This window comes from Lontra canadensis, unplaced genomic scaffold (assembly GCF_010015895.1).
Source record: "Lontra canadensis isolate GAN:19392208 unplaced genomic scaffold, GSC_riverotter_1.0 scaffold16, whole genome shotgun sequence".
Lineage (NCBI taxonomy): Eukaryota > Metazoa > Chordata > Mammalia > Carnivora > Mustelidae > Lontra > Lontra canadensis.
This window is the reverse complement of record NW_022631010.1, coordinates 8,953,271-9,025,359: the sequence shown is the minus strand read 5'-3', so window position 1 is coordinate 9,025,359 and position 72,089 is coordinate 8,953,271. Positions and strand designations below refer to the sequence as shown.

Below are 72,089 nucleotides of genomic sequence, written 5' to 3'. Positions count from 1 at the left end.
TCAGGACGTATCAGAGAGTAAAAAAATAATACATGGTAGAAATCTTTTTTTTTTTCCTTCTGTGACTACCAAAGACCAAGCTTTAATTCTGAAAAGGTTTATTTACTCCTTATGACTACATGTCTGAGAATATGGATAAACTGTCATGATTTTCCCACCTTATAGGTGCATTTTTAAATACTGCACATTCGAAGCGAGTATCCACACAAGACATTATTCCTTTAGCTGCCTTTGGGAAACTCATGAATTGATGTGCTATTTTTCATCATTACCTTTCCATTGTTCCTTTCTCAGGCACTATTTGCCTTAGACCTTTGAAAATGTATTTCAATAGTTTGTATCTTTCAAGAAGAGAATCAGCCATTGATATCAATGGTCTTTCAAAGTTTTGGTCTTTGTGCCCTGATTTCCACCTTTGAAATTTCATCCTTTTCCTTTGTCCATTTGTTCCTAAGAACAAGATATTCACCGGGGTGCCTGGGTGGCTCAGTAGGTTAAGAATCTGCATTCAGATAAGGTCATGATCTTCAGGCCCAGCCCCAGGTTGGGCTCCCTGTGTCGTTTCCCACTTTTCCCTCTCCCTCTGCCTGGCCCTTCCTCCTGCTGTGCATACTCTGTCAAGTAAATAAATAAAATCTTTAAAACAAAACAAAACAAAACAAAAAACGAGATATTCATCTTATTTTGGGGTCTTTGAACTCCAAAGTGTTGTTTTGTTTGCAAAAATTATGCTATGTACTGGTGAGTTTCTCTTCCTGATTTTTTTTTTTTAAGGCCATTTGATTTCTTTTTCTAGAACTTGGAAGCATTTGCTCTGGATAGCTCCCTTTCTGCCATCTCGGTCCCTGCCACACCTTCCCTCTCCTACTATGACCAGTTTTACACATCTCCCAGGTGGCTTGTTGACACAAGCAGCCAAGAACTAGAGTCATTTACTTACAGTGAATCATGGATAATAAGAGCATTGGCCCTGGTATCAGACCTCCCTGGCTTCACATCTTGTCTCTGCCACTTACTAACTGAATGGCTACAGCCAAGTTCATGAAACCAGTCCTCACCTGAAAATGGGAAGAATGAGAGCAATTACCTCTAAAGGGTATTGTGAGGCTCTAATGAGAAAATTTCACATAAAGTGCTGAGAGCTCGACGGGCTACTCATCCAGTCAACAAGTCACAGAACACATCTCTAATAGTTCGGGGCATTAAATCAGCACGTTATCAGAGGTGTGGCCCTGGTGGGAAAGGAAAAAAGTGCTTTGCGTTTCTTTAAAGCATTGGTAGTCATTCTCTTTATCTGGCAAGAAGCACCGGGAACAGTTCCATACACCTGCAAAGTGACCACATTCTCATTCTTCAGTTCCTGGAGACCTGGACAGAGTTGAGAGAACCATGACTCAGCAGAGCAATGCTCCATCTGCCAAGTCAGGATGTCACCATTCCCGAATCTCAGCAGGAAACAGAATCCAGGGTGCTTCAAGTACAGTGGATTCCAAGCAATTAAAATCAAGAGCAAAGGACTGGGATTTTAACACAACATGTTTACAACGTTTGTCATTGAAATGGGCCGGCTGCTCACGGGGACCATAAATAGTTCTGTCGTTTCCCAATTTCCAGCTCTCACATTTAAAACAGATTTTTTTTTTGAGATCAAAACAATAAAAACAGAAAGATCAGAAGATGACATATGACAGGATGTTAGGCAACGACGAATGACCTTTTAATACACACACTCACTTAGTCATTGCCCCGATGGTCAGCCTTTCAAGTCAAAATTACAAATAATTCCGTCCGCCAGCGAATCACAAACAACCCACTTTATCAAAAATTGTCAAATAAATCTGTCAGTCATCAGGGGTTACAAGGCATTTGTAAATGTGGCAGACTTCCCAAAGTAACAAGCCCCCTAACGCCCTCGACTGTCTCTCAGGAAGAGAAAAAGCAAACTATTGAATGGCTGCTAGAGACTTGGAGATTCCAAAGACTGACATGGCAGCCAAGGGTCAACAGAAGCCAAGGAGGCCAGCTGCAGGCTGCAGGCTCAGCACTTGGCCACCACCCAGAGACTGCTTATTCTCAGGACCCACCTGTCAGACAGGCTGTGCAGGTGTTGGCTGAACAGCAGCTTGGCCTCTCTGGCGCTTCCCTTATTCCTAAAGAGAGAGGGCTATAAAAGAGGGACAAGAACACCCATCTGGAGTCATGGACTCATTGAACTTTTAACCCAGAAAAATCCTTAATGACCCATCTAACCCACCCCCTTCATTTAAGTCAGGACAAAATGGCATCCTAGGAAGATCATAGGCTTTGCCTGGGATTCACAAAGGCAGAACCCAGAAGAGACCCTAGACCGCCCAACCCCAGCCATTTATTGGCCACTGTAAGAGACAGTAAAGCAAGGGAAGAGACACAACCTGTCTTCAAAGATGCTATCATATGATTCAGTGTGAAGAACCTTGCATAAAAGGCATGCTCGAAAAAATGGTAGTGCCTACCCTGCTTCCAGGTAAAATATGACATTCTGGCTGGTGAATGATCCTCTTAACAACTGCAATGTCAAACAAGTTTGAAATAGGTTGCTCCCTCATACCATATTTTTAACCAAAAAAAGTCATTCAATTGAAATAAACTATCAAAACTTTAGATGCATTTATAGAATTTTTTTTTTCAAATTCCAATGACTGGTGAAGGAGAAAGTTTCTGACTGATTCGCCAAAATAAACATTAATGTGACTGGTCCAATCAAACATGTTCCAGAGCCAGTGCTTGGGATTCAAAATTGCCTTCCAGAGAGTTCCTGCCTGAAACCTTTTTTTAGCCTTCCTTTTTACAGGTCCCTCAATCATGTTTCCTCTTTTTCTTCTTGTTAAGTTCTCATAAGATTGCATGGTGTGTTCATTTTCTTTCTCACTCCTGTACCTAGCAGGTGGATTTATAGTATGTCGGTTGAAGGTGCAGGCTTGAGAATCAATCACTCAGATCTGGATTTCCAGTTGGGGGACTTGAGGGAGTTGTGTGAAGTCTCAGTTTCTTTCTCCATCAAATGGGTATAATAAAAGATCTTATCCATAGGGCTGTGGTGATGATTAAGTTAAAGGAATGACATCAAGCAGCTGTTAGCAAGGATGTGGAGAAAAGGGAACCTTCATGCAGTATTGGTGGGAATACAGCACTATGGAAAACAGAATGGAGGTTCCTCAAAAAGATAAAAAGAGAATTGCCATATGAAGTAATATTATTACTGAGTATTTACCCAAAGAATATGAAAACACACATTTGAAAAGATATATGCATCCTTATGTGTAATGCAATGTTATTTACAATAGTCAAATTATGGAAGCAACCCCAGCGTCCATCAACAGATGAATGAAAAGAGATATGGTGTGAGAGTGTGTGTGTGTGTACACGCAATAGAAAACTACTCTGCCTTAAAATAGAATGAAATCTTGCCCTTTGCAACAACATGGAAGGACCTACAGGGTGTAATGCTAAGTGAAATAATCAGAGAAAGACAAATACCATATGATTTCACTCACATGTAGAACTGAAGAAACAAAATAAGTAAACAAAGAAAAAAGAGACAAGTAAAAAACAGACTCAAATACAGAGAACAAACTGGTGGTTACCAGAGGAGAGGTGGTAGAGGGGGGATGAGTGAACTAGATGAATGAGAGTAAAATTATACTTATCATGAGGTACAGAAATGTTGAATCATTATATTGTACACTTGAAACTAACGTAATAAAATGTTAATTATACTTGAATTTAAAATAAATTTTAAAAAGTTGAAAACAAAACAAAAAAAAGTAAAAATTGAAAAATAACAATGCCACCAAGTATTCTTAAGTTTATTCTGTGCCAGAGACTGTGCTAGGCCCTAAGAATTCACTAATGATAAGTGACCTCAATGGAGCCCAGAAGAGAGAAGAGCCCTAAAAAAATAATCACACAAGGAAATGTATAAAGACGACTCATCTCCATGAAAGGCAAAGCAAGTGAAAAGGACAAAGATGTTAGTGAGAATTTTCAGAACGTGTGCGTAAAGCAGAGGCAGCAAGAAAGCCGTATTTGTCCCCACGTGATGTTTTCTTTGGGAGAAGCAGTAGGCTGGTGAGGCCCATAACTGGGGATGGACCATATCAGTATCCATAGGATTTGTTCTTATCCCAACTCCTCCCAGAAAGCTAGTCCAGAGTCTCCCCCCAAAGTAGACCATCTTGAAGAGGCCACACATAGTTCCAAACCATATGAAGAAGCCATATTGTATTCTCACCTGAACCCTAAGGGAGTCTGCTGGTCACCTTAATGGTATCAGCTGAGGTTTCCTACTGCCCTTATTCTGCCTCAAGTGGCTTACACGGAATAATGACACAAAGGCAGAAAATAAAGGAGATGAGGGTGACTGGGTCACCTGGGGCTATTGCTTTTGGAAAGACGGTCCAAGCAGAATTGTGAGAAACTCTGTAAGTGCCTCAAACAGCAGCCTCACCAGGAGGAACTTGCAGAAAAAGAAAAAAATTCCACTGTTTTGTTTTGTTTTTTTCTCCAAATATCTGACCTATTCCACTTTGTTTTTAAAAACTGTTAAATTGGACTTTTAAAAATAAAATATGCCCAAATGAAAGAACTTTTATTCAACTGCCTGGAGAGACAGAGGGGGTTTATTTTAAATGGAATATCTTTCCATGTCTCTTTCTGTTTCTAATTTCTCTGCTTTAGGACCAAGAAACATGGCCATCCCTTGGAAGGCCCCATTTGAGAGAATTCCCTAGCAGCTGGCTCATAGGAGCTGTTTCTGGAGGTCAACCAGTCTCCTGCAGCTGCTCTCCTCCAAGGCCCACAGGCATGGAGTACGAAAAGGTCAGGCAAAGAGGGGAGGCTTGTGGCATTGCCTTATGTTGGCATCGCCCCGGGGCCAGGGCTTGTCCAGAGGGAGCAAATTCCAGTGAGCCCAGATCCCAGAACAAGTGTGTTTTCCCAATGATTCCTGCCAACTCCCCTTTAAACTGACAGGATGCATGCTCCTGATGGCTGGAGGCCTGCCAGTGCTGGAATGTGCATGCATGTGCGTGCGTGTGTGTGACAGAGAGAGAGAGAGAAGCAGCCTGAGAGAAACCAGGTCCCAGGCTGATGTTTTATAAACATGGGGCTGATGACATGACAAGAAGGCAAGTCAGGAGAGACAGGACATCAGAGAAAGAAATGCCCCAGAAAGCGGAGTCTCCTTGCTGCCTTGCCATGCCACTGAGGGTGGCTCAGTGGATTAAGCCTCTGCTTTCAGCTCAGGTCATGGTCTCAGGGTCCTGGGATAGAGCCCTGCGTCAGATAGAGCCTGCTTCCCCCTCTCTCTGCCTGCCTCTCTGCCTACTTGTGATTTCTCTATCAAATAAATAAATAAAATTTAAAAAAAAAATCAATTCTCCAAGAAGACATAACAATCCTGAATATGTATGTACCCACCAAAGAAGTATCAAAACACATGAGGCAAAAACTGATAGAACTGGGGCACCTGGGTGTCTCAGTGGATTAAGCCTCTGCTTTCAGCTCAGGTCATGATCTCAGGGTCCTGGGATGGAGCCCCACATCGGGCTCTCTACTCAGTGGGAAGCCTGCTTCTCCCTCTCTCTCTGCCTGCCTCTCTGCCTACTTGTGATCTCTCTCTCTGTCAAATGAATAAATAAAATCTTTACCAAAGAAAGAATTATAAAAAAAAATGATAGAACTGGAAGGAGAAAGAAATAAATCCCAAGTTATAATTGGAGACGTCAATATCTCTCAACAACTGATACATCGAGCAGGTGGAAAGTCAGTAAGACTAGAGATGACCCGAATAGCGCTACCAAACAACTTGGACTAATTGACATTTATAGAATAGTGTGCCCAACAACAGCAAAGTACACATTCTTCCCAAGCTCACATGGAACATTCTGGGCCAAAAACATACCTTAACAGATTAAAAAAAAAATGGAAGTCAGACAAAATAGGATCTCATACCACACTGGCATTAAATTAGAAAACAATTACAGAAAGAGAGCCAGAAAATGCCCTACCTATTTGAAAATTAAACAACATACTTCTAAATAACTCATTAGCCAAAGCAGTCGTTTGTCTCAAGAGACGTTTTTTGAATACGATCAACTGAAAATTAAACTGCAATTTCTCAAAATTTGTTGCTACAGCTAAAGCAGAGCTTAGAAGGAAATTTACAGCATTAAATGCACATAGTAGAAAAGCTGACCAATCTAATATGAATAACCTAAGTTTCCACCTTAGGAAACTAGAAAAAGAAAAGAAGATTAAAACTAAAGCAAATAAAAACAAAGAAATAATTTTAAAATTAGAGCAAAAATCAACAAAACTGAAAACAGGAAAACAGAAAAGAAAATCAACAAACCAAAGGCTAGTTATCAATATCAGAAATTAAGAGGGGGTCATCTTTATAGATAGATCCCATGGATTTAGAAGGATAATAAGGAATTCTATAAACAACTCTGCTCACAAGTTTGATAAATTAAATGACCTGATTCCTTAGTTTAATGAGCCCACAAGTCCTCTATGCATCTTGTTTAAATAAAAATTAGGATTCATGGGGCGCCTGGGTGGCTCATTGGGTTAAGTCTCTGCCTTCAGCTCAGGTCATGATCTCAGCTTCCCCCACTCTCTCTGCCTGCCTCTCTGCCTACTTGTGATCTCTCTCTGTCAAATAAATAAATTAAATCTTTAAATAAAAATTAGGATTCAGAAGATTTAGGATGGGGCCTCAAACTCTGCATCTCTAAGGCCTTCCCAGGTGACTCTAATGCTGTTAGTCCAGGAATTACACTTTGAATAGCAGTGATTTAGAAGACCAAAGAGAATGCATTGCTTCATTACACAATGCCAAAGTGATGTGAATACAATCAACTTCAGGAGAAGCTTATTTAAATTGATCACATATTCAGGGTCATGTCTTTCCGGGTCTTTTTTCTACTGCTTTTCCTGGCTTTCTTTCTGACTTTTTAGAACCTCACCAACAATAATGCCTGAAAGACGAGGAAGATGGAAGGCAGCCTTACATTTCATGAAAGCCATACTACCTCTACAGACAGGGGTAGGAGAGGGAGGCTAAAACATTTCGAAGCCGGGGCGCCTGGGTGGCTCAGTGGGTTAAGCCTCTGCCTTCGGCTCAGGTCATGATCCCAGGGTCCTGGGATTGAGCCCCACATTGGGCTCTCTGCTGGGCAGGGAGCCTGCTTCCTCCTCTCTCTCTGCCTGCCTCTCTGCCTACTTGTGATCTCTGTCTGTCAAATAAATTCTTTAAAAAAAAAAAAAAAAAAAAGAACAAATTAAATGCCTCTAGCTTATTGTCTTACATGCTATTTAAATGCATCATAATCTGCCTTTAATGACTGTGAACATAACTTTGAGATTACTGCAGAAAAGACCTGTGTCCCATCCATATCTAGTGTTAGTTCACTACCTCAGCAGCCCCTTGCGGGGAAATCTGGAACTGGCCCTCAAACCAGGGCAAGGAGACTGGCAGACCCTCCAGATCAGGAAGCCACAGGTTAAAAGAGAAAGGAACCTTACCGGGCCTGGTTAGGCAGCCCCAAGAAGAGTAGATCCCCGCACTAGCTACCAGAATCTTAGAAATTTATACAGAGGTCTTACCTTGGTTCAGTCACAGACGTGGTCCTGATGTCCTCAACAGCGCATTGCTCTCAAAGCTGTGGCCCAGGGGGCACCTGGGTGACTCAGTCAGGCATCTGCCTTCAGCTCAGGTCTTGATCCCAGGGGCCTGGAATCCAGTCCCATCAGGGGCTTTCTGCTCCAAAAAGGAATCTGCTTTTCCCTCTAGCCCTCACCGGACTCCGGCGTGTGTCTGGGCGCGCGCATGCGCTCTCTTCCTCTCAAACCAAAATCTTAAAAAGAAAAGAAAAAAAAAAGTGGCGCCCTGGAAAATGGATCCCACTGTGAGCGGGACATACATTCCAGGATAGAGGCAGGGACAAAGAGCCCCAGATTCCCAGGGTGAACCCCTCCATGAGGTCCTCCAAAACTATACCCCTGGCGACAGGCTCTTACAATCTCAAATGCTCCCCCCTTCCATGGTGCCCTGAGGGTCAGAGAGGGGTTTCATTAGCATGGAGCGGGTTCATTCGGCACAGGGATCCAGCTGCACGGGAAGCGGATACTCCAGCAACAATACAGGCAGGTGCAAGAAAAAACACAGGTTATCATAATGGTTCCTAAAATAAGTAACAATGTCTCCACCAAGTGCCCCATGATCTGAACCACTCATTCAGTAGGTCCCCTGGGCTGGAGATTGGATCACTCAGAGTGTACACTTGTGTCCTCATGTGATTTAATAAAGATGATACACCAGCAGACTCATCAGGTATGAACACACAACGTTCTATTTGGATAATGGAACACGTGCCTCCTCTCAAGGCAATAATAACATCCAAGGTCATTCCATTTTGGAGGATGGCTTTTCTCAGCAGAGACATTTCAGTGTTCAATCAAGACAGACTTTGCTGGCGACCAGATACATGGCTCTCTCAAGACCGTGTCCTTGAAAACCAGCTCCAACCGTGAGAGCAGTGGGCAGAATATACAATTTACAATTTTAGTCATGATCGTATTCACCCCTGAATACCTCTGGAGCTCCATTTGGGTCCAAGTTAAAAAAAGAAAAACTCTAAATAACCCCTTCATTGTTCAGAAGGGAAGGCAGATGGATTTTTCCAAGGCCACACAGTATGTAATGGGCACAGCTGAGGAGAGCATGTTCACTCAAGTTCCGAGGATTAAACCAGCACCAGTATTCCCCAACAAAATGGTAAACGAAACAATTCAACCAAGGAAAATTGACTAAAATAATCAAGAGCTGAAAAAGTACATTAAAAAGTACTTACCCAGGCAGGGCTAGGTAGGGAGAGACAGGGGGCCACGTGATCAGGCTCACAGAAATCCCAAAAATTTCTGGGGAAAGCAGAGATAAAGGGATGAATCAACTACCCTGCCCTAGGTGTGCGGAGTGGAGGACCATCCTGCCCTAGGCATCTGCGGTGGGCCGTGTGGGGTGGGTGTCTTTATGGTACTCACCTGTGACCAACAAAGAATAACCAGACCCTAAAAAGGAAGTAAGCCATTGAAGGTGTCATGTTATCAAGATATTAAAGGATTGAAGTTCCCTGGTTAGCTTTCCATAAAAGACCAACCCTAAAGGCCCTTGCTGGCAATGCTGTCGAGACCCCTTTCACTCCTGAGAGCTTTTTATTTTTTTTTTTAAAGATTTTATTTATTCATTTGACAGAGATCACAAGTAGGCAGAGAGGCAGGCAGAGGGGGGCAGGAAGGGGGAAAGCAGGCTCCCCACTGAGCAGAAAGCCCGATGCTGGGCTCCATCCCAGGACCCTGGGATCATGACCCGAGCCGAAGGCAGAGGCTTTAACCCACTGAGCCACCCAGGCACCCCTTGAGAGCTTTTTCTTTTTCTTTTTTTTTTTTTTTAAAGATTTTATTTATTTATTTGACAGACAGAGATCACGAGTAGGCAGAGAAGTAGGCAAAGAGAGAGGAGGAAGCAGGCTCCCGGCTGAGTAGAGAGCCTGATGCGGGGCTCGATCCCAGAACCCTGGGATCATGACCTGAGCCGAAGGCAGAGGCTTTAATCCACTGAGCCACCCAGGTGCCCCAAGAGCTTTTTCTATATCTTCACTTAATAAACTTCAATCACTTTACTCAAAAAAAAAAAAAAAAAAAGGTACTTACCAATGAATTCTTAGTAATCAGATTTGTGAAATACAATCACAACAGGCAAAGACCCCTCTCTTATCACTTGTCCCTAGAAGCTACAAGGGCATCCAGAGAAGTCACAAAATCCTAGCGCTTTGTCATTGGAAAAACCTTTAGAGATCTGGCAGACCATTTACAGATGAGGACAAAAAGATTCATTGGGGGCCGGGGGTGCAGGTTTGCTAGGTGTGCCTGGGTGGCTCAATTGGTTAAGCATCTGCCTTTAGCTCAGGTCGTGACCCAGGGTCCTGGGATTGAGCTCTGCTTTTGGCTCCTTGCTCAGCAGAGAGCTTGCTTCTCCCTCTCCCTCTGCCTGCCGTTCCCCCTGCTTGTGCCCTCTATCTCTTTATGTGTCAAATAAATAAAATCTTAAAAAAAAAAAAAAGTTCATAAAGGCAGTCAGAAGGAGACTAGAGGGAAAGATTTCCAGGCAGAGGCAGAGCCCAGAGTCAAGTGTGGGGCTGGTACGCTCAAAAAAAAGCAAGGAAGCCAGGATGGGCTAGATTGGCGTGAACTCCAGGGAAGATGGCAGGAGAGTTCAGAAAGGTGAGGGGGCTGTATGGTGTCTTAACAGCCAATAAAGGCTGGAGGGACCTTGTATTCATTTTCCAGGTTTTTCCTACACCACATTATTTTGTTATTGCAATTTATTTTACTGTTTTGTTGTTATTATAATTTAGGATACTAAAAAGGAAATTTTGCTCAAGTATTTTTCAAGGGGAAATTTAGTTAAAAACTTCTCAGCAAGATCAGTTTTCAAAAGGGAAATTTAAAAAATACACAATAAGTTCAGAAACCAAAACTTTGAAAGGCATAGGAAAAACTGTCAGTTGTGTAAGTTGTGTTTTAGCTCTTAAACAGCAACTTTAGTAAAAAAAATTTTTTGTTCAAATTTCACACAGTTCAGTCATTTTTACATATCTTCTCCCAAAAAAAGATCCATTTATACAAAGTTAACATATATTATTTATAGGTCTTATGGATGTGTTTTGTCAGTAAGTTTGCTTCCTGCTTTGAAAAGAAAGTAAACAGGAAGTAGTAGATTTCAGTGAACTTCCCCATCAGAAAGTAAAAAGGATTAATAAAGCATTTTTTATCCCCTCAGTTCACCTAGAAAGCATTTATTAAATGATTACTTCAGTAGATGATGGAGTAACTTCATGACCAGGGGAAAATATATTCTATTATTATACATCAATTTTAAAAATATTTTTATATTATAGCTTTTATACATTATTGTTACTTTTATTTTATTTTTATATTGCATATTATATACTTATATTTTATATTTTTTATTTTAACTAATGTTATAGTTTATTATTTATACTCTGTTCCTATACTTCATCCTGGACAAAAAGCATTTCTTTATAAAAAGGAGAGGAGAGGGGTGCCTGGGTGGCTCAGTGGGTTAAAGCCTCTGCCTTCAGCTCAGGTCATGGTCTCAGGGTCCTGGGATCAAGCCCCACATTGGGCTCTCTGCTCAGCAGGGAGCCTACTTCCTCCTCTCTCTCTGCCTGTCTTTCTGCCTACTTGTGGTCTCTGTCTGTCAAATAAATAAATAAAATTTAAAAAAAATATTTTTAAAAAAGGAGAGGAGATTAGAATTAGGACATCAAATACTAAGTTAACCTAATACATTCCTAAAAATTAAGATTTGAGGGGTCCCTGGGTGGCTCAGTCAGTTAAACATTTGCCTTCAGCTCAGGTCATGATCTCAGCATCCTGGGATGAGCCCCTTGAAGGGCTCCCAGCTCAGCGGGGAGTCTGTTCCCTCTCCCTCTGATTTCTGCGTGCTCTCTCTCTCTCTCTCTCTCAAATAAATAAATAAAACCTTGAAAATCAGTAATCAAGTAAGCAGTCTTGAAAGTCTTCTCAGGAAAGCTCGATAAAACCGTATGTACCTATTCACTTGTGACAAGTGAAGTTGAGCATTAAGATGTGACTTTCAGTCTGATGAAAAACCTTTTGTCTATTTATGTGGTCTTTCTTTTTTTTTTAATTTTTATTTTTTATTTTTTATAAACATGTAACGTATTTTTATCCCCAGGGGTACAGGTCTGTGAATCGCCAGGTTTACACATTTCACAGCACTCACCATAGCACATACCCTCCCCAATGTCCATAACCCCAACCCCCCTCCCAACCCCCCTCCCCCCAGCAACCCTCAGTTTGTTTTGTGAGATTAAGAGTCACTTATGGTTTGTCTCCTTCCCAATCCCATCTTGTTTCATTCATTTTTCTCCTATCCCCTTAACCCCCCATGTTGCATCTCCACTTCCTCATATCAGGGAGACCATATGATAGTTGTCTTTCTCCGATGGACTTATTTCGCTAAGCATGATACCCTCTAGTTCGATCTACGTCGTTGCAAATGGCAAGATTTCATTTCTTTTGATGATTCCATTGTGTGTATATATATTATGTGGTCTTTCTTAAGTTTATTATGCTATCATGAGGAAATAGATTCTTTCTATACTTCAAGTGCTTTTCAAGGAAACCTTAATGTACATATAGTCTCCTCCTTTTTTGGTGAAATATATTAAGCTTTAACATGAAGCTTCTGAATTTCATTTCTCTCTACTTGCAAACCATTGAAAATGCCTATGAATGACACAGTGGTCAGTGATCACTGCAGCTCCTGTGGCTTGCTTTAGAGACCTTCATAAGAGGCAAGGCAAAGCTCCTTCCCAGGGTTTTACAAATTTATGTCAGAAGTTTAAAACCCCAAATCCAGGGACACCTGTGTAGCTCAGTGGGTTCAGCCTCTGCCTTCCAGCTCAGGTCATGATCCCAGGGTCCTGGGATCGAGCCCCGCATCGGGCTCTCCACTCAGCAGGGAGCCTGCTTCCTCCTCTGTCTCTCTCTCTCTCTCTCTCTCTCTACCTGCCTCTCTGCCTACTTGTGATCTCTGTCAAATAAATAAATAAAAATCTTTAAAAAAAAAAAACCCATTAGTGTTTGAAACTCTTCCCTGCCATACGACCAATCCATAGTAGCTATAGTAGCTATGTTTGTCAGGGTAGGCTAATGGCTATAAGAAATAACCCTAAAGATCAGTGTCTGAACACAAGAGAAGTATCTCTCATTTATGTAAACTCCAAAACAACTGTTTCCTATCATCGAGCATCTCTACTCCAAGCAATGAGTCCTGGGCAAGGGAGAGGTGGGAGTTAGGCATATTCACCTCTGCCATCTTCAATATCCAGTTATTTCGGGGTGGTCGCCACTCCAGCCAGCTTACTAGAAGGAAAAAAACAAAAAAACAAAAAACAAAAAACCCATGGTGTTACATAAAAGGTGTAGATGTATCTCCGATTTGCTTCTCCATCAAATTCTTTCCTACAAGAACTTCATCTGAGTGACTCCCCTGTTGAAACCTCCTTCAGTTGCTCCCCATTCCCCACAGGAAAGAGAAAAGTCCACATTCCCCACCACAGCCTATGAGTCTGGCTCCTGGCCGAGCTCCTGGCCATTCACACCTCACACAGGGCAGCTTGCCTTCTCTAAAGCCCCCCCGCTGATACACATCCCCCGCAGCAAGGATCCTGCCATCACCCTTCTTCCTCAAAACCCCACTTCCTATTCAGTGGGCCCTTCTTCCACCAACACCCCTCCATTCTTCAAGACTCAATCCATGTCACTTGTGCAAGAACCCTTATAATCATCCCCAAACACTAATGGGGATTTTGCACGTCCCATGTTATATAGGAAGGGTCTTCTGGGCCAGATTACCTCACAAAATGCCTGAGTTAACAACAGTAATGATAGTAACAATAGAAATAGCTACCCCCAAATGGCTAATGTGCCAAATATCATCCAAAGTGCTTTACGTAAATGGGTTTGTTTAATCATCACAACATTCCTATGATGGATCATCATTCCCGTTTTACAGATGAGGAAACTGAGGTCATGAAGGAAAATATGATGAGACCCTCAGCCAGTAAATAATACATGCACGATTCAAAGCCAAATCCATCTCCAGAGTTCCTGTCCTCTTCATCATACCTACTTGTTTTTGTAGGCATTTCTAAAAGGTCTGGTACCAGGAAGATACGAGAGACACATGGAAGAAACCGACCCAAAAATGTACTGCTCAGAGAAAAAGGCATTAAGTAAAAACAAAGGAAATCCAAAACAAAAACAAACCATAGACTTTAGTTACTAATAGTATTGAACCAATGGAACCAATATTGGTTCATTAGTTATGGCAGATGTACCTTAGTAATGTAAGATGCTAACAATAGAGGAAACTGCGTACAGGGTATACAAGATCTCTCTGTGCTATCTTGGCAAATTTTCTGTGATTGTAGAACTATCCCGAAAGAGGGGTGCCTGCGTGGCTCAGTCATTAAGCATCTGCCTTTGGTTTAGGTCATGATCCCAGAGCCCCAGGATCAGTCCTGCATTGGGCTTCCTGCTCCCCGGGAAGCCTGCTTCTCCCTCTCCCACTCCATCTGCTGTGTTCCTTCTCTCGCTGTGTCTCTCTCTGTCAAATAAAAAAATAAAATCTTAAAAAAAAAAAAAATACTTGCCAAGTCAAGTTGGTAATCGCAGAATTTCTACAAAGGATGGACACTATTTATTTGGCTTAAGACTTCAACCATTAATATGATTAAAAGAGGGCTTTAATGAATGAAATTAAAAATAAAATTATCAATACATGGTCTTGTCTGTCACTGACTCTCCTCCCAATTTTCTTGGTTTCAGCTCTTGATATGAATCTATTCATAGAAGTTTTCAAAAGGAAGAAAGAGACAGAAGTAGTACGATAGTTCAAAATAAGTCTACAGATTCTTTGATCCTTGAGGTGGAGCTCATTCCTGTCCCTTCATTTCTAAGAAATATATGTGACAGATGTGATGGTGTGACTTCAGAGATCAGATTGTAAACGGCATGCGGCTTCTGCCTTTCTCTCCCTCTCTCGTAAGTCACCCATTCTCAGGGAAGCCAGCCGCCATGTTGGGAGGATCCTCCAGAGGCCCCATGAACAGGTCCATGCTTCAAGGAACTGAGGCCTCCCATGCACATCAGTGCGAACACACCATCTTAGAAGACTTCCCAGTTCAGCCCTCAGCTAACTACAGCCCCGGCCAACATCTCGACTACAGATTCATGAAAGTCTCAGAGCCAGAACCACCCGGCTAAGTCACTCCCAAATTCCTGACCCACAGAAACTCTAAGATAATAAATGTGTATTGTTTAAGTTGCAGTGCTTTGGGTAATTTGCTACACAGCCACAACTCCTTATTCACCACTGACCTCCACCAAAGGTAGACCTGTCCTTAAGTGATCCTTAGTTTTGACACAGGGTCTCATAGATTTGTTTGTGCCATAGACCTCTTTGTCACTATATTCGCTTCCTATTGCTGCTATTAACAAATGACCACAAACCTAAACACTTAGAACAACACAAATGTATTGTCTTACAGCTCTGCAGGTCAAAAGTTCATACGGAACTCATAAGGCTAAAACCAAGGTGTTGGCAGGGTTGTTTCCTTCTACAGGCTCCAGGGGAGAATCTGTTTCCTTGCCTTTTCCAGTTACTAGAGGCTGTTCACATTCTTCAGTTTGGGGCCCCTTCCATCTTCAAAGCAATCCCTTTACTCTGTTTCGATCATCACAAAGTCATTAACCCTCTGACTCTGATTCCAACTCTGACTCCCTCTTTCACTTACAAAAACCTTTGTGATTACGTTGGGTTCATCTGGACTCTCTAGGATGTTCTCCCTATTTTAAGGTCAGATGATTAGCCACGTTAATTCTACCTGCAACCTTAATTCCCCCTTTGCCATGTTGCATGACATTTCACAGGTTCTAGGGAGTAGGTTGTGAATGTCTTTGGGGAGCCATTTTTCTGCCTACCATTAGTCAGTCTGGTGGAATCCATAGAACCCCTCTCAGGATGATGTTTTTAAAGGCATTCCATTATATGCATACAGCTACCAAAGAAACCAACCCCACTAAATATGATTATCAAAATACTTTAAAAGTAAATGTGTGGGGGCACCTGGGTGGCTCAGTGGGATAAAGCCTCTGCCTTCAGCTCAGGTCATGATCCCAGGGTCCTGGGATGGAGCCCCGCATCGGGCTCTCTGCTCAGCAGGGAACCTGCTTCCCCCTCTCTCTCTGCCTGCCTCTCTGCCTACTTGTGACCTCTCTCTCTCTCTCTCTCTGTGTCAAATAAATAAAAAATATCTTAAAAAAATAAAATAAAATAGTCAGTTCACACAATTTATTTTAAAAAAGTAAATGTGTGATACAGAAATATATGCACTTCTCTTCTAACACATGATAAGATCTAATAGTGAATCTAGTAACAATGTTAATTTCAAAGTGGAGATGAAGTATATATGCTACTTCAAAATCTACAATTGTGTATTATAAAAACTGTGATTTCTATTGGTGGCAAAATTCTAGGTAGTACAACTACTACCCACATTTACACCTACATTTATACTCAAAGGCAATGTTACTTTTCTGTTGGGGTTAGTGATTTTTTTTTTCCTACTCAAATTCACACCAAATTTGGATTAAGCTCTGGTTGAGAACCTGGGTAGAATCAAGGAATTTACTTAATTTAAAAGAAATAAATAGGGGGCGCCTGGGTGGCTCGGTTGGTTAAGCATCCGACTCTTAATTTGGGCTCAGGTAATGATTTCAGCGTCTTTGGATCGAGCCCCTCATGGGCTCTAAACTCGGCACGGAGTCTGCTTGTCCCTCTCCCTCTGCTTCTCCCCTGCCCCTCATAAATAAATAAATAAAATCATTTTAATAAATAAATAGTACTTCAGCAAATTAAAGTAGAAGGACACCATCTCCTCAAATTTCTGGAAACTGTCCCTTCCAATTCAATCCAAATTTTATTTAGTACCTACTGAGCACAGAGACCTCCACATACCCACTATGAGCAAAAAAAAAAAACCACAAACGTAATGGAAAGTCAGTGACAATATACAAACAAAGCAAGGATTCTGATAATTTATTGAGGCAAATCTGCCTTCTAACTTAAAAATGGGCATATTTGGGTTCTCAATCTAATGAAATCAAACCAGGGTGGGGGAGGGGTGGGAGGAATCAGGAGGTAGGGGATTGGTGACCATGACAACAGTGACATCTAGTGGGCATCATATGCTAAGGCACCTCAAGTACCTACCAAGAAATGCTACAGATTTTGAAAGCAAGAATAGAGAACCACTCGTTAAACATTTATTGAGCACCTATTATAGATTAATATCTCATTTGGTCCAGAACATCAGCCCACTCGTGTTCTTTTCCAGCCCCTGGCTCTATTCCACACCATAATAGCCTCACGTGTACATACCTCAGCCAAGTCCCAGACACAAGGTAGGTAAAGAAAATGATTCTGGCTATTCTTAACCTTCTAAAATGAACTGACTGCAGAGTCAGTGCCAAAGCAAAAACTCATGTGGGTTATGAGACTACCAAATCTAGGTAAGGGATATTTGTTCATGGGGACAAAGAAAAACATGTGCACTCAGGTCGACTATGATGTTGACCCTAGGGGTGGGGTCATTCTCTACTCCACAAACTACTTCCATGCTCTGTTCCCTGTGATCGTTCCTGTGTTCTTCCTCCAACAAACACAAAGCACCCTACAGACAATACAAGGGCTGTGAGAGAAGAAAGGAAGGGGAAGAAGTAAACAGGGCTTAGAGGAAAGGGAGGTCCTTTGGCCCTAAAGGTGCATACACTTGTGACAGATCCACTATGCAGAAAAAGGGGAGCCCCAGGCACAGTTCCTTTCTGTGCTGAGGTCCTACACCTCACAGCGGGCTGGAGACCCAGTGGAAGTTGGGTGTTCAGAGTCCAATGGCTGGAGGAGAGGCCCATGCAGAGATATGCTTGGGATCATCTCTGCAAGGAATTCCTGAGTCTCAGGCACCCAAAACAAGGTCTACAAGGGCAGGGTGGGCTCCAAGTGGACATTCCTCTTAGCCTTCATGGACTCCTCAGGCAGTGAGAAGCCAAAGGAGAACCATGGGGGAGGGAAGGGAGCTCTTGCCAAGACTTAAGGGTACTACTGCTCTTACTGTGAGAGTTCCCAGCTGGGACCATTATCATGACCGCAACAACTGTTTACACATTCATATAGGCAGTGTCGAAGAGGAGTGGGAGAGAGTAACCACACCTCTCTTTCTAAAAACCCTCTGGAGTACAGCTCTTCTCATACATCACTGGGTTCGGGAATCACCCGGAATCTTGTCAGAACACAGATCCTGATTCAGTGGGTCAGGAGGGGCAGCAAGAACATGCATTTCTAACAACTCCTAGGTGCTGAGGCTGCTGCTTTTCTGTGGGCCACACTGCAAGCAGCAAGGCTGTAGGAGACATCATTTTCATCTGCCTGGCACTGCCTTTTCTTGGAGAACCCATCCCACTCCCATTCCATAGGAATCTGCCTCATTCCAAGTGATTCACTTAAGGCTGGTTCTACCCTCCCCAAAACAGGCACATGCCCCAAGCCAGGCTTATGGGAAGCCTTCCCAGGACATTGTCAGAACTACTCAGCATTGCCAACTGTGCATTTGTAATGAACATGGTGAAGGTCATCCTCTCGCCAGGTTGAGTCAGCCTGAGAATGACACCATAGCAGAAGAAAACATAGCCAAGACATGATGAGAAAGAGGCAGGACTCTGCTAAAATCCTGCATCTATCCATGCCTCTAAGCTTCTCAGTTGCTAAGTCTCCCTTAGATGCCTAGTCAAGACAAGAGCTAAACTGCATGAGTTCAAATCCCACCTTCGCCACTTCTTAGCTGTATGATGTTGGGCCAGTTACTTAACTTCCTTGTGCTTCCATTTCCTCATCAGTAAGTGGGGATAATTATAGTTCCTTACTCACGGGACTGCTGTGATGTTTGGTTCATTAACATATGTTAAATTCTGAGTACAGTGTCCAACGCATGGTGGTTTCCATAGAAGCATCTACTATTACCACAACTATCATTATTTTTATTATTATTTTTTCCCCAAGACAACCTCCCAGGGAAGGTATGATTTTTATCTTCATCCCCATTTTGTAGATGAGGAGACAGAAAATGATTGTAAGGCAGAATCATTTACTGGACAACACTGCTGAGATAATGTCAACATTCTTCCTCAAAGACTTTTCTAATGCTATCTTGTATTATTTAGCTATTTTATTGCTAGGCCAACACAAAAGAGTGTTTATATATGAAGTCCTGTTGTCAAAAATACTTTTCTGTGTACACCTTTCTACAGGTAGATAAGAAAATAATGACTGCAGAAATTTATATCCAAATATTAACAAGGTTATCATTGCTGAATAGAAGCTTATAGTTAACCTTTGTGCGTGTGTCTGGGATTTTAATTAAGAGACTTCCAAAGACTCAGTAGTTGACAGATGTGGGGTGCCAGAGTTCTCCCGCCTCTATCCTTCCCTACTGCTACCTGAGAGCTGTCAGGCTCCTAGGAATCACCTCAGCTGAAAATGGACTGAGGGAATCTTCTTGAATCTAGAAACAACATTGGTTAATACCCCCTTGGTGTGGCCACCTGTCCCAGTGTTTCCCAGTGGGTCCTAAGCTGCTAGAGTGAAGCCTCCCAGAGGTGCCATCAAATTCCCTCTCACTTCCATTTGGTGTCTCTTCAGTCAAGTGTTGTCAGAGGGGCACTCACAGCTTGGCACTCTCTTGGGATCTCTTCCATGTGGAAGAACCCCTGTGGTCCTTTGAGGGGGAAAGGTGAGGTTCCACACAGGGGCTCTCCTTTCTACATCTTCTACCATCATCATGCATCTTATAATAGAGAAAAATGCATTTTTAAAGGCAAATGTTTGTTCCATAAAAACATTAAACATATGTTGGAAATATACTCAAAGAAGTAGTTTACATCCTGTCAAGCTTCATAGTGCTGAGAATATTTTTTCCCTAGCATTTGTTTTTGCTCTTTGGGATCCTTCAAATTCAATCAGCTTTGAATCATCTATTCTGGATTCTTTAGTCCACACATCCTCTCCGTTTCCTGGCTGCTTTCCTACCGCCACAATGGTTGGTGCAGAACAGCTGTGAAATTTATAAAGATATTACTAAGATCTTCCCTAATTTCTTTTAAAAAAAAGTTGTCTTTAAACATTCCGATGGGTCAAAACTCAAGTCTGATCCCTCTTTATCATTTAGCGACTATTTGCTCAGTGCCTTCTACGTGACAGACCCTGGGGGTAAAGTGATGAATTAAAACCACTCTTCCTGCCCTAAGGGACCTTAGAATTTAGTGGATTTAATTCTCACTCACCTCTAGAAATGATTTCCTTTTGTCATCTTTCTATGCTAAATGCTCTGCAAATGTTCCAAAATCAAAGCTTCCCGTGCACGTTGAAGAGAGAGAGGCACCGGGGGAAAGGCATTGGGAGAAGAGAAGTTGCTTCACATTTTATCTCCTTAATTATTGGTCTAAAATCTATCTTTGCAAGTATATTTCAAGCTCCAGGAGAACAGGGATCACGTCTTTTAATTCACTGCTTTATCTGCAGCACCTAGAACAGTGCCTGGCACCTAGGAGGCACTCAACAAAGATTAACTTACTGAATGAATGAATAAACAAATGAACCTAGAAATATTGCCTGGTAGATGGTAGGCGCTGGTTTGTGGAAGTTAGATGGATGAACAGGTAGTGGAGAAGGTAGGGAAGGTTAATGTGACATGAATGAGTGGGTGAATAGATGTGGGTTGGGTTGGTGCTTATGTGGGTTGGGTGATTTTTAAAACAGCAAAGTTTCAGTGCAGTGACCATGATACTTATGATAATGTTCAGTTTGTAGAGTTTTGAATTTGCTCCAACCACAGAAACACCACCAGGGTTTGGAGCAGCCCATGGCCAGGAAGTGACCTACACATTGCTGAATCGTCATCCCAGGTCATGAGGCTCCAGCAGCACACATGGGTCAGTGTCAAGAGTCCCTCCTGTTTTTGCTATCCTCACCATTTTCCCTACTCCTGACAATAGCATCTCTTTACCATTGGAAGAATTACTTCCTCTTCCCAATATGATCTCCTGAGTGGTCACATGACATAAGCTAAGCTACCCAGATGTTTGCCTCTTGGGATTTGAACTTGGAGCAGAAGAACACTAATCATTTCCTAGAGCTGCCATAAACAAGCACTACAAACAGGTGGCTTAAAACAACAGAAACTTTTAATCTCACAATTCTGGAAGCTACAATTCCAAAATCAAGTAGCTGGCAGGGCCCACATGCTCCCTTGGAAATCTATAGGGGAGAACACTTCCTTGTCTCTCCTAGCATCTGGTGTTTGCTGGCAGTCCTCATTGTATTTTGGGTTTTGGATGTATCAACCCAGTCTCTGCCCCATCATCACATCATCATGCCCTTGCATGTCACTATCTCTCTTTTATGGACACGAGGATCGCTGGATCTACTGGATTGCTACCCTACTGGCTCACCACTAGATGAGCAGGACCTCATCTTGAGCACATCTACCAATATCCTTCTTCCCAATTAGATCCCATTCACAGGAATGGAGGGCTAAAACATCAACATATATTTTGGGGAGGACACAATCCAACCCATAGTAGACATGAAGTCTAAAAACATATGGAACTCATTCATCCGGGGAGGGGAGCTTGAAGAGACTTCCTGGATCCCTGGTGTGCCTTGGTCTTTCTGTTTTCCAAAGTCTAATGGGGAGATTTTCCTTGATTCAATAAACTATACCTTCATATCCTTACCATAAACTCCTTTTAATTTTGTCTTTTTACCCTTTTAAGACAGAATTGGTTCATGCTGCCTAAAACCAAAGTCCCTTAACAGCTAAACCCAGTCCTCCAAGACAAAAGGGCTAAGTGTGCTACACACATGCACAGTGTCATTGCTCCCACCTCCCTTCCCTTTGGACCTTGAAGAGTAACCTTGGCAAGAAGAGGCCAAGGGGTTCCTTTGTCAACTTAAATGAAAACAAAAGGATGAGGTGCCTGGCTGGCTCAGTCAGAGGAGCATACAACCCTTAATCTCGGGGTCATGAGTTCTAGCCCCACCTTGGGCATAGAGATTACTTAAATAAATTTAAAAACATAAAGAAGAAGAAGAAAACAGGGGTGCCTGGGTGGTTCAGTTGGTTAAGCGGCTGCCTTCGGCTCAGGTCATGATCCCAGAGTTCTGGGATCGAGGCCTGCATCAGGCTCCTTGCTCAGTGGGGAGCCTGCTTCTCCCTCTCCCTCTGCCTGCAGCTCCCCTTGCTTGTTTTCTCTCTCTCTTTCTCTCTCTCTCTGTCAAATAAATAAATAATCTTTAAAAAAACAAAAAAAAAAAAAAAGAAAAGAAAAGAAAAAGAAAACAGAAGGACTTGCCAAGTGACTTTTTATTTAACAAGGGTACCTCTTTCCCTCTGTATTTTAGTTCAAGAAGCATGGATGGTTCACTGGCTAGATTGTGTTGAAGTCTTGCCTAAGCTTATCACAGGGCTATTGTGACAATTCAACAGGGAAAACAGATTTGAAAGAAAAACTCGGGCTACAAGGTGTTACACAATAATAAAGGCCCATATCTTCAAATGAGGAGGCTCAAGCAATAAACTTTAGATTGAAAAGACCCCTTCAGTTAAAAATCAATCCCTTATCCTGCTTTATTTTCCTCTGTAACCTGAAAGTACGCTTTATCTGTATTTATTTACTTACCCACTGTCAGTCTTCTCTACTAGAAGATGAGTTCCACAAAGGCAAGGGCTTGGTTTCATTCACTGCTGAACCCACAGTGTCAGAAGGAATAAATGAGAGAATGAAGAAATGAATAAAAGCAACAAGCTTCAAACCAGTTATACTGTTAGCACTGCAAACAAATTCCTTTATCTGAGTTTTAATTTCCTCATCGCTAAAACGGGAATGCTAAAATCTACTTTGTTAGGTAATTCCAGGAATTAAGATGAAGTAAGGCTAGCTATTCAAAATGTAGTCTGGAAAGTATGGCACTCACACAAAAATTGACACATCCATCCCTGGAACAGTATAGAAAACCCAGAAACGGACCCTCAACTCTACAGTCAACTAATCTTCAACAAAGCAGGAAAGACTTGTCAATGGATAAAAGACAGCCTTTTCAACAAACGGTGTTGGGAAAACTGGACTGCCACATGCAGAAGAATGAAACTGGACCACTTTCTTATACCACACACAAAAATAAATCCAAAATGGATGAAACATCTAAAAGTCAGACAGGAAACCATCAAAATCCTACAAGAGAACACACACAGCAACCTCACTGACAGAACACTGACAGCAACCCCTCACTGGGCCCCAGGAACTTCTTACTAGATATGGTGTCAGAGGCAAAGGAAACAAAAGCAAAAATGAACTATTGGGACTACATCAGGACCAAAACATTTTGCACAGTGAAGGAAAAAATTAACAAAACTAAAAGGCAGGGGCACCTGGGTGGCTCAGTGGATTAAGCCTCTGCCTTCAGCTCAGGTCATGATCTCAGGGTCCTGGGATCCAGCCCTGCATTGGGCTCTCTGGTTCGGTTGGGAGCCTGCTTCCCCTTCTCTCTCTCTGCCTGCCTCTCTGCCTGCTTCTGATCTCTCTCTCTGTCAAAGAAATAAATAAAATCATTAAAAAAAAAAAACCCTAAAACGTCTTTGGAATGGGAGAAAATATTTGCAAATGACATATCTGATAAAAGGTTAGTATCCAAAACCTATAAAGAACTAAACAAACTCAATACCCAAATATTAAATAACCCAGTTAAGAAATGGTCAGAAGACATGATCAGACACTTCCAAGGAAGATATCCAGATGGCTAACAGACACATGAAAAGATGCTCAACATCACTTACCATCAGGGAAACACAAATCAAAAGCATGATGAGGTATCACCTCACACCTGTCAGAATGGCAAAAATTAACAACACAAAGAACAACAGGTGTTGGCGAGGATGTGGAGAAAGAGGATCCCTCTTGCACTGTTGGTGGCAATGCAAACTCGTGCAGCCACTCTGGAGAGCAATATGGAGTTTCCTCAAAAAGTTAATAGAAGCATCTAGGTGGCTTAGTCAGTTAAGCCTCTGACTCTTGGTTTCGGCTCTGGTCACAATTTCATGGGTTGTGGGATTAAGCTCCACTTAGGCTCTGCACTCAGCAGGAGCCTCTCCCTCTGCCCACCCCCCTCACACATGTACTCTCTCTCAAATTGATAAATAACTCTTTTTCAAGAAAAGTTAAAAATAGAACTACCTACAATCCAGCAATTGCACTACTAGGTATTTACCCAAAGGATACAAAAATACAGAGTCAAAGGGGTACATGCACCCTGATGTTTATAACACCATTATCAACAATAATCAAACTATGGAATGAACCCAAATGTCCCCTGACTGATGAATGGATGAAGATGTGGGGTATATATATAGTGGAATATTACTCAGCCATCAAAAAGAATGACATCTTGCCATTTGCAGTGATGTGAATGGAGCTAGAGTGTGTTATGCTAAGTGAAATAAGTCAATCAGAAAGACAAATACTCTATGACTTCACTCGTGTGTGGAATTCAAGAAACAAAGCAGATGAACATATGGGAGGAGGAAAAAAAGACAAAAGAGAGAGGGAAACAAACCATTCTCTCTTAAAAATAGAGAATAAACTGAGAGATAGTGGAGGGAGGAGAGTGGGAGATGGGCTAGATGGGCGATGGGTATTAAAGAGGACACTTGTGATGAGCACTAGATCTTATGTGTAAATGATGAATCACTGAATTCTACTCCTGAAACCAATACTGCACGGTATGTTAACTAACTAGAATTTAAATAAAAATTTGAAAAGGAAAAAAAACGTAGTCTGGAGACAACAGCATCAGCATCACCTGGCAGTTTGCTAGAATGCAGATTCTCAGGCTCCAACCCAGACCCACTGAACCAGAGTCTGCATTTAAACAAGAAACCCAAACGACACGTAGGCACATTATAGTTTGAGAAGTCTTGAACAAAGGCATATGAAAATGCTTTATAAACTATACAGCAATAAGCACATATTATTATGACTGCACAGCTATTTGCGATAAGTACCCTCGCTATTTCACCCACGTGTCAACAGCAGGTTTCCCAAGGCCCTGGTAGAGCACTTAGCAGTTTAAATATTTAACACAAGGCGCTGTCTGATAACAATAAATAATAATCTTAGAGGAGTTCTGATATATTGCTTGAGAGTCTATTTATGGGTCCAATCTCTCTGGAAAAATACTCTTTAAATTTTTGTGTGCACGCACTACACTTTACCAAAATGTCCAGGACAGCTTTAAGTTAGGGAAAAGGACAATTCAAAACAGTAAGTTTACAGGATTAAAATAAACTATGTATATACAGATAACAGAAAGTTAGTGATCCTGTTCAGTATTATGGAAATATATGTATCTCTACTCCATTAACTAAGCAAGATTTATGCAGTGTAATTTTTTAAAAATTATCTTATTTGTTTCCCATTCTGCCTATTGGCATGAGAGGAAGGGTCTTTATTCAGATGCCATTTGTAAGAATTGTGTCCCCAGGGTACCTATACTCTGATTTGGCCACAAAGTCAGGGGTTGCCTAACCCTCAAGGCTTGATAATTTGCTGGAACAACTCACAGAACTCAGAATAATGCTATATTTATTCTATGAGTTACTTATAAAGGAAACAAATGAACAGCAAGATGAAAGAGGTAGATTTAGAGTGTGGTTTTAGATGGATCCCAAAGATAGGGACATTTGTCCCCTTGGGGTTAGGGTGCACCCTCCTTCTGGCATGTGGGTGTGCTCACCAATTCAGAAGTTCTTCAAAACCCACATTTAAAGGTTTTTATGGAGGTTTCTTACCATAGGCAGGATTATAGCAGTTAGTGATTAACTCAATGACACACCCCTCTTCCCTCCCCGGAGATTAGACAGAGGTGCCAAAAATTCCAAGATTTTAATCAAGGTCTGGTCTTTCTGGCCACCACCCCACCCCACTCCTGAAGCTATCTAGAACCCCACCAAGAGTCACCACCTTAGAACAAGAGACACTCCTGTCATTTGTATCATATGGGAAATTCCAAGGGTTTTCGGAGCTGTGTGTCAGGAACCAGTGGAAGACCAATATCTTCCTTATTATACCATGACAATGTTTACATTGTTTCATAACTATAATCCATATTTGCTTTGTTTATAGATTACTTTTTGAAATTGAAAGTTATCATTTTGTTTCCTTTTCTTACAGCCGTTTGCTTTCCTGAATTTTCTAACTGACTTTATTATTTTTTTGCTGTATTTTCCTTTCACCATATCCCAGGTTTTTTCCCAAACTTCTCATAATGCCAGATTTTCTTTGAGGTCTTCATTTGCCCGGGAGACCTCTCCCCGGGGCCCTCGATTCTCCCTCTCTCCTCTTTTTGGATTGGATTTACTATTTCCTGCCTCCTGGGTATTCCCCTTTCTTGATCCACTTGCTTGTTTTTGAAAATGTTTTAGAAAACATTGCTTGTTTTCTAGGGCAGGTTATGTGAGAATTGAATTTTCTGAGTCCTTGCATGTCTGAAAAATATCTTGACTGATCATCTGGGTACAGGATATTGACTTGTGTTCCTTTGTAAGTAAGCTGGTTTTTCTTACTGAAAGTTTTTGAATTTTCTTTTTTTTTCCCCATGGTGAGCTTATGTTTCACAATTCTGTCCTTTGGTGTAGCTGCTTATTCATTTGTTGGGTATCCAGTAAACTCTTTAAACTGAGGTTCATGTTCCTTATCTCTGGGCAGTTTCTCATATTAATTCTGTGATAATTTATTCCACTCTGTTTTTGTCTCTTGTATTAATCTTCCAGGTTTCTTATCTTTTTATTCATTTATTTCTAGGTTAAATTTTGTCATGTTAATTTTACTTCATAAAACCAGAAAAAAAGTAAAGCAAAGATTCAAAAGAATTTTTTTGTCTCTCTTGCATATTGGAGGATTTCCTTAAATGTTAAACATTTAAATGTTCCTTTAATGTTTGAGGATGGGGAGGTTTTTTTGTTTTGTTTTGTTTTGTTTTTAATCTGTTTGGGAGTTCAGTGTCCAAGGTTCTACCGATAAGGTTTGCTTTAGGGTAAATGAGAGGAGAGTTAGCCTTTAAACCAGGTAACCCTTCCAAAGAGACATTTAACTTCTATTGGGTAGAGCCCCCTGGATTTGGGCTAGCAGGGTGGAGTTCTAGCATTCACACACTTAGCCAATATGCGATAGTGGGGGATTGACTGTCTTGTAGATAGACATTCTATTCATTCCCTTTTTTTCGGCAACATATTTCACTTCCACTGTCTGCCATACCCGGAATTTCCAAGTCCTGAGTTTCTCTGAAAATATTCTGGAAAACCTCAGGGACATCCCCATTTTCATATACTCCTAGACTATAGATTGTACTACCCTTCTTCATTGCCAAACGCTTCTTCTTCAATTTTCTATCCTATAGAAAATCTTTGAAATCTCTCACTGACTGATGACCTTTCTCCTGTTAACATTTGTTATGGTAGATTTAGACCTTCTTATTCCGATTTTTCTTTTAAGATTTTATTTGTTTATTTGAGTGAGAGAGAATGACAGAAAGGGAGAGCATGAGGAGGGAGACGTCAGAGGTAGAAGCAGACTCCCCGCCAAGTAGGGAACCCAATGTGGGACTCGATCCCGGGACTCCAGGATCATGACCTGAGCTGAAGACAGTTGCTTAACCAACTGAGCTACCTAGGCGCCCGGAGACTATTATTTTAATGGAGAACTCAATAGGGAGAAACAATAAATAGGAGTAACCAATCAACCATCTTTAACCAAAAATCAATCAGATTAAGTTAGATTCAGAAAAATAAAGATGACCATTCTCACACTCAGCATTCTAGATTTTTTTTTCAAAATCATGCCCACTACCACATAAATAACCAGTGTTTACTGAACATCCATTGCCAGAAAGTAACATAGAAGTCATTCCCACATTTCTGGAGCACCCTGCAACTGCACTAGGATTTGGAAAGAGTTCACTGTGACCCTTTGCTACCAACCTGGATGTAATCTCTCAGTTTCCCTGTGGTGCACTCTACACGGGTTCACCTGAATGCCAGGTCCTCCCCTTCTCTGATCCCTTACATGTGAGCAAGGAAAGAGGAGAGGTGAGTACAGTCCTATCTCCCTGAGAACACCCTCACTCCTTCTGATTTATTGACTTCTCTAAATTAATTATTGAACATTTGCCATGTTTCAGGCTCTGTGCTCAGTGCTTTACACACATTCTCTCATCTCATAGCACCCAACAAAGTGGGTATGACTACTCCCAATTTTACAGAAACAGAAGGTTTCGGAGAAACAAACTAAAATTTTCCCAAGCCTTCTGATCTATTTAAAGTCAGCAGTACAAGCAGGTAAACCCAGAGTGGTCAGTTTCCAAATGTATGATGTTCTCTCTCTGCTCCAGCATTCAGTCCAGGGTCTCCTGTGGCATTCAGTTCCCGTCTCTCCTCAGTCTCTTCTGATCTGAGAAAGTTCTTCAGGTTGTCTACTCTCAGGACCCCGATACTTCTGGAGAGTATTAGCGACTGTCCTCCCATTTGGGCTGGATAATTTCTCATGGTTAAACTGAAGTTATGCGTTTTGGGCAAGAATACCACGGAAATGATGCTGTGTCCTTCTCAGTGTATCCTATCAGAAGATGGGGGAGGTCAATTCGCATCACCAGCAAAGATGTTCATTTTGATCACTTGGTTAAGGGGATAGCTACCAGTTTTTTCCACTCTGGTGTTACTATCTTTCTCTAGGTCATTGACATTTTGTAGGAAGATATCTTGAAACTGCCAATATCCTGTTTCTCATCATATTTTTATTCACTAATTTTTAAATCTATCAATGATTCTGGGCTGCGATGATTGGGTGGAAACCCCAAATACATCCTGTCTCCACATCTCACTCACTTCCAAAAAAGTCTAACTGTATCTGAGGGACAGAGTCCAGGTCATAGGCCTGTGCCCCAGCTGCAGGGGAGGTTGGGAATGTGAGTTCCAATTTCTAGATGGGGATGCTAACGTAAGGATTTCTCCAAACATAAAGAAGACTTTCCGAGGATGGTCGGTAGTCACGATGCCCACTATAATCACCAAGCTATTTTAAAATGAGAAAAACAAGAACACAGAACAATATGTGTAGAATACAGTCACTTGTATAAAAAGCAAAAATAATCTACATGCATGGACTATCTCTAGAAGGTTCTAGAAGAAATAGGTAACCATTTTCTCTGGGCAAGAGAACTTTATTATCAAAGAGTAGGAAGATTTGATTATCTGTATATATTCTTTTGTACACATTGATTGAGATGGATGTAAAGGAAGAAAAGTGAAAGAAGGGAGAAGAAGGGAGAGGGAACAAGGGAGACAGTGACCATCTTCCTTGCTCCTCTCATCCTTGATAGTCGGCTCTATTGTGGCCTCCAGCAAGGCCTGCTTACTTTTCTTTCTCCATCTAGTGCCTACAGATACATCAGGACACACCCTCTCCACCCTCGCAAGGAGAAAATTATAGAACTTGCCTGGGCATAGAAAGTGCTCATTATCCATCCAGCTGGAAAGGAGGCACATTTGGATTCTTTGCGCTGAACAGAACATGTTTGCCACAAACATGAGCAAGCTCCTGAGTCCCAAGGACTAGGTGAAAATAAAAATGCATTTTAAGTACCCGTTGTCATTTCTTAGTTGCTGGACATTTAGCACGTTGATAATATTTAATAAAGAAGTTTATGTTGGACAACATCCTGTCTGGTCAAATAAAACCATCAATCCAGAGAAACCCCACCCCTTTTCTCCTCCCAGCAGCTTTTTCTCATTCTCTCTCAATTATATATAATTTTTTAAAGCTCTGAGGGCTCATTTAGTGGAAGTGGAAAGGTGCTGGAGGAGGGAAGTTGCTAGTATTTAACAAGACAACTAGGACCTTCAGAGGTCCTCTACTTGTTTACTTCCCCTTCCTGTTCAGTGAATAAGAACGTGGTCACAGCTCTCACCCAGTCCAATCCACTCATATCCCATACGATAAAGCAGACGTGACTAATTTACAACTGGAGGACACTAATCCTCAAGTCAGCATATGGGTGTCTGGTAACAGTTATTGTTTCAATATTTATTTGTACCATGAACACATAACATTTTGAGGTCAGGAGACCTCCTCTTTATCCTCCATCTTTTGCCAACAAAGCTAACAAGAACTATTTGCTAACTTAAAAACATCTTAAAACAGGGTGCCTGGGCAGCTCAATTGTTTAAGCAACTGCCTTCGGCTCAGGTCATGATCCCAGCGTCCTGGGATTGGGTCCCACATCAGCTCCCTCTGCCCCACCCCTGCTTGTACTCTCTCTCACTTGCTCACTCACACTCTCTCTCTCAAATAAATAAAATCTTTTAAAACAATCTTAAAACAGTTTTCTAGAGACTACAGTTTATTATAGGCAACTATCAAGCTTTTATCCAATGCTTCAAAATCCATCTCAAAAATCATCTCCTTGGGGCGCCTGGGTGGCTCAGTGGGTTAAGCCTCTGCCTTTGGCTCAGGTCATGATCCCAGGGTCCTGGGATTGAGCCCCGCGTCGGGTTCTCTGCTCGTCAGGGAGACTGCTTCCCCCTCTCTCTCTGCCTGCTTCTCTGCCTGCTTGTGATCTCTCTCTCCCTCTGTCAAATAAATAAATAAAATCTTAAAAAAAAAAAAAATCATCTCCTTTCCAACATCTTTTCTCACACTTCTCCCAACTCTGCAAAGTTGGCTGAAGTAGATATCCCTCTTCTGAATTCCCTGGCATCACAACTATGATCTGAAGATAAAGTCTTTGTGCCTCGATAATCTGAGTATTTTCAGCACATGTCACAGCGTCTAGCCCAAAGTAACACAATGACTGAATGATTTATTAAACTAATTCATTACTCGATCAGGATGTGTAAATTAATTAAATAACTGATTCAAATTGTTGATTCTGCTTGTTTTTTAAGAGACAGAAAGGGTGAGTATTGCTTGTTCATATATAGATATGAACAAGCAATTTATATATTCAAGCCCAGAATACACTTTTTAATTCATTTCTGACCCAGGACCTTAGGGATGTGTTAGACCTGTGTCACAAGAATGATAATAACCACGGGTTCCAGGGTGGCTCAGTTGGTTAAGCATCAGATTCTTGCTTTTCACTTGGTTTATGATCTAAGGATCGTGGGATCGAGCTCCATATTGGGCTCTGTGCTGACCATGGAGTCTGCTTGGGATCCTCTGCCCCTCCCCTACCTACTACTCTCACATTCTCTCTCTCTCTCTCCACACACACACACACACACACACACACAAGCACAAAAATGATAATAACCAGATAGTAAAAAAAAAAAAAAAAAAAAGCTTAGGACACACAATATGGATGAAACTCAAAAACATAATGTAGAACAAAAGAAACCAGACATTAAATAGTACATACCATCTGGTACCATGTATATACAGTATAAAGATTAACAAAACCCAGGTAAGGAGTTATAAGTCAGGACAATGTTTATGTTGGTGGGGGGTGCTAGTAACTAAAAAGGGGGACCAGGGAACTTCTGGGGACTGGTAAGCTGGATGCTCATTACACAAGTGTAATCAGTATGTGAAAACTCATCAGCTATATAATCATAATTTGTGCTCTTGCATATAAATATATAGTATTTTAATTAAAAGCTGAAAAAATAACATAGACCAAGCAGAAAGCTTAAAGCCAGTTAAATTCTTCAGCAAAATCCAGATATTTTCAACTAATATGAGACACCAATTTGGTAGAAATAAAGCCATTAGTACTTCAAGTTCACACAGGAGATCTTAAAGAATGTCTATGTTCTAAGCAGCCACGAACAGTCTCCACAAAGCAAGACTTTAGACACTTTCTGCCTAAGATAACATAATTGTGCTGTTGGTATTGGGTACGTAGGGAAGTGGGACCGATCACAGTCGATGCCCTTCCAATAGGTGACAAAATTTACCAAATCAAGAAATTCAGTTTCATGTTTAAATTATTTTGTTTTAATTTTAAAATCCCATATTTGCTAACAATTATTCAACTTATCTTTTTATTTTTAAAAATTTTTTAAAGATTTTATTTAGTTGAGAGAGACAGAGAGAGGGAGAGAAAGCAGGCTCATGAGCAGGTGGGAAGGGTAGAGGGAGAAGCAGACTCCCTGCTGGGGAGGGAGTCCGATGAGGGGCTCCATCCCAGACCCTGGAATCATGACCTGTCCTGAAGACAGATGCTTAACCCACTGAGCCACCCAGGCGCCCCTCAACTGATCTTTTTAAGAATGTTATTATTTTTTTTAAGTAATCTGTACACCCAAACAGGGGCTCGAAATTACAACCCTGAAATTAAAGTCAACTAACCTTTTTTAAAATTAAATGTAAAATATTTAAAAACCATTATAATGGCTGAATATGGTAATGTGCAAGAAAAACAAGGATTCCATTTCTAAATTTGATAGCATTTTAAATTATCACGCGCCATATACTTGGTGTAAATCGCTAAAGTCTATATTATACTGCAGGAAGTTCTGCCATGGACTGAACGAAATCTCGCACTGGTTGGTGGTGGACATTCCACCTCTACCCATTTCACAGATGAGGAAGACATCAAGGCCCTGACTGTCTCCTTAAACCACTGCATCCATAGAACTCAGCCCGATGCCTGGCATGTCGTAAACACTCCTCAGAGGTGTGTAATATGAACCAAAGAGGCTTGGACAGGTTGTGCACATTGGCCAAAGTCACCAACCCTTCCAGGGTGGTCCAGCCTTCTTTGGGAGGAAATCCGACAGGAAGGTCACCGGCGAGACGAGGCGATGAATCTGAGGCGGGCCGCCCAGTTCCGGCCTGGGGCATGGCCTTGAGTTGCCCCCGGGTCTCGCATTGTGCATATTTTGGGCGCCTCGCCCTTGTCGGGGGTTTACATCACCCTCTTACTCAGAGATGAGCCGCTCTCGTTTCTTCCACCCGGCGCTCGCAGGTCCCCCAGGCTCTTTAAAGGGGAGAAGGGAGTCTCCGGACCCGGACGCACACGGGGGTGGGAGTGATGGGTGTACCTGGAGGGCAGGGCACGGAGCCGGACTTCAGCCACCTGGGCTAGGCCCTGCAGGGTCTCGGGAACCCCAGAAACAGGAGGAGGCCTGCGAGGGGCCGGTGGAGAGTTCGCTCGAGGGGCGCAGGCGACGGGCGTCCGCCCCAGTTCTCCCCGCCCTCCCGCCGCGCCGCAGCCCTGCGGGCACCCTCAGCCCTCCGGACTCTGCCGCCTAGTGCTTCCCCTCCCCGGGAGCGAGACCCAGCAGGCCCGGGGCTGGGCGTGCCCTCACCTGCCCCGCCGCGCGCCGGCCTCGGCCGGGCCTCCGGGGTCCGCGCAGGGCAGAGACCGCGCACCCCGCGCCCCGCGTGCTGCCGGGGGCGGGCGCCGAGCCTCGGCGGGAGGTCCCGGGCGGCTTCCCCGTGGGTCCAGCCTTAGCCTCGAGCGGCCGCCGCGAGCGCCCACCCCGGCACCCCGCTTCGCGCGCCCGCCAGGCCTGGGGCGCCTCCGCCAGGACTCCGGGGGCGCAGGGGTCCACGTGCGCGTCCGCAAGGCTGCGCGCCCCCCGTGTCCGGAAAGCAGGTGGGTGCGGAGGGCTTGGGGCTGGGGTTCGGGGCGCGGGGGAAGCTGAGACGGGCGCCGCCCTGGCTGGAGACCCCTGCTCTCCTTTCTTCAGCCCCCCTTGCACGTAAATAGCTGCGGAATTAAAAATACCGTCCGTGTGGCCACTTTGTCTGGCCTTGTGTATCTGGCCCGGCAACATAAACTCTCCGTTTAGCCGCGGGGGCCGCCCTATGGGTAAAGGGGCAGGTTTCTGTCCACCCACCTCACCCCCTCTGGCCCAAGGACCCTGCAGGACTGGCAACCGACAGGTGGAGTGGCCTTTGGACAGGCACACTCTCTGATATTCCAGGGGAAGCATGGGGGCTATTCCCCTCATCTTTCTGTCTGCCTGGCTGGCTGTCTGTCCTTCGTTGCATTTTCTGTAGACAAGGAGGACAGAAGGAGGTGGACTGCAGGACTTCCCTTCCCAGGGAAGGCAGGTCAACTGGCGCTCTTGGCTTTCTGTTCTGGGCTCCTTCGATGTCTTTTCCCAGTTGGAGTTTGCTGCTCCCCTCTACAAGTAGCAGCTTGTTGCGAATGAGAAGTTCACTGAAGGTGCAGAAAGATAGGAGAGGAATGCGGGGAAACCAGATTGTCCAATTTAAGCCTGAATTTCGCTGTAAGGGAATCACAGTATATTATTAACTGCATGAGAAGTGGGTTTTCTTTTTTTGTTGTTTTTGTTTGAGAAGGGTTTTGATTGCCCAAGTTAGGAAGAGACCAATGTCTAATACTGCAGAAACAAGCAGTAGAGTCACTTTAAAGTACAAATTTTTAAAATAACTACACATCGAACCATAGCAGTTTAGAAATTGTGAGGGTCTTAATGTCAAATAGTTCAATGCCACGGTATGGAGTTATCTTTATTGCTTCCTCACTGGGAAGGATATTAGTAGAAATGTTTAGTGAAGCCTCCTGAGAGTTTAGCTAATGTGGTTTTAAGAGTTTTATTTCATACTGGTGTTTCAACTTTATGAAAGACCTGACCCAGGGTAATGGCTAAGAGTTTAGAGTTGGAAAGACTTGGATTTCTGTCTGGGCGCCGCCATCTAATTCGCTGTGAGGCTTCCCACAGGTTGCCTAACCTCTCTGAGCCCGAGTTTCCTCCTTTCCAAGGGGACTGTTGAGCCGATGAAGGAGATAACACAAAATAGTGGTTCAAACAGAGTATATCACACAGTGATACTTGAGCCTGATGATGACAGTGATGCAAGTGGTTAGGCCCAATATAGTCATTACGTAGCCTTCACTGGCCATGCAGGAGATCTGTGCATGGGGAGGTACAAGCATTACATCCCTTTTGGTCATACAAACACACAAGAGCTACTTCTGAACTCTCGAATTCGACTTGGACAAATAAAATCTGTTCTAAGCCCATTCAGATTTGCAGGGTATTTTTTGTGTATTTTGAGATTTTTTTGTGTATTTTGAGATTCTCTTATGGTTTCTTTCTTTTTTTTTTTCCATAAAGATTTTACTTATTTATTTGACACAGAGTGAGTGAGAGAGACACAGAGCAAGCATAAGCAGGGTGAACAGCAGGCAGGGGAGAATCAGGCAAGCAGGGGAGAAGCAGGCCCCCTGCTGAGCAAGGATCCTGGTGTGGGTCTCATCCCAGGGTCCTGGGATTATGACCTGAGCCAAAAGCAGAGGCTTAATGGACTGAGCCACCCACGTGCCCCCCTCTTATGCTTTCAAATGTGAATGGTTTCAAATGCAAACAACACTGGTATACCACTGGGGGTGTAATTATTATTAAAAATAATGTTCCTGGGGTGCCTGGGTGGCTCAGTGGGTTAAGCTCAGGTCATGATCTCAGGGTTCTGGGCTCTCTGCTCAGCAGGGAGCCTGCCTCCCCCCCCTCTTCTCTGCCTGCCTCTCTGCCTACTTGTGATCTCTCTCTCTGTGTCAAATAAATAAATAAAAATCTTAAAAAAAAAAAATAATGTTCCTCAGGTGTCACCACAGTCCCTGGCTTAATATTGATTTGGGTAGATTGAAGGGCAGAATGGAGTCCTGAAGCTAATTTTTCATGTGGCTGTTTGGACTCAAAATTGTGAGCCACAGACCAGTGGTACCTCGTGCTTCTTATAAATTCTTATAGATAAAAAATTTAGGTGCACCGCACATCTGCTGAACAGAATCTGGGGTGAGGAAGATCCCAGGGGACTCATGCACTTTCCCTTGGAGAAGTCCCTTTTTAGGAGTTTGAGTGCACTGATGTTTCTCAAAAATAGGCCTTATGAAAACATGGGCATCTCCTAAGATGTCTTTACATAGTGAAGTGAAAAAGATGTGTTATCGTTTAAATGACTAATTTTTCTTTTAAGTATTAAAATAGTGAGGAGTGGTAGTATCATTTGTTTCCTGTTTAGAAGTAAGAGCCCTAATTTTAATTCTGCCAATTTCAGATTTCAGTGTTCCTATTACCCCCTGATACATTTCAGTCTTGATTCTGTGTAGCTTATTTTATTCTCGTTCCTCCAATAAGAGAAAAACTCTGATTTTGAAGTTCTCACCCCATCCGTATTTTGAAGAGTGGGCTTTGTACGTCTCTCACTCCTGTTTTAAATATTTTGCCGGAGCTATGTCCAAAATTTTAATTGATGCACTTAATTTATTAACTTTTATATACCATAAATTGGTAGCTCAAATAAGTCAAATACATGACAATAATTTTAATGACCTTTATCTTTATATACATTTAAGGTAAAACTACATAGTATATGACTGAAATAGAAACTATTTTCCTATATTCCCATTTTTTGAATTTTCATAGCAGAAGATGTCATCAGTATTTATCGGAGGAGGGGTGCCTGGGTGGCTCAGTGGGTTAAGCCTCTGCCTTTGGCTCAGGTCATGGTCTCAGGGTCATGGTCTCAGGGTCTTGGAATCGAGTCCCACAATCGCCTCCCTGCTCAACAGGGAGCCTCCTTCCCCCTCTCTCTCTGTCTGCTGCTCTGTCTACTTGTGACCTCTCTCTCTGTGTCAAATAAATAAATAACATTAAACTAAAAAAGATGTTGAATTAAATATGGAGCACTGGACACACTGCCGAGTTTCTGAAGAAGAGGCTAACATGAGAAAAAGTTTTGCCCTGCAGGGTCTACTGACAAGCTCCAGCATCCTTCTCACATTCTGATCCGTGTCCTCCTTTTTCTGTGGCAGACGCCTGCATTTGCCACGATGCTCTCATCCAGCGACTTTGCGTCTGCTTCTTGGGAGCTCATCGTCAGAGTTGACCATCCAAACGAGGAGGAGCAGAAAGAGGTCACACTGAGAGTGTCTGGAGACCTGCATGTTGGGGGGGTGATGCTCAAGTTAGTAGAACAGATCAGTAAGTTATTGTTTCTTTATGGTTTCCCTATATTTGAAACCCTCTCTCTTGCATCAACAGTCAATGGCTGATCTAGGTCGTCTGATCGTCTAAGTTTTTCTACTTATTTATCTTACCAATCAGAGAACAAGCTCCTTCCCACAGGAAGAAGAAGAATAGAGGATCCTGCAAAAGCCATAAATGGAACCCTTCAGCCACCCTCATAAAAAGTTGAGTCTGGTGGCAAACTAAAGCTCTCCGGTGGGTATGAAACCATGTCCCCACAGGCTCATCCCACTGGTGGCATCTGAGGTGACTTTAGGTAGCATGACTTTAGATGACTGTGTTGATTCTCTTTGTTAAAGTTTGGTTGCTCAGTGAGAAAGTCTGCTCAGTGCTAATGTATCTTCTAATACATATCCACCATTTGCTACTCTCCCTGTTTAAACAAAGGAAGAGAAGTCTTAAGTGTCAGTCTTCACATCAGGAATCAACATGATCGACCTAAAACTTAACAGTGTTTTTCTTTTCTCTTATTTGTTTTTACCTTCTATCCAAAGTTGTCCAGATGCTGACTTTTCATTTACACTAATGAGTTGGAGATTTTTTTTTAAGTAAGTCTTCATTTAAGTATAATACGTACAGAGAAAAGTGCACTTATCATTCAGTGTACTGTTCAATGAAATTTCAGTCATGTAGTATCCACGCAGATCAAGAAATAGAATATTACTGACTTCCTCCACCCAAGTACCACATCAGACACCCCCCTCCCCCAGTCACTGCCCCACGAAGGGAAACCACTATCCTGACTTCTAACACCATGGGAATAATTTTACTTGTTTTTAAACTGTATATAGGTGCACTCACGTAGAACATACTTTTATGCGTCTGCTTTCTTTCACTTAACGTTATATCTGTGAGATTTACCCATATTGTTGCATATAGTTTGGTTCGTTTACTCTCATTGCTGTGTGATATTGCATCATGTGATTAGGCCACAATTTATCCATTTACCTATTGGTGGGCATTTGGGTTGTTTCCATTTTCAGGGTCTTTGGTGAGTAGATAGAGGCATTTTCATTGGGGTATAGCTCAGAGAGGAATTACTGCACAACAGGACTTTCTAAAATAGTTACAGAATCTATACTTCTACCAACAGCACTGAAAGAAAAGTTTTCTAACAAAGTGAGAGAATGAGAGAAAGAGAAACATGTTTTAAAAAACAAATAAAGGATGGACTGTTGGTTCCAACATTGACAAAGGAAGAAGATTCAACTTTGATGTCAGCATTGAAGGAGGGGAAAGAGTCCACACTGATGCTGACATTGAGAGAGAGAAAATACTCAGCTGATCTCAGTGTAGACACTTCGGAAACTGGGAATCTGGTGGCGGCGCTAAGAGAGCTGGACATTATGGGGGTGGGGAATGTCGGCTTTATAGTCCTTGTGTGCAGATTTTGGGAGATAGTGGTTCCTCTGCGGAGCAGTGATGTAAGGATTCATTTCTAGTAGGGAAATAATCTTGGTTGAAGTCGAAAACTCCTGGCTTTCCCAGAAAGGACCATGCCCCTAAAGGACTTTAGGGAAAAGAACTCCAGCTTTTTTATCAAGAACAAAATGTATGTTTCTGTTCCTTTCACTGTGTTCACATGTAATCAGGATAAGGTTCAGTCTCTGTTTTCTACCTGCCCCACCTTAGAGACTTTGAAGACAGTCCAAGGCTTGTTTGAGCCTCTGGTTGTAAAAGGAGATGGGGAGCTGAAGACCATTTGTAGGTTTCAGCTCTCGAATACAATGAAACGGACTCTAGAGTTCTCTCTCATTTCACTTCATGGTATTTTCCATTTTTGCAGACGTAGCCCAAGACTGGTCAGACTTTGCCCTCTGGTGGGAACAGAAACATTGCTGGCTTCTGAAAACGCACTGGACTCTGGACAAATGTGGGGTCCAGGCAGACGCAAAGCTTCTCTTCACCCCTCAGCACAAAATGCTTCGCCTCCGCCTGCCAAACGCGAAGACAGTGAGGTTGCGAGTCAGCTTCTCAGCTGTGGTTTTTAAAGCTGTCAGTGATATCTGCAAAATCCTGAGTGAGTACCCTAGAGGGGCCCTGTGCCCTTTGGACTGTTGGTGAAGGAGGACAGAGAAATTATGTGTGCTTTCTGCCTACAAGCAGTTGGCTTTACAGAACACTTCCTTTACTAGGAAGCATACTTTTCAAGTTTTTTCTGGGGACCTTTGCCGTGCAAGTGGAGTTGAACCAAATGGAACATTATTGGAGAAATCAGATTCATTTCCACAAAGCTTAACACTATTTCAAAAGAGATCTGTAAGCAGAAGAAACAGACCCATTAAGATTATCCCCCCACAAAAAAAAAAAATAATAATTCTTTTAAGCTGTGCTAATATCATCATTATTTTTAAGGCAAACAAGGAAGTTCCATTCAATCATCATCACCATAGAGCTGATGTATCTTTATTGTTTTTGAGATAATGGTGTTTCAGTGTCTTAATTGCTTTACTAACACTTCACTACAGCAAATAGTCTATCCACAAAAATTATCTGTGGAATTTATGTAAAGCAGGAAGTTATACTTCATTATGGATTGAAAACTAATCCTTACAGTTTTAACAGTCTTTAGGGACAACACTGCCCAAACCATGTATTTGGGGAACTTCTATAATGGAAGTGAACCCTACGTCCTTGTTTAATATTTTCTTGTTTAATATTTTTCTTGTTTTCTTGTTTAATATTTTTTTAAAGTGTATAGGTGCATTCTTTGGTTCTAAGGCTAAGATTTGGCATTTGAATACAGTATTTACGATATATGAGTGAGTGATCTCTCTTCCCCATTAAACTATAAACTGCTCATTCATTCATTCCTTCAACAAATATATCCTGATTAGGCAGGCATTGTGGTGAGTGCTAGGGATTGGTGAACAATAAAAACAGTACCAAACCCCTTCCCTTATTGAGCTGACATGCTAAGATGAAGAGACAAGAAAGAATGAATGTAAAAGTAATTTAAAAATAAGATGTTAAAAGGAGTTATTTGGTAGAGAAAAAAAGAAAAGCTCTAACAGTATATGCAGGATTGGGAGTTCCAATGTTGGGCAGTAGGGACTGCTATGGTATTAAATAGGGTGAAGACAGAAACCATTACTTGAGCATGCCCGAGTTCCTAACACCTAGCATATGGGCACACGTTTGCTGCTCATTAACTATTAAGTGAACAAGTGAACGGAACCTTCCATTTCAGAGCCTTCCATTTCACAGCAGTGCCTCTGGTACATGGTGGGAAAATGGCGAGCACCAGGGCGTGCTGTTTCCAGCAATATTCCAATGAGGATTGGAAAACAAAGGAAATGATAAAATAAAGCCCAGTCCACAGTAGACGAGAAAGACACATTGTGGCTGGGGCCAAAAACTTGAGGTTGCAACATATATAGATCTGGAAAAGAGAAGAAGTCAGACATTCTTCTCTTTTCCAGAATATATCTTCATAGTCATTCTAAAGGGCTCAACCTGGCATTTCTGATTATTGTCTTTTGTATCTGTTCAACTGAAGCTAAATAATATTTAGCAATATGATGGGTGTTCTCACAAAGAAAAGGCAAGATGCAAATCTTGGGCTTAGAGATACAGGTTTGGTTTGGTTTGGTTGTTTTGTTTCTAATGCTCCTACTGGAAATTCTGATTCATCTCCTGGTCTCCTCTATAAATTATGCATTTGGAATGGGCACAGGTATGGGTTGCAACCTGACCATCAAGCATCCTTGGTTACAGGGGAAGATGATGAAGCTGAACTGCTAGCCTCAGCCTCAGCACCAAGCAGTGTTTAAACTGCAAAATGGCAGGACCTATAGAATGGGTGCATCCGCCTCCAGGAAAGCTGCTTTCAGATTCTAACCTGCACATTCCCTGGCTTTTACTTGGAATCACATAGCAGCTCAGTGTGGTTAATGGTCATCAGGTATTCTGATTGGCAATGGCAATTATAAATATATTTGACTAATGGAGAAAACTGGGAATCCTCTTGGTTTGAGTGCTCCAGAAGCAGACCCTGAGACAAGAATTCAAGGACAAACATTTATTTGGGTGAGAGGGGGGAAGGTGATTCCAGAAGACACTGGTTGGGGGTAAGGAGGTAAGGCTGGAAAGAGAATGCCATCCATAAGAGAGTGTCACCAACCCAGTCGCATTTGGGGCAGCTGGGGGCTCCTGGGAGACCATGTAACATGCCTCAGAGCTGGCCTGTCCAAGGGGTGAGGGACCGGGAGGGTTAATATACCACTCCCATCAGTCATTGAGGGCTGCCCTCGGGGAATGTTAATTCTCTGAACTCATGTGGCCTCTATGTGGCCTCTGCACTCGTATGCAGACTATGGCATCTCTGTGGCGCAGAGACGCTTGTCTTAGCACCCACCGGAAGTTGCGTCAGAGCGCGCGGAAGTGGTGAGGGCGGGGAAGAGATGCGCAGGGCACCCGGGCTTCCTGCCAAAGGGATGAAATTAGTGATCGGGCACAGTGTAAGAGAAAGGCTTTCAGGATCTATGTTCTATAAAGAAAAAGGGGAGTTCTTGGTTGTTATTTTAGAAAAAAAAAAAAAAAAAAACACTGAAAAAAGAGACAAAAGAGAAGGAGGGAAAAATTAGTAGTGAACAGATAATGCAAGAACAGCCAAGTGCTGATGGTGGTTGAAGCTGGCTGATGAAAACACGAGGCGGCTATTATACTATTCCTTTTGCTTTGGTTATCTTTGAAATATTTTCATAATACACTAAAAAACAACTAGGACTTTTATTAGAATAAATCTCCCTCCACTCTTGGACATTCCCCTCGCCCCACACACACACGTGCCTGCACCTGTTTTAGGAGTCTCTGGTCCCCTTCTGTTTCTTCCAAAGAGGTGTAATTCAGTTCCATTGACTTCTCAGGAATTTCCTGAGAAATGATTTCAGATGCCCAGCATGACTCTGAGTCTTAGAAGGAATTTTTATTTTACTTTTTTTTTTTAAGTTTTATTTTATTTCTTTTTAGTAATCTCGATGCCCATCGTGGGGCTTGAACTCACAGTTCTGAGGTCAGGAGTCACCTTCCCCTCCAACTGAGCCAGCCAGGCAGCCCCCTTTTTCCTTTTTGATAGTTTTTCATTTTTCTTTATATTTATTTGTTTGTTAGATATCAGAAGATCAGAAGAACTTTCCTTGTTAAAGCCATCTGGTGACTATTTTAAAAAGAAGAAAAAAAAAGACAAAAGTAACAGGGAGCCCATAATTGAAGATATTTTGAACCTGGAGGGTTCTCCAACGACTTCAGGTCCACCGGGTATGATTCGTGACAGCTGTTTTATTGTTGTGTTTCATTCTTAAATCCAAAGATTTCTTAAATCCCAAGACATTTCCCGCCCTCTGCTCCTCTTTCCCTCGTCTTCCCATCCCTCCCCTCCCTTGCCCCCAAAGAAGGACTAAAATTTCAGGATTCCTGTGATGAAGAAAGGATATGCAATTAATCTTAGAGCTCACAGAATATTTTCAATAAGTTTTGTTTTGTGGCTCGCTACTTTTTTAAGTGAGCTCTACACCCAGTGTGGAGCTTGAACTCATGACCCTGAGATGAAGACGTGCTCTACACACTATATACATTATTGGTTTCACTGTGTATATTATGTTGTTGATGAATGCAAAACTTTAGGGGAATTGGCTGTGAATCTGGGGGAAAAGAGATTAGTTGGATCACTCAAATAATACTTTTCTCTTCCTGATTCTATCTTCATGTGACTCTTTCCTGAATTCGGTTTAAATTTTGCATTGGGCATCTAACAAGTGGGCAGGTAAAAATTCTGGAAAGACACTATCCTTGTCTTTTTACATAGACATAAATCAATCTCTACCTTGCTTGCAATAAAGGTCTTCTTGCATAGTATATCCCAATGCAAAGAATAAAAACATTTTTTGCACTTTCCTTACACAGCCCATATGATTTATAAACCATCAACTAGCTGGATTCTTAAAATTGGCAGGTACTGTTATTTGCCTAAAGGATTTGCCCAAAAATAAAGCCTGTACATGCTCTTTTGGGGGACCTTCTGTTCTCTGATGGTGCCAAAACTCACTGCTGAAATAGAATTTTGAACTGACAAAGAGAGAGTCCCCAACATTTGCCTGGGTTGGTTTTAGGCGTTTTTATGGACTATGAGTTCTCTGCCTTTTCAGGACCTAAAGTGGTACAAACATTTAAATTCAAAATCCATTTGGGTATAAGCAATGTCAGCACCTATTTTTCTAAAGACCCTTCCCCCTGAACCTCGTATCATAGTGCATGCTTCCCTTTGCCTTGCAGTCAGTCCTGGCTTATACAGTAAAACCATGACTCCCACGTACGACCCCATCAGTGGAACACCCGCATCCTCCACCATGACTTGGTTCAGCGACAGCCCTTTGGCGGAACAAAACTGCAGCATCCTGGCATTGAGCCAACCCCCCCAGTCACCAGAAGCACTGGCAGATATGTACCAGCCTCGGTGTCTGGTTGACAAAGCCAGGCTTAACGCAGGGTAAGGACATGGCTCCATTTCGCTTCTCTGTCACCACGTTCCTCTGTTATGAGGCTCACTCTCCCCCACTGGACCTCACACCCCCACTACACCAGAGACTGTATCTCAGTCATCCTTATTTACCCCCCCAGACCTGGTAGGGGTGGACATTCAGGCTATCTTCATTCCATGGGACTGGATGGCATTCATCCCCGTCTCATTCTGTTGCTCACTTTTATTCTCCACCTCTCCACACCTTACCATGATCCAGTATTTATTTTTCAGCTCTAGAACTGTGCCATCCAGACAGGAGTCACTAGCCACAGGTGGATATTTACATTTCACTTTGAATTTAATTAAAATTAAAGTGTGGCACTAGCTACACTTAAATCTTCACTAGCCACATGTGACTAGTGGGCAGTCTGTCAGGGCAATACAGAATATTTACATTGTTATAGAAAGTTCTAGCCAATAAGATAGACCCAGTGTTGAGTCAGACCAGACAGAGGAGAAGCAGTGCACGAAGTCAGCAAGTAGAGATTTCCATTCTGGCTCCATGACAAGGCACATGACCTTGAACATAGCACTTAATGTCACTAAGACTCTATTTTCCCACCCATAACACTGAGAAAATAGGAACTGCCTTGGCTTCTTCACTGGGTTACTTTAAAGTATCAGTGTAAACAAAATATACATACAAAAAACACTTGGAAAGTTATTAAAAGCTATAAAATAAAATGCAGATGTAAGATAATTATCAAGTCCTCTCCCTTACAGATTTTTGGTTATATTACTTACTCGGACATTGTTCAGGGAAATACACACACACGTATGTGTATATCTACATCTATGTGTATATAAATGTAAATACATGTATATAAATGTAAATATGTATAGAAACATATTAGGTAATGCTATAATAGGTGTGTGTAAAATTGATTAACTATTAAAACTCAACCTACTCTTTTCCAGTTGGCTGGACTCCTCACGTTCCCTTATGGAGCAAGGCATCCAGGAGGATGAGCAGCTGCTGTTACGATTTAAATACTACACTTTCTTTGACTTGAATCCCAAAGTAAGATACTTTTTATCTTCTTCATTTTTTTTAAAGATTTTATTTATTTATTTGAGAGAGAGAGAGAATGAGCAGGGGGCAGGAGGGTAGAGGCAGAGGGAGAAGCAGACTCCCCATCAAGCTGGGAGCCAGACGTGGGACTCGATCCCAGGACCCCAGGATCATGACCTGAGCCCAAGGCAGATGCTTGGTCAACTAAGCCACCCAGGTGCCTCTTCTCTCTCTCCCTTTTTCAGTGTGAAGGCCTAGAAGTGGAAGATCCAGTCATTTAGTTCTCCGAATTAGGGTTAATTTGTATAATCTTCTGTTTAGCTCTGCTCAACTCTCTAGTCTTTTCACGTAAAAGCAATGACGTGATCAGCTGCCCCTGAGTTAGTGGGAGCCTCTCGGGGTCTTCCCTCCCAGCGTGGTGTGTGCTACCCCTCTCCATCCCCACGAATGGAGGAACAAGAGGAGAGTGGCTCACAGAGCTGGATTCTCCTAGGAAGGAAGGAGCATCCGAGCCACGTTTAAGAGCCGGTTCTCATGAACAAGCCAGGACCCCATGATGGTCCATGCCACACTCCCCACTGCAGGGCCAGATAAGAATTTGGTGATGAGAAAGAGAGACCATCTGTATGACCACCCCAGCTGGTCAGCAACTCCCATTAAGTGCCCATCTGCCTCCTGACGTTTACTAGGACAACTGAGGGATGAAGTAAATCCTCTGAATTTCTGCCCCTTCCTTGGCGCTGCTTGGCCTGTTTGTGGAGTTGTGAGTCAGCACTTAACCTGACACATGTCAAAAATATAAACGGGCCCTCCAAGTGCACAGGGTGATTTTATCCCAGGTTGGTGCTTGTTGCTTTCTTCCATTCACTGGCGGGCCCCTCTGTGTCGACCCCTTTCTCACCCACAACAGTGATTCTGCCTCTCATGGCACTGTCTTCTCCTGGATCCTGATGTTAAGTCTGGTTTTCGCAGGTGCAACTTGGGTCCCAGTGCTTCCTTAACTGGCATCTTCTTCAAAATGAGTCAGTCCTTGGTTTAGATCCAACTTAATGCCCCTGGACCTCACTTGTGTCTGGAGCGCCTAACTTCCACTGAATCATGGCAAACAAGCAAATTTTTCACTCTTTGATAAAACCTTCAGAAGAAACTACTCTACAGCTTCTTCCAAAATAGAGGGGTTTTTTTTTTTTTTTTTGGTTTTGATTTTTTTCAAGGGTGCTTTGATCAGATTTGCTTAATGGCTAAGGAGTTCTCTCCACATGGCTCATGAAGGAAACCTATTTGAATCTAACAGCCAAATAGAAGCTGTCAACCCAAACATGGCCAGAAGACTCAGGCTTTGGGGATATGGCTTTGGGGCACAGGAAAAACCACTTCAGAGTTCCCCTCTCCCCTCTTCTAAAGTATGAAATGCTATAAATATAACCACGTTTAGTTCCAACTTTCTACTAGATGCTGAGTAGATAGAGGGATACAGAAACTTAAGATGCAGTTCATGTTTTTATAGAATCTACAATCAAAGCAAGAAGAGCAAAGATAGCACCCATGAAACCAGATAAAACAGACAGGACACCCCACAGAAGGGAAAAAGATTGTATAGTAGAATGAAGGAGCTTCTCCTCTCCAGCTTTCAGAGGAGAGATGTAGGCAGGCAGTAGCACTAGGGTTACAAGTACTGATTAAAATCTCAGATACACAAAAATACTAGAATATACAAAATTTCAAAAATAATATACTTTAAAAATACAAAATCCAGAACCCATAAAAGATTGATACATTTTCATAAATTAAAATTTTATGCATGACAAAAAACTATATACACAGTGAAAAAATCAGTCTTTGCAACACATACGACAAACAAAAGGCTAATTTCCCTAATAAAGAGCTCCTGAAAATCAATTTAAAAAAAAGAACAGGGAGCTTGCTTCCCTCTCTCTCTCTCTCTCTCTCTCTGCCTACTGGTGATCTCTCTCTCTCTCTCTGTCAAATAAATAAATAAATAAAATAAAATAAAATAAAAAAGAAGAAGAAGAACAGCAACCACCCAGTAACCTAATGAGCAAAGGATATGAACATGTAGTTCATAGAAAAGGAACTAGACTGACTTTTAGCCTTATATTGGCAAAGATCAAAAAGTTTCATATACCGTCTTAGCAAGAGTGTGGGGGAAATGGTTCTCATACCCTGCTTGTAGTCCAAAGTACAAATTAATCTGATCCGTATTGAAGGTAATTTGGCAATATCTATCAGAATTAAAATTCTACATAGCTTTGACCCAGTAAATCCACTGCACTGTATTTATGCCACAGTTATACTCAAATATGTGCATTGATATGTCTGTATATGAGAACAGTTATTACCAAAATTTGCTCATTTGCCATGATTCAGTGGAAGTGAGGCACTCCAGACACAAGCTAGGTCCAGGGGCATTAAGTTGGATCTAAACCAAAAACTGACCAGAAATAAGGCTTGAAGAAGAAAATTGGAAACTACCTAACCATCCATCAATAGTGGTTAAGGATATTATGATATATCCATATAGTGTTGTTGCTAAGAAGAATGAATCAGCTTTCTTTTGATGTGGAACCCATTCAAGGCATATTATAGAATGAAAAAGAACAAGGTACAAAACAGTCCATAGAGAAACTATCATTTGTAGGGAACAAGGAAGAGAAAGAGACTAACTTTTTGTTGTCCGTTCTTTTGTCCCTTTAGAATTCATGCAAACCAAATTCCTTCATTATCTATTCATTTGCCCCATTTCAATTGTGAAGAAAAAAAACTGTTACAACTCCAGTAATTCATAGTATTTTTTTTAAAGATTTTATTTATTTATTTGACAGACAGAGATCACAAGTAGGCAGAGAGGCAGGCAGAGAGAGAGAGGAGGAAGCAGGCTTCCTGCTGAGCAGAGAGCCCGATGCGGGACTCGATCCCAGGACCCTGAGATCATGACCTGAGCCGAAGGCAGAGGCTTAACCCACTGAGCCACCCAGGCGCCCCCATAGTATTTTTTTTAATGTTCAGTAGAGAAAAGGTGCACATCTGTTTTAATAAGAGTCCTAGAGGACACTGAAAGTTCCTCCCAGCTAACTGGGAACCCTTTGTGAGGAGATCTCTATAATGACCCTTTCTTGAGGGAGTGAAACTCTGGGAAACAGGTTTTGGTACTTGTTTGTATTGGTGGCTGGTGGATGGAGGGAGGTGTTAACTGAATTGTCTGGATTAGAAGAAACAGGGATTCAGGCAATGGAGGTGGCAGAAACCATGTGCTTCCCAGTCTAGGATTTCTGTTTTCAGTAAACCAGAAGACAAATCGAGAGCCAAGGAAGGGCAAGAACAGCCAATCCCCACCAAGGGAATAAAATTTGTCTCTTGCATCAGGGAAACCACTGACAGAGTTCTCAGAGGGAGAAAGACTTGTTAGGGTGCCTGTTAATAAATGACCCACCAAAACCTGGGAACTTTTGATGTTCTAGAGCCTCAGGGGGAACATGAACAAGACTCCAGAGAAGGAAATCCAGAGCTCTGCTGGCTGCCACAGAACAATCCAGTGTTCCCCAGTGGGAGCCAGGGTTCATCCTGTCCATCATAACATCTTGTACTAGAGCCTGTTCTCCTACTGCCAGTCTGCAAATGGGCCAACTTCTGTTTGGCCAATGTTCTTCCACCATATTGTTTTATTTGGCTTTGGTGGGGGGGGTAGGTGGCAGGGGAATTAGGTTTGTTCGGGTGTGGAAGCTCTGCTTCATTTTTGTAAGTCTTTACTGACTGCATTTGAGAGAAAAACCTGATCAGGTGATTTGACTTACTCTCACTAAAACTCCTACAGCATTAGGATTGAAGACACTGTGACTGACTGGGGGACAGACCGAGACAGACAGACAGTCCAATTCAAATTTTAGTAGCCACACATACTATTTGGATTTTGCCTATAAACTGTGCATGAAGCAAGGGTCTTTTTGTTAGGGAGCGGGGCAGGGGTTGCCTCGTTTTTTGGTGTGCATGGTATGTGCTTTTTTAGTTGTTTTTATCTTGATTGCCGTGTCATTTACATGCCATAAAATTCTATTATAATGATTGTAGTACATTCATATGGTTGTGCAACCATCACCACAATCCAGTTGTAAAACACTTGGCATCACCCAAAAAAAGTTTTCTCATATCCCATCTGTGGTCAGTCCTGGCTCCCAGCCCCAGCCCACCACTTGGTCCGCCTTCTGTCTCCAGGTTTGCCTTTTCTGGAAGTTTCCTATGGATGGACTCATACAGTATGTCATCTTGTGCCTCTGGATCTGAGGTCTCTCTGTGTTTTCACGTGTACCTATAGCACATTCCTTCTTACTGCCAAGTGGCATCCCCTTGTGCATGAGGCCCACATTTTTAGCCTTTCACCAGTCGAGGCACCCCCTTGGAAACTTTCTGGTTCAGAGCTGTTATAAGCAACGCTGTTGTGAATATTCTCACGTGTGTTCTGTTTTGGTTTGTTTGGGGCAGGTCCTGGCGCCAGCTTTGTGTCCCACAAAGTTCACAAAGCAAAGACAGACTTTCTTAATTTTCTCAGTCCTCCAGCTTCCCAAGGGCCACACGTATGGGTTCCTGTTTGTCTTGCCCTGCCGGCAGCTTCGGCACTGCCGGGAAGGACCATGCCTCTACAGTGGGTTCCATTTCCGGCTGACCTGATAGCAATGCTCTTTGCTGGTTTGGGCTCGCTACGGATTTTTAGATCCCCTATCACCTTTTTTTCTAGTGTGTACAAGGTTAATGCAAAAGGAAAAATAAACTAATGCTAATCACCCTGTGATAGTCACTCTATCTTTCTATTCCTCCTCCATATTTTCCTCACCTTTTTTCTTTAAGGAAACAGTAAACTGTATACCGTGGGGGGGGCGTGGTGCAGAGTAGGAGTTACAGTTTAATGGGTACAGAGTTGCAGTTTTGTTAGTTGAAGAGAGTCTTGTAGGTAGGTGGTGACAGTGATTTTTCCTATCAGTGGAAGTGTGATAAAAGAGAGGGAGAAATAATGCAATCAAAGATGGGTCAGTTTGGCCCCTTGAAGAAGCTCTAGAAAATATTTTGACAAAGCAGTTTCTAAGTTCAGAAGTAAAAGGAGCTGGGGCAGTGGAAAGAGAGGTATTTCTTTCACTTGCCTGAGCGCAAGTTTTCTGCATTAACAAGGAATGGCCTCCATGTTTCCAGTGTTTTCGTACTGAGGAATATAAATATGTCCCCTCCACAACACATACATACCTACCTGTTTCTTCCCTTAGTACGATGCTGTCCGAATCAACCAACTCTATGAACAAGCCAGGTGGGCCATCCTCTTGGAAGAAATTGACTGCACGGAAGAAGAAATGTTGATTTTTGCAGCACTGCAAGTATGGGAACTTCAGTACCTTCTCTCTGCAAGAAAACAAAGCAAATTTGTTTTCTTAAAGTTTCCTTTTCTTCATACTGTTTCTTTTCTTTGAAGAAAGAACTGAAAGTGAGGGGAATCTATTTCAATTTAAAATATTCCTCATAACCCGCACATGCGCCCTGCTTCTATAAGGCGTTAGTCTTGTAATTTTTATCTCATCCCTACTACAAGCTCAACCAGTGTTAGAGAAGAACCAAGTTTGAACATGACTAAGCATCCTTCTCAAAATAATTCAGATGAAAATGTCATTTTCCTTTCAGAGGAGGGAGACCTCCTTCCAGGAGACGTTCAGAAGAGATTGTCTTCAAAAAGAGGAAAGTGCTGAGGGATGCATGTGTGTTTATAACGTTTCTGAAACCTCTGTTTATATCGTAGTATCACATTAGCAAACTGTCGCTGTCAGCTGACACACAGGATTTTGCAAATGAGTCTGAGGTCGACGAAGTAGAAGCGGCACTCTCTAATTTGGAAGTGACCCTAGAAGGTGGAAAAGCAGACAACGCTTTGGTATGAACTTTTCTGGTAACTCAGAACTGTGGCTGCATTCTCATGGGCTGACACATCTAAATGAGCTCTTTTTTATGAGAAATAAGAGAATCTGTGTTTTTGAAAAAAAAAAAATACTTTCCACAAGCTTAAAGCTGTGGACTTAAAGCTGACCTGACTGGCTTTTCTCAGGTCAGTTCCGGAAGGGACTATGAGATATGTTCGGTGCTATTAAGGGCAGTACTTTTATATGTATTTCTTAGGGAGAAGCTGGGGAGTAGGAGGCAAAGACTGCCCCTGCCGAGGGCTTTTCTTCACTGAGGCAGTCCCTCCTCTCAGGTGTGGAGAGAACCACCCAGTGTGTTGTACAGCTAGCTGTGAGAATGGAGAAGATGCTTCACAGATACAAAGCCTATTATCTACTGACCTAGCCATACACTGCAACTGGGCAAGGTTGACACAGTGAGGGCGTTTATTCTGGGACACTCAAAAAAGCTCCTAACCCTTTTGACTTCAGGAAATAGACAAAAACCTTCCTGTGAGACATAAAGTAATACAACTATTTTATCATCTCCTTATCCAAGAAACATAGCTGAATGGTGGCTTTATAATCAGAATGCCTCTCCTGTTTGATTCACCTGTTGAGTGCCACCCTTTTGTTTAACTAAGTACCTCAGTCATGGGAGTAATTATTAGTTTAATGCACACTGAATCAGAGAGGTGGATCTATTGTCATTGGATATAAATAGTAAGAGATAAAAATGAATCACTATAGTCTTATGGATTTAATGCACGTTCCCCTGTAATTGATTTCCTTAAAATAGGAAGTTGGTATTACGCAAAAGCAAATACTTCACACAAACTAAATGCCAAGATTCTGTGGAGATTCAGAGCCCTGTCTCACGTTTATAGGAGACACAGGGCTCATTGAATTGGACTTCTCTTTTGTCGACTTCCTCCACTAAATAGGTAGACCGTGATCCTTCTCAGAATAAATGAAAAATTCCTTCCTCCCACCCTCAATATTTTCATGTGATGCTAAACAATAGGCTTTTCATTTAGAAAGTAGGCACCCGCCTACACCGCAGAATTAACTCTGAACCAGGTTCCTTTTGAGAAGTTAATCAGTGAACTAGGTGTAACTAAATTTACCCTCTCTGAGGTAAAATTTGCAAAATATTTTGTTTGTACATAAAAGTAGCAGTTTCTAACTCAAATTTTTACCTTGAATGGTAGTGTTTGGTTAGGTTTTTTAATCTCTTTTCATTTTTATGACCCATGACCCATAAAGAAAAGTGGGGGAGGAAACGTACGACTTAACAAACTTGTATTGTCATCCAAGTCACCACCCAGATCAAGAACTAGAACTTTGCCAGCCACCCAGAAACCCATACTTGTGTCCCTTCCCACCCCCGCTCCCTTGCCCACTCCCCATCCGCTGGGGTCACTACTAGAAATGTGGCTCGTGTGACTGAAGAACTGAGTTTCTCATTAGTTTAATTTTGATTAATTCACATTTTCATCACCCCGTGTGGTGAGTGGCTACAGTATTGGATGGTGCAGATAGAGAGGATCAACACCACCTAATTAACCACTTACGAAATGTTATCTGTTTTTCCTTAGGAGGACATTACTGATATCCCTAAACTTGCAGATCATCTCAAGTTATTTAGGTAAGTCACCCTTAAAGGGGAAAGGGATTTCTCCTAACAAAGCCTCGCAGGTCTACAGTGCAGGAATTTAAACTGAACCCGCACTAGGCAAGTTCCTGGTTCAAAGATGGAGCTTGAGCTTTGGCATCAGACAAATAATGGGCTGAATCCTGGCTCAACAACCTATACTAGCTGGCACACCTTGGGCATTGTCATGAGCCTGAGCCTCAGTCTCCTGATCTATAAAATGGGGACATACCTCTTATTGGGTTTATTGGGGGGATTGAAGAAGATAACATATATGAAGCATTGAGCTTGGTCCCTGGCTCATAGTATGCGCTCAATAAATGGTGTAAACATGGCCGTGTCTGCAACTAGTGAACACCTGTGCTAGACTGGTCATCTGCGAGGCTCAGGACTGGGCATCATTCGAAGGTTCTTTCATGGTCGAAAAGTCAGTTGTTTCTAGAACTTTGGTCCTGGGCTTATACAGAAGTAGTCACCTCAGTTTATCAACCTTTGCTTGTTAACAGTGTTTCTGAGAAATTCCCCAGTCACCTCAGATCAATCTGAGACTTAAAATGACAGAGGAGTTTTTTATTTCATGGAAAGAAATAAAACATTTGTGATGGTGCCAGGGTGTGTTAAGATGAAAAGAATAAGGCCCCTCTGAAGTTCTGTCAATTACTCATGTCACTTTATGGTTCGTTGACTTTTTTAACACACCGACACTTCAGCGGGTCAGTTGGCTTGAAAAGAAACACGAGTTGTTTGGGGAACATATGATGCAAAGAAAGACTTAGAGTGAACAGCGAATCAGGTATAAGTGAGAAGCATCCAAAGGTAATGATTTTTATCACTGGGTTTCTATAAGTTGCTTTTTTCTTTTTTTTTTTTTAATGTGATCTCAAACAATGGGTAGCTCAGTCATTAAGCATCTGCCTTTGGCTCAGGTCATGATCCCAGGGTCCAGGGATCAAACCCCACATTGGACTCTCTGCTCGGTGGGAAGCCTGCTTCTCCCTCTCCCACTCCCTCTGCTTGTGTTTCCTCTCCCGTTATATCTCTCTGTGTCAAATAAATACATAAAATCTTCAACAAAAAATTTAAAAAACAAAGGGGATGCCTGGGTGGCTCAGTCAGTTAACCGGCTGCCTTCAGCTCAGGTCATGATCCCAGGGTCCTGGGATCAAGCCCCACATTGGGCTCCCTGCTCAGTGGAGAACCTGCTTCGCCCTCTCCCTCTGCCTGCCGCTCTGCCTACTTGTGCCATCTTTCTCTCTGTCAAATAAAGAAATAAATAAAATATTTTTATAAAATAAAAAATGAATAAACCAGAAATGCCCATTTAAAAAAATTAAGTCAATTTCAATAATTAATTTTTAGTAATTAATTAATTTTAACTTTTGTGGCATACATGGTTGCAACCACATATATTGTTATAGTCAGAGCTACAGTAATAATTTTTTTTTTAGATTTTTATTTATTTTATTTGACAGACAGAGATCACAAGTTGGCAGAGAGGCAGGCAGAGAGAGTGAGAGGAGAAAGCAGGCTCCCTGCCGAGCAGAGAGCCCGACGCGGGGCTCGATCCCAGGACCCTGGGATCATGATCCGAGCAGAAGGCAGAGGCTTTAACCCACTGAGCCACCCAGGCGTCCCCTACAGTAATAATTTGAATCCACGAATACATCTTTATAATTTTTAATAAACATTCTCTAAAGAAAGTAAGTTGCCATATTCTCTGTCTAGAGCAAATGCAGCTCTTCACAAACCAAATGATGACCTTTCCCGTCCTCTAGATGTTTTCAGTGGAGGAGAGAACATTCCGGGGTTAAGCCCTCCATCCACTTCACTTTAATGTAATGGCTTTGCTCAAACACACAAAATTGTCTTCTGTTTCACAGCAGTCATTTTATCTACCAAAGGTCTAAAGAGGTTGACTTTAATAGATAATACAGTTCATGGAAGGGAGAAATGAAAGAGGAAGAGAAGGAAGAAGGAAGCAAAGAAGAAAGGAGACAGGAAGGCGGGAAGGAGCATGGAGAGTGGAACTCCACTCCTCCTACTTCTTAGTGTGTGTGACCCTTAAAGACCCTTCATTTCCTTGGGCTTCCTTTCCTTATCAGTAGGAGAGCATTGAGCTGATCCTGTGAACCATCTTTAATCGTTTTTGTTTTTTTTTTTAAACAGTGAACTCTTTTTTTTCATAAACAAAATCTATTGAACCCACTATATAAACAGTGGACTTCGGTTTCCAGCAACTTATCTAAACGCATCCGATCTAATACAAACTTCAGTCTTGCTCTAAATATGCATGAGTGAAAATAAAAGCATTGTGAATACGAGGTTGAGGTGAGACGGGGAGGTCCAGTTTGCAGGCGAGGCAGAGGGAATCTGATTCTACAAATGAAGCCTCGATGCACAGAGGGATTTGGGCTGAGACCTAGATTCTCATGGTTTGGGGCTGGGATTTTAATCCCTGGGAGAGACAGGAGATGACCCTGTAGGCCTGTTGTAAGGTACTGACACTGGCCTGAAGTCCGTGCCTAATGGCAAAAACTTGCACAGGTGGCCTTCTCTGTTTAGCCGGGGGTAGAAAAGCTGTCCATCTGCCCCAGGAAGCAGGGAGGAAGTTCTTCCTGGGTGGGTTCCTACGTGGGGAAATGAAAAGTCTCTGGAGAAACTGGAGTCAAACCCTATGCCCCACGTGGATGTAGATCTAAATTTAAATGTCTTATATGAGAAGTGAATTCTGAAAAAATAAATAAATAAAATAGAAATGGCCCAAGACCACAAAACCCATGAAGCCCTAGCAAATGTAATTACAAAAATACCTGAAGGGAAATAATCACAATATAGCTAGCATGCATGGGCCTTCTAGAGGAAAGAGTAACCCCCTAAAAACTGACCTCCTGATAAAAACTACTAACCATGAACCACCGTAAAGGAAAGACAGCAGACCCAACAAACAAGAAGATTAGCAGTTTCAGTAAGTTTAGGTAATAGAACAATCTGGAAAAACAGTAAAATGAATATGTTTAGAATCCTTAAGGAAACTAACAGATAAAATCCTCATGAAAGAGAAGAGGCAATATTGAAAAGGACCCAGATAGAAATTCTGGAAATGAAAAATTTAGTCATAGGAATTTAAAATTGAATAGGTGCACTGAATGTCAAGTTTAAAGCACAGTTAAGGGGCGCCTGAATGGCTCAGTAGGTTAAGCCTCTGACTCCTGATTTCAGCTCAAGTCATCATCTCAAGGTTGTGAGATCGAGCATGATCACTGAGCATGGAGCCTGCTTAAGATTCTGTCTCTCCCTCTCTCTCTGCCTTCCCCTCCCCCGCCACTCACACACATGTGCCCGCTCGCTCTCTCTCTCTAAAAAAAAATAAAATAATAATAATAATAATAATAATTAAAATAAATAATAAAAATAAAAACACAGTTGAATAGAGAACACAGATAGGTAGAAATGGAAAATGTTATAGGCAGAATGAGAAGTTTCAATATATACCTACTAGGAGTTCTAAAATTTTTTTTTAAGATTTTTTTTTTTATTTATTTATTTGAGAGAGAATGAGAGAGAGAGAGCATGAGACAGGAGGAGGTCAGAGGGAGAAGCAGACTCCCCAAGGAGCTGGGAGCCCGATGCGGGACTCGATCCTGGAAGTCTGGGATCATGACCTGAGCCCAAAGCAGTCACTCAATCAACTGAGCCACCCAAGTGCCCCTTACTAGGAGTTCTAGAAGAATATATGGGAAAGAGGCAAGTATTCAAAACAGAAAGCTTGAGAGTGTTCCATAATTATTGAAGCCAAAAATCCTTAAGTTCAGGAATCATAAATTCCAATCAAAATAAATCACTATAAATGCACATCTTAGCAAGGACAGTAATTGATAAGAGAAAGTCTTTAAATCAGAGAGAAAAGACAGATTTCCTAGGAAGGAAAAACAGTTAAGTGGGCAGCAGACTTCTTGTTGGCTAGAAAATCTCTTGAAAGTGCTAAGAGAAAATAACAGTCAATGCCCAACCAGGCTTTCAAGATTCTACTCTATGCAAACCCCTAAGTACAGATCAGACAAGTTATAATCCTACTGCTAAGTTACATCCTTAATAAAAACAATTATTATGTCCAAACTGTAAGGTGCGACCACTGTTGCAGGGATTACTTTGGAATAAATAAAATGGCTCCTCTAGAGGATTACAGAGAGAGGAGCACATGTAAAATTCATTCATTGCCTCATTCACAGACAAGTTACTGTAGGCGAGTAGACAAGTTACTGGACCAAAGAAGTTCAAGGCTGACTTACACAATGTCTATGGGAGGTTATCGGTGAGATTCTTGATAAATAGAAGACACCTAAAATACAGTGGAAACTTCATAAAGAGGGAGTGACCATTAAAATCTTTGGTCCCACTAAGACACCCTGGTCGTCACATGGAAAAATACCTCTAAGAGGAGTCATGTCCTCTTGTTTTTTCAAAAGAATGTGTTCCAAATTTATGACCTCTCTGTGATGACAAGTGGCTGTCCGTGGTCAGCCTGCAGATGCTTTCAAAATAGTGAACACACTTCACCTCTCTTTCAAGAAAAAGGTGACTGTGAAATGAGTGAGAATGCAATTGGTATTCGGAAGAGATTAGTGCTGTGAAGAGAACGTTTTGGAAAGCACTTATTTGGAAATGTTTCCATTGCCACAGTGTTGCCAATAATGATACCGCCTATTAAAACAATATTCTCTTGCCCTAAATTTTGATCACATCTGTCAGTTAAGCTGAGAGTCTCTTCAAAATGGGAGAACTGTGCAAAAGAAAACCACAAGTTCGAAACAGCATCACTTAGATCCCGTCTGCAAACTAGGGCTTAACACCTAAGCTATTTGCAATTTCAGCTTCCCCCAGAAATGAGTCCTAACCAATCAGAAGGGAATTTTAAGATCAGCACCAATGAGGTCATCTGTCACATGGGCCCTCCATCTCCCAAAAGATGAGGTAATCACCTAATAAGACCTCCTGCCCTTCCCCACAAGGAAGGTGGCCTTGCCTGGGATGGTCCTTTCTTTTACTAATAACTTTCTCACCCCACCTTCCTTCCTATGGCAGCCTTCCATTTTGTACCCCTCCCCATAGCTTCTCTCTCCTTGCCAGGTGGGATGCTGCCCAATTTATGAATCACTTAATAAAGCCAATTAGAATAAAACCAATTTTTAGTTTAAAAAATAATAAAACAATGTTATCTGCACACATTTAAAACTTGGAAACAGAGTTTTAAACTCTGTTAAACGTCATCTAAATGAAGTTCTAGTGTGTTTGAAACCCACTTAAATATATAAAAATGCAGCCTCTTCTGATTAATTTGCATAAGTGAGTGATGGAGATCAGGGAAGATGGAACTCAGTAGCTTTGTTGTAACAGAAACTTCAAAATGAGGTAGATGGCATTCTACCATGGACACTGTAATTTAGTGAGCATAGCCAATAGTGTATTTCCTCAACTGGGATTTATATCACTGAGTAACAACCTCCCTTTTTGAAACAAATTGAACTTTCCATGTCCATTTTTAATTTATTTGTATAGGATTGTAATGTATATATATTACAAATATTACACATTAAGAATTATAAATGTTAAGGGATGGGTATTTATTATATTCACCTAACATATATTGGTAACATTATATATTAAAATATCAAAAATATTTTAAAGATTGGGTGTACCCAGCTTTAGTTTGGAGATTACTGGCCTAGACTCGCATTTCTCAAACTTGGAAATCACCACAGGAAAGCTTACTTAAAATGCAGAACCCTGGGCCCTAACCTGGACCTGCTGACTATGAGTCTCTGGGATTAGGGCCCCTGCTCAGGTACCTTTAACAAGCTCCCTTCTAATTCTGATGAACACCAGAGTGTGAGAGCCATTATTCTAGAAAATAAAGTCCAGTGCCTTAGCCAGACATGCGAAGTCCAACCCTGGCCCCAAACTATCTTGCTATTCCTGTCTCCATCATCCCTCACCTGTGGAAATGCTGTAACTACAGAAGAGCTCTCCCCGCCCCCATTTCCACTGTTCTGCACAGTGCCCAGGGGGAGGTAGGAGTTCAAAATGTGTTTGACCCAACTCTGGTTCACAAGGGGCCAGCTCTGACTCACCTCTATGTTTGGCTCGTGCAGTTGCCGCCTTCTGAAATTCTCTTCCCTTTCCTCCAAAGTCTTTTTTTTTTTTAAGATTTTATTTATTTATTTGACAGACAGAGGGCTCAAGTAGGCAGAGAGGCAGGCAGAAAGAGAGGAGGAAGCAGGCTCCCTGCTGAGCAGAGAGTCAGACGAGGGGCTCGACCCAAGCCAAAGGCAGAGGCTTTCACCCACTGAGCCACCCAGGCGCCCCTCCTCCAATCAAAGTCTTATCCATCCTTCATTCTCTGTTTACATGCTGTGTCCCCTGTAACTCCTCATGCCGCACATCCTCATTAGGTGACTTCGCATATTTTATCTCTTCATGAGCCCTCTTGACCCTATGGGCTCCATGAGGATTCAGATGACTGCTGCATTCTGTGGGTATCATGCTCCAGCCAGCCACCTTCTCCACTTCTTCCCCAGCCCTGTCCTGCCCCAGCCTCTGGACCATGGAACAGGAGCAGTAATCATTAGCCTTGGGAATGAATGGAAATAGCCTGAAAGACGAGCTAAACTGGGAGACGGTAGCAGAGGGAATCTGTCCATACTCTCAGAGTCCAGTTGGAATGGAGACACAGAGTTTCAGTCTTAATTCTGAATGAAATATTTAAATGCCTAGGACTAAACCAAGACCTTACTATCTTTTGGTTATAGGCTTGTCTTTAGATTCTATTTTGAAAATACTATTAATTTTGGAGAACCTGATTCTAAATACGTTTCTTGGAATTATAACTACAACTTTGAACATGACAAATATTATTTAAATAAATATAAATATAAAATAATGACAAATATTACTTTAATGCAGCGGTTTTCTAAATCTTGGAAATGTTAACTGCCTATAATGTTTTCCAATTTTATTTTATACTTTTTATGTAGTACACCAATTTTTAAATGATCATCTTCTCCCTTATCTTTCTGTTAAGGATAACACATTCTTAGCTAAGGAAAATCCAGGACTGACATGTCAGAAAAGTTGCCCCAAATTATGTATAAGTGGGGTCAACACCAGGTTTTCCCCCTTTGTCTCATTCATGAGTGCAGAAATCTACTGCTTTAGATAAGAGACCCTGACCTACCCCCATGGCCAGCCAGCACTGTCCCATGGAACCATGACAGTTCATATTACCTTTTCTTTGCCCAGCTGTATCCCCTTTCCTACTCCCCAGCTCTGTCTCACATTTTCTATTTTGAATGACCCAACTGAGACCTGCCATTAGCCCTACCAACCTTGTCCAGCCCAAATTGCAAAGTGTTCTGGCCCCCACATGTCTCACTTTTGGGAATCTTACCCCTCAAAATGTTTTTTAGTAACAATAAAATCTGTATAGATTAGCTGTAGATTTTTGTGATTTCTATGACTTACTGGGAATTCTATGGCGGTTTCTCTCTATTTTTTTTTTAAGATTTTATCTATTTATTTGACAGAGATCACAAGCAGGCAGTAAGGCAGGCAGAGAGAGAGAGGGGGAAGCAGGCTCCCCGCTGAGCAGAGAGCCCGATGTGGGGCTTGATCCCAGGACCCTGGGATCATGCCCTGAGCCGAAGGCAGAGGCTTTAACCCACTGAGCCACCCAGGTGCCCCCTATGGCGGTTTCTCTTAAGGATCAAGAGGAAACTACAGAAAAATTTGCTTACTTTTAGATCTAGTGTTTATGCCTGATACCTTGAAAGCTGTGCCATCCATATGGAAAGCTTTCTCAGATCCAAGAAGTATACTGAAATGACAGATGTCTCCAGATCCATAGATGTTTCTCTAATAATAATTATTTATCATTATGTTTATTTATTATATTACTTATATTATATATCGTTATTATTATTTATTGAGTTATGCCAGGTCCTGTGATAGCACCCTCAGAGATTACCTCTTCCCATTCTCACAGAAGCCCTATGAGCTGGAGGCTGGTACTGTCCCCATCACACAGAGGCGGGACATGCGGCCCAGGCAGAGGAAGTGTCTACCTCAGGGTCACATGTCAGGCAGTAGCAAAGCCAAAGTGGTTGAAACCCTGAGATTCTGCAGTAACTACTACGTCTATTAAAAACCCCATTTTCAGTTTTTAGAAATGAGTTAGCAATGTGAAATTTATTTTCAACAATACAGAATATGTTAATTGACCAGGTTTCCAGAACATCTCGAGCCACGTGAAATTTGCGATGTGTCCCTCCATTTCTGGATAGCTGTTAAAATGCTTACTTTACTTTAATTTGCAGGCCCAAGAAGCTGATCTTAAAGGCTTTCAAACAATATTGGTTCATCTTTAAAGACACATCTATAGCCTACTTTAAAAATAAGGAACTTGAGCAAGGAGAACCAGTAGAAAAACTAAATCTTAGAGGTAAGAAAGTATTATATCTGGGTATGGCTTGTCATCACCCAGCCATGAAAGCCAAACTCTTACCCCCTGAAGGAGGGGAGCCCCTCTATTTCACTGGTTCCCACATGGCAGCCTGCCTTCAGCTTTGCTTCATGGAGCATGGGCCTGGAATGTGGAGCGATAAATGTGATTATTTCCATTCTGCTGTCCCTTCTTCCCCAGCATATCCAAGTCTCTGAAGTGGTGACAGTTGGTGTCATCCACATAGTACATGAGGGATTGTAGGGTCCTGAAAACTTCCTGCATTCCAGAAGGGTTATGTTTAATTCAATGTCACTTTAGTTTCTGTTCTAATTTCTGAAAATGGCCATGATTGTGCTGGTAACTCCATTAACTGAAATATTTAATTAACCGGGGCACTCAGTTCCCTTAGCATTGTGACAGTAAGAGAATTCCCTCTATGTGGGTTTATTTAAAAGTTCATATTCATAACTCCATGTTACAATGAGTTCAGGATAGCCAAATTGACCTGGAAAATGAATTCAATTGATGACATATTTAAGAAAATCATAACAGAAGATTTTTTTTTTGTTATCCACATGAATTGTTCATGAGTCTTATTTAGTTCCTCTTTAATTAATGTTATCTGCTTGTCCTCAATTTTTCAGAAAAGAAGCAAATGCCAAAGGCTTATGTTCAAAGTGTTTCTTTTAGATGCACATCTGATTTACAGAACACATTTCTCAGAACTCAGTTTTGTTCCTGCCTTTTATCATTCAGGCTGTGAAGTTGTGCCAGACGTCAATGTAGCAGGGAGAAAATTTGGAATCAAGTTACTAATCCCTGTTGCTGATGGTATGAATGAAGTGTATCTGAGATGTGACCATGTAAGTAAATCCAAAAAAAAAAAAAAAAATGCTAAGTCCCTTTACTTTTCTTCAGCCTAAGGACAAACCAGCTGAGATGTTTTTTTCCAATCAGAGCACTCATCAGTCAGTTACTGCCTTGTAACAATCAGCCACAAAATCAAAACGTCATATACCAATAAACATTTGCCTCTGAGCCGACGGCAAGTAGGCTAGGGCTCCAGTGATCCAACCACACGTCCCCTGGACAGATCTGCTTCCAGCTGTAGGCCTGGCTAGGCTTGGCTCCTTGCTGGAAGTGAAATTCCTTGTATTTATGCTGGAAGTGCCAGGCTGCCTGGGGAGGCTCTGCTCATAATGATGGCAGAAATGCAAGGGAGGAATTACAAACATGGCGGACGACCTAAAGCTCAGGCCGGCAGGTAGTACACTGTTATTTCCACCCACATTCTGTTGGCTAAAGCATGTCCAAAGACAAGAGGTGGGAAATTACACTCTGTCTCTAATAAGACAGACTGTAAAATTCCATGGCAGAAAGTACGGATACCAGGAAGATGAAGACTGAGGTCAGTAATTCAGTGCACCACAGTGACTGTTGCTCTGAAGACTTCCGCTCTCCAGCTGCATCCCCTCAGCTTCTAGAACCACACCCCTTTGCTCCCTGAGGTAAAAAATGAACGCAAACGTTCAAGAGCAATAGAGACCACCACTGACTGGTTCAGAGCCCGCCAGTGGACCTGATTCCTCCCTTGGGATCAGAATCTTTACTAAGGATAGGCCAGGGTAGACAGAATATGGGAAATCAGTTCATTTGTTTTTCCCTTTCCTTCTGTCACAGAGATCTGACATGATATGAAAATGGAAACAGGTATCAAGGAAGGCTGTCAGGTAGCTTGGGTTTTCACCTGTCTTCCATGGTACACCTGTGTCCTGGGTTCATCTTTCAATGCAAAGTTCTCTGGGTCACAACTGACATTCCTATTCTCTAGCCCCTTAGCATAGAGAAACTCCACACAGAACTCAAAACACCCAATTCCTGTTGGGTGTTAAACAGCCACTCAGAACATGGGGCACTTCACCTCTTGCCTCACTCAGTAGCTGACAGTTTTGTGTATTGTAGAGCTGAGAGCTCACATCCTGGTCGGTTCCCAGCAGGGTGGCACTTTGCACTTGAATTTGTGTCTCAGCCCTCTGATGTTTGCTTCAGGAGAACCAGTATGCGCAATGGATGGCTGCCTGCATCCTGGCATCAAAGGGCAAAACCATGGCAGACAGCTCCTACCAGCCAGAGGTCCTCAACATCCTTTCATTTCTGAGGATGAAAAATCGGAACTCGACATCTCAGGTGGCTTCCAATAACGAAACCATGGAAATGAACCCTGAATGTTTTGTGTCACCTCGGTGTGCAAAAAAACACAAGTCAAAGCAGGTACCGCTAATCTTGTTGGAGCAGACTGTTTGCAGTAAATGCTGTATTTTCTGAGATAAAATGAGGAATTAAAATGATCGAGGCCATCAGCATGAAAAATCGGCTGATGGGGATTTTTACCTATGGACTCGGTATTAGATGATGTTAAGAAATTATTTTTCCCTTTGGTAGAGCTGACTACTGCTAACTGAACATGGCAGTATTCCCAGATTTCATTAAAATCATTGAGTCCCCAGAAGTTAAAAATTTAAATGATGCTTCCATGAGAGGGGGTTGAAAGTTATACAGATAAACTGATTCAAGAGAAACCACTGTCCACGGACACCATACAAAAGGAGGGAGCGAGAACCCTCCATCATCCATGAACCTCAGGGTTTATGTGTTGGCTGATGTGATTCCTTCTTCTCCCCAGTGAATTACAGAGAAGAACAGAGGATGAATGAATGGGAATTAATTGTCTTTGTAGAGTTGCAGTTGGCCTTGCATTTATGTTTCTCCCTGGGGACCTGAGGTAAAAGGATGATTACAGAACAGTGAGGGTATGCTAAGGGCGGTTCAATGTTCTCCACTTCTGCTCAGCTGGCAGCCCGGATTCTAGAAGCCCACCAGAACGTGGCCCAGATGCCGCTGGTCGAAGCCAAGCTGCGGTTCATCCAGGCGTGGCAGTCTCTGCCAGAATTTGGCCTCACCTACTACCTTGTCAGGTGATCACTGTTCACCAGCCCCTCTCACTTCCTGTTTGTCTCCAGGTGCCTTTCTCAGATCCCAGTTTATTCTCAGTCTAGAATGTAGAACTCTCTGTAATTTTAGAACACTGGCCTCTCGGGTGCCTGGCTCAGTCGGTTAAGGATCTGCCTTTGGCTCGGGTCATGATCCCATGGTCCTAGGATCCAGCCCCACATCGGGCTTCCTGCAGGGAGCCTGCTTCTCCCTCTCCCTCTGCGCCTCCCTGCAGCTTGTGCTCTCTCTCCCTCTCTCTCTCTCTCAAATACGTAATAAAATAAAATAAAATAAAATAAAGGAAGGTCCTCTCACAAATGGCCCCAACACATCATCTGCTCGTAACGATCTTCCATACCTTCTCTTCACAGTACTTACCCAGGCTCCCTGCTTCTCTCCTTGTCCCCCTGAGTTTTTAGGTTGGCTGCTAGAGTGATCCTTTTAAGACCTGTGTCAAACCACAGCAGGCATCTGCCCAGAACCATCTGAAGGCCTTCTGGCTCACTCGGCATATAAGCCAAATCCTTAACAATGGCCCTGTAAGACCTTAGCTCTGGGATTTCACATCCTCTGCCCCTCCCTCACTGTGCCCAGCCATACTGGCCTCCTGGCAGGTTCATGAGCATGCCCCCCCCCAAAAAAAAGAAAGCTGCCGCCTTGCCCTGGTTGTACCCTCTGTCCCCAGTACTCTTCCCCCAATACCCATGTGGCTCGTTCCCTGACATCTTTAATCAATGTCCTCGCTCACTGCAGTCTTCCCTGACTCCCTTTTCTTAAAATGGTAACCCCCTCATGGCCAGTATTGCCTGTCCCCCTCCTATGCTTTATTTGCCTTCATGATCTGACCTGCCATATCTTTTCCACTTAGTCATGACCCGCTCGCCCCTAGAATACAAGCTCCAGAAGTGAGACATTGTCTATCCAGTTAGGTCGCTAATGTATTCCCTGTGCCTAGAAGGGTGCCTGGCAGACACAGGGGATTTTAAATTCATTGACTTGACCCTCTCTTACTTCGCTTCCCTCTGACATCAGTTTCACGTAAAGGATGTCTGCAGGACAGCCTTAATTCTCTCCATTCTTGATATTCTCTTCCTATCACAATAAAAATTCCCTTCTGTGGAAGAGTTAAACCCTCACTGTCCATTCTTCGGATGTCATTTAGAAATGTTCCTGTTATCTTTAAGAAGTTGTGTATGAATGAACCTCATGTAGCAGTTGCTTTTCATTCATTTTTTTTTTTTTTTTAAGATTTAAAGGGAGCAAGAAAGATGATATCCTGGGAGTTTCATATAACAGGCTGATTAGAATCGATGCAGCCACCGGGATTCCAATGACAACATGGAGATTCACAAATATGAAACAGTGGAACGTAAACTGGGAAATCCGGCAGGTAGAACGTTTTCGGTGTATTCAGTGTCGAGGCTATAAATGCGTGTTCCGTCCGAATTGTAGATTACTCTGTTCATATATGGAGAACTCAGAAACCACAAGCCTGTGCTCATTGTCTGCTAAACTAATCACGTGCAGGTCTGGACAGTTTGCTAACACGCACAGGCCAAATGATCTCGGAATGAACACCGCAAGTTGGCTTAGTCTCCATCCGGGCTTTCCATACAGACTCTAAACCACCGAGCAGTTAGATTAGTTTCCTTCCACTCAGCAGAGGCTTATATAAGACACTGAAAAGTGCTTCACAGGGGCGCCTGGGTGGCTAAGTGGGTTAAGCCGCTGCCTTCAGCTCAGGTCATGATCTCGGGGTCCTGGGATCGAGTCCCGCGTCGGGCTCCCTGCTCAGCGGGGGGCCTGCTTCCCTCTCTCTCTCTCTCTGCCTCCTCTACCTACTTGTAATCTCTCTCTCTGTCAAATAAATAAATAAAATCTTTAAAAAAATAAAAAAGAAAAATGCTTCACAGAAATCTCCTGAGTTGGCGCTGTCACCCAAAAGGAGTCCAAAGAGGCTTCACTGACTGGAGGTCTAACCGGTTGAGGACTCAGACGCTCAACTGCGCACCTGGGGAGCATTCCAGTCCCCACAGGGATAGGCTGCCAGAGAAGCAAGTGAGGGGAGCAGGGACGACTGAGAAAAGCTTTGCCTCCTGAGTTAAGGAGCCCGCAAGCCCTCTGTCTCCCATCCATTGCACTTGCACCCGGGGAGCTAAGTCCAAGCCAAGGCTATAGCATGGGAAATTCTAGATCAAGTCAGAGGCACTTGAGCGTCCAGCTGATTTAAGATGTTCTGATGTTGCTGATCTAGAATCCTTCCTCCTTTGTTATCTCGTTTTCCCAGAAGAAAGCTCTCTACCTTAGAGGGAGGGGAGGGGACTCCCACCTTTCTTTTCTTTTTTTTTTTTTTTTTAACCCTGGAATCCTCTCAGCAGGGCTGATAACTCATTTATAGAATAAAAGTTTGAGATCAGGTGACCTCTCAGGCAGTGGCTCTAAAACCTTGCATATTAAGATCACACAGGGAGCTTTAACACACGGGCCCAGGCCACACCCTAGACCCCTTAAATCCCAGTCTCTGGGAGTGGGCACAAGGCAGCAATTTTTAAAGGTCCACCAGTGATTCCACTGGGCAACCAGGGTTGAGAAGCAGGGAAATCTGTTTCTTCTAGAGTTTAGAGTTTACAGCTTTCAGCTGGAAAATGGTGCAGGGCTGTTGGGGGTAGGAAAATTCAGGTGAGCCTTTTATTTCCATTAAAAAGTCTGCAAAGCACCCTGCCCCTTGACAGAGGGCATGCTTAGGAAGTTGTTTTTTTTTTTTTAATTTAATTTCTTTTCGGTGTAACAGAATTCATTGTTTATGCACCACACCCAGTGCTTCATGTGATACGTGCCCTCCATAATACCCACCACCAGGCTCCCCCACCCTCCCACTCCCCGCCCCTTCAAAACCCTCAGATTGTTTTTCAGAGTCCATAGTCTCTCATGGTTCATCTCCCCCTCCAATTTCCCTCAACTCCCTTCTCCTCCCCATCTTCCCATATCCTGTGTTATTTGTTATGCTCCACAAATAAGGGAAACCATATGATAATTGATTCTCTCTGCTTGACTTATTTCACTCAGCATAATCTCTTCCAGTCCTGTCCATGTTGCTACAAAAGTTGGGTATTCATCCTTTCTGATGGAGGCATAACACTCCGTAGTGTATATGGACCACATCTTCCTTATCCATTCATCCATTGAAGGGCATCTTGGTTCTTTCCACAATTTGGCGACCGTGGCCATTGCTGCTATGAACATTGGGGTACAGATGGCCCTTCTTTTCACTACATCTGTATCTTTGGGGTAAATACCCAGTAGTGCAATTGCCGGGTCATAGGGAAGCTCTATTTTTAATTTCTTAAGGAATCTCCACACTGTTCTCCAAAGTGGCTGCACCAGCTTGCATTCCCACAAACAGTGTAAGAGGGTTCCCCTTTCTCCACATCCCCTCCAACACACATTGTTTCCTGTCTAATTTTGGCCATTCTAACGGGTGTAAGGTGGTATCTCAATGTGGTTTTGATTTGAATCTCCCTGATGGCCAGTGATGATGAACATTTTTTCATGTGTCTGATAGCCATTTGTATGTCTTCATTGGAGAAGTGTCTGTCCATGTCTTCTGCCCATTTTTTGACATGATTATCTGTTATGTGTGTGTTGAGTTTGAAAACTTCTTTATAGATCCTGGATATCAGCCTTTTGTCTGTACTGTCATTTGCAAATATCTTCTCCCATTCCATGGGTTGCCTCTTTGTTTTGTTGACTGTTTCCTTTGCTGTGCAGAAGCTTTTGATCTTGATGAAGTCCCAAAAGTTCATTTTCACTTTTGTTTCCTTTGCCTTTGGAGACATATCTTGAAAGAAGTTTCTGTGGTTGATATCGAAGAGGTTACTGCCTATGTTCTCCTCTAGGATTCTGATGGATTCCTGTCTCATGTTGAGGTCTTTTATCCATTTCGAGTTTATCTTTGTGTACGGTGTAAGAGAATGGTTGAGTTTCATTCTTCTACATATAGCTGCCCAGTTTTCGCAGCACCATTTATTGAAGAGACTGTCTTTTTTCCACTGTATATTTTTTCCTGCTTTGTTGAAGATTATTTGACCATAGAGTTGAGGGTCCATATCTGGGCTCTCTACTCTGTTCTACTGGTCTATGTGTCTGTTTTTATGCCAGTACCATGCTATCTTGGTGATCACAGCTTTGTAGTAAACAAGAGCGACCTAAAATACCTCTGCATGTTGGGAGTTAGAATGTTTTGCCTGCTGTACGGCATAGTTGACACAAGAGGGCGTGCAGAGAGCAAAGACTTGTTTGCTGGAAGCGTTCAATGGAAGTGATGCTTGGGTGTGTGTGTGTGTTGGTTGATTTTTTTTGTGCAAATTTTGGGGGGCAAGAGGGGGAGGGAAATCAGCTGTAAGTCACCTAAGCAGTCCTCAGCTCTGGGGGCCATCCCAAGGCAGTTTTTCCCTCATTTTCTTTTAAATGTTTAAGCTTACCTTAAAGCTCAGAGTTCAAGCTCACCTGTGCCTTCCTCTTCCAGGTGGCAATCGAATTTGACCAGAATGTCTCCATTGCGTTCACCTGTCTGAGTGCAGATTGCAAGATCGTGCATGAGTACATCGGTGGCTATATTTTCTTGTCTACTCGGTCTAAGGACCAGAATGAGACCCTTGACGAGGACCTGTTCCACAAGCTGACTGGCGGTCAGGAATGAATTCATGCAAAACTGACCAGCCCACACAGACAGTGAGCCAAGGATGGTCCTCCCTGAACAGATGGGCTCCTTGGCTCGCACGGTATGCACTGCAGCCTGACGGACAGCACGTACTCACCACTGGTCTGTCAGATGAGGGCCTCATCTCATTCCAGATACCCTGCCCAATACCTCCTTTTCCTTACTTTCCTCTATCCTACCAGTGACAGAAGGGCCCTCAGTTGCCTTTTCTTCAAAATGGGTAGGTGGGAGACAGGCTAGAACTCAAAAGATTACTCTATGGCCCAGCCTGCAGCCACCGTTCTCTGACTTGCAGAACCTGCAGGTCTCTGGCTAGAAGCCACCAGTGTGCTTCTCCGCTTTGTTGCTAAGTCGGCGAAAGACAGAAAGGTCGAAAGCACAGGTGGCCAAGGACAGATCTTATTCCATAACTCAGGTATGAAAAGTAATTGATCTTTCCTAACACAACTGCTTTTAGCTCCCATCCTGTGAAAATGACAGAGGGGGTCCTCACATACACCTAGACTTTTTCCCTATAGGTCAAGGCCTGGGGGTGGGGAGGGGAGAGGTGGAATTACCGCATGCTGGTTGGTGACAAGGGGTCAGAGCAGTGGCCTTCAAGGTCATCAGCTCACAGTGACTTCTGCAGAGGTGACTACAGACCCATCTGGCCTTGGACATTGGCCCCCTCAGGTTATACCACGAGTCCTATTCCATTCCTGGGAGGTCCCTCAGCCACCTTCATGCCTTTCTTGATGACAGGGTGACACAAAGGTACAGGGAAATCCATTCCTCAACCCAGCGGCAGATCCCAACTGCTGCTCCTCGGAGTGGGATGGGCCCAGTTCTCTCTGTTCCTAAGAAGCACCGCCCCACATCGGGGGTTACTGTGGGGTCTTCCTCACAGCTGGTCAGGGAGAGAAGGACAAGCCCATTCTCAAAGACCACCAAGTTCAAGGGCTGACGGCTTCCCTGCTGACTTCTGCATGCATTTTGTAAATCAGGAGCCGATAACAGACTTCTGTTTTCTCTGCTTTTCGTTCTGTCATCTCTGCCTCAAGCCACGGGCATGAGCCAGGTAATCATTGTCATTTTCAGCTTTGGTTTGTCACCTATGAGAGGAGTGGGTTTTGAGAAGGAAAGAATCGATATCCGGGGTAGAGGGAAATCCCAGACGGTATTTAATTACGTTTTTATAAATGTTCTGTCCCAGAAAGGACTTGGGCTGCAGGAGTAAAGCAGAGGCTCCATTTCCATTTTGAAATTCTTTTACGATGCAAAACTCTGGGGGCCTGGCCAGAGCTCAGATGCCCCCAAAACGTCACCTGTCACTTTCTTTTGAGAAACCGAGATCTTCCACCGCTCTGGGAGCCGCATTAGGACAGCCTGGTCTAGGGAACCCCGGGCCCTGGGCTGGAAGCTGTCCCTTGAAATTCCTCCTTTCAGCCTCTCCTTAGAGGTGCAGGTTCATGAAAACCCTCCAGGCACCAGATGAACTTCCGAGGCCTCGCTTAAACTTGGAGACGGCTTAGGCACATGGCAGATCTGATCCACACCATAAAGACCTTCGTTTGAAATGTTTGTATAGAAACTAGTGCTGAGCTTACTGTTCATCTCAGTGTTGGTCATTTGGGTATCGACTCGGGCTCTACTATTTTAGAACCTAAGTCAGGTGTTTAAGAGAACGTCAGGCCCTACATGAAACTGATGCTCCTGGACGTCACACTTTACCTGTCTGCCACCTGGGACAGCCCTGCCTCATTTACCAAAGCTAGACCTTCAGTGGGACTCTCATCCTTAGCTCTTCAGGTTGTCTGACAGTTCCATGAAAACACTCAAAGGAGCGGACTGGTTTTAACCAAACTTTCCGAGGAACGTTTCTTCCCTGAACACACCACCACATCGCAAAGGAATAAACAAGTGGGACAAGAAAACCTTAAATGCTGCTATTCCAAAGAGCAACTTAAGGACTTTTTTTTTAACATTGGTTGCAAAAGGTCATCTGACTCCCTATGATGAAATTTTAAATTAATGTGTGACTTTCAGCCTCCTCTTCTTTCTTAGCTACACTAGATGGGGAAATCTGCATTTATTATTTTATAGGACTTTTTTAAATAAAAGTTTTATATGGATTTGAGTATGGTCTGGTCATGTTCTCTCTACTTTGCTGTCTCTGAAAAGGTGAATATTTTCTCCCCCCCCATGAAAAAGGAATGCAACTTTCAGGTTTAGGGCATACTTACCCTCACAATTCCAAGATCTGAGCTCATTCTTCCCAGTGAGATGGACTTAGAAACCTCACTTAAATGCTGGCTTCAATGCTAGATTTCCTGACATCATGAGCTGTTTTTTCCCGGGTATACCTTCTGGAAAAAGCACGGGAAATCAAAGAAATAGCCAGAGGCAGGGGAGCATCAGAGGGCCTCCGATCTGATGGACAAATGTCTAGGATGGTTCTTTGATTGAGTGGTAGAGAGTCTGTAACAGATAGTGACGTGCACTTTATAGATGTCTCTTCACAATTCTCACATCAACCCACTGGGGGACAGGAAGGGCTTGCCTTCTCATCCCACAAAGGAGAAAACAGGCTCAGAAGGTGAACCACGTGCATAAGGTCACACCGCCAGGAAGCAGCAGAACCAGAATTCGAAGCCAGCTTTGTCTTACTAACACTATCCAAAGACACACATTGTTGGCATTTTGGGTTGTGTTGTGTCTTTCCGGTCTTTATACCATCTCGTGTACTGGTTTTTTGTTTTTATGGGGTTTTTTTGTTTTTTAAGATTTTTTTTTTTTTTTTTTTTTGACAGAGACAGAAATCACAAGTAGGCAGAGAGGCAGGCAGAGAGAGGGGTGGGAAGCAGGCTCCCTGCTGAGCAGAGAGCCCGATGCGGGGCTTGATCCCAGGACACCGAGATCACCACCTGAGCCAAAGGCAGAGGCTTAACCCACTGAGCCCCCCAGGTGCCCCTGTTTTTATGTTTTAAGATGACATCCAGTAAGTCATTCCATATTCATGGAAATTGGCTAATTCATAAGAGAGTCATTAAGCAAAAAAAAAAAAAAAAAGTAGCTATTTAAGCTGGCTGAATGCAAAGTATGGAGCTATGATCCTGCCCAAAGGCAGCTTAAAACTTCTAATGTGGAATATGATCCCTCCTCTTTTAAGTCATTTTTTTTTCCCCCACCTTCACCCATTTCCTCCACCCTCCATCTTCCACATCTGGCAACCATCAATCTATTCTATTTCCAGGACTTTGTTTCTTTTAGATTTCACATATAATTAAGATAATACAGTATTTGTCTTTTTCTGCCTAACTTACTTCACTTAGCATAATGCCCTCAAGGTCCATCCACGTTGTTGCAGATGGCAGAATTTCCCTCTTTATGGCTGAATAATATTCCACTGTGTATATACACATATGTATTTTATCTTTATCCATTTACCCATCAATAGACGGGTTGTTTCCATGTCTAGGCTCTTATGAACAATGCTGCAGTGAACATGGGGATACAGATATCTCTTCCAGACAGTGTTGCATTAACCTGGTCAAAAAGGAAACTGGAAGGGTACCTGGGTGACAGTCCATCAAGCATCCAACTCTTGGTTTCAGCTCAGGTCATAATCTTAGGTTGTGGGATTGAGCTCCATGTTGGGTTCCATGCTCAGCATAGAATCTGCTTGGGATTCTCTCCCTCCTTCTGCCCCTCTTCTTGCCTTTCCCAATATATGATCTCTAAAATAAATAAATCTTAAAAAAAAAAAAAAAAAGGAAGGGATGCCTGAGTGGCTCAGTTAGTTAAGTGTCTGCCTTGCACCCAGGTCATTAACTCCAATGTCCTGGGATCAAGCCCAGGGTCAGGCTCCCTGCTCAGTGGGGAGTCTGCTTCTCCCTCTCCCTCTGCCCCCGTCCATTCATTCTTGCTTGCTCTCTCTCTCTCAAATTAATAAAATCTTGAAAGAA

At 42.6% G+C, this 72,089-nt stretch overlaps 1 protein-coding gene across 1 annotated transcript; it reads left to right on the top strand.

Moving 5' to 3' along the window:
• Window positions 1-36,609: 36,609 nt before the first annotated feature.
• FERMT1 (fermitin family member 1) lies at window positions 36,610-68,124 on the top strand. Its single transcript, XM_032859159.1, has 14 exons — window positions 36,610-36,776; window positions 38,608-38,841; window positions 41,934-42,080; window positions 43,095-43,308; window positions 44,260-44,362; window positions 49,624-49,731; window positions 50,148-50,279; window positions 51,882-51,931; window positions 60,307-60,431; window positions 61,191-61,297; window positions 62,484-62,705; window positions 63,285-63,409; window positions 64,674-64,815; window positions 67,951-68,124. The coding sequence occupies exons 1-14, from the start codon at window positions 36,626-36,628 to the stop codon at window positions 68,122-68,124; spliced, it is 2,034 nt and encodes a 677-aa protein (XP_032715050.1). The 5' UTR covers window positions 36,610-36,625.
• Window positions 68,125-72,089: the final 3,965 nt, after the last annotated feature.

Bases quoted from the DNA above. Each gene is read 5' to 3' on its own strand.
- FERMT1 (XM_032859159.1), top strand. From the start codon at position 36,626: ATGCTCTCATCCAGCGACTTTGCGTCTGCTTCTTGGGAGCTCATCGTC. The intron at 44,363-49,623 runs GTAAGATACTTT...TTCTTCCCTTAG, and splicing joins TCTTTGACTTGAATCCCAAA to TACGATGCTGTCCGAATCAA. The intron at 60,432-61,190 runs GTAAGAAAGTAT...TTTATCATTCAG, and splicing joins AGAAAAACTAAATCTTAGAG to GCTGTGAAGTTGTGCCAGAC.